Source organism: Sminthopsis crassicaudata, chromosome 2, assembly GCF_048593235.1.
Source record: "Sminthopsis crassicaudata isolate SCR6 chromosome 2, ASM4859323v1, whole genome shotgun sequence".
Lineage (NCBI taxonomy): Eukaryota > Metazoa > Chordata > Mammalia > Dasyuromorphia > Dasyuridae > Sminthopsis > Sminthopsis crassicaudata.
Window position 1 is genome coordinate 634644879 of NC_133618.1, and position 70796 is coordinate 634715674.

At 49.4% G+C, this 70796-nt stretch overlaps 1 protein-coding gene and 1 long non-coding RNA gene across 4 annotated transcripts in view; one reads left to right on the top strand and one right to left on the bottom strand.

Annotated features, from left to right (window-relative positions):
* Positions 1-6604: 6604 nt before the first annotated feature.
* On the bottom strand, positions 6605-54945 carry TSPAN15 (tetraspanin 15). 3 transcript variants are annotated; one of them, XM_074296549.1, is made up of 8 exons: positions 54770-54945; positions 27067-27252; positions 26595-26669; positions 15658-15753; positions 13386-13502; positions 9489-9536; positions 8177-8293; positions 6605-7480 (listed from the first exon to the last, which is right to left on the bottom strand). In XM_074296549.1, the coding sequence occupies exons 1-8, from the start codon at positions 54863-54865 to the stop codon at positions 7313-7315; spliced, it is 903 nt and encodes a 300-aa protein (XP_074152650.1). In that variant the 5' UTR covers positions 54866-54945; the 3' UTR covers positions 6605-7312. The 3 variants fall into 3 exon arrangements, with proteins under 3 accessions (XP_074152650.1, XP_074152653.1, XP_074152652.1); XM_074296552.1 differs by having other exon boundaries at positions 54842-54943; XM_074296551.1 differs by lacking the exon at positions 54770-54945 and adding an exon at positions 54368-54615.
* A 15426-nt stretch (positions 54946-70371) lies between these two features.
* Positions 70372-70796, top strand: part of LOC141553809 (uncharacterized) — an 11709-nt gene continuing 11284 nt past the window's right edge. The window contains exon 1 of the long non-coding RNA XR_012485650.1: positions 70372-70485. This is a non-coding gene — a long non-coding RNA (uncharacterized LOC141553809). The remainder of the gene's footprint in view (positions 70486-70796) is intronic.

Sequence of the window (70796 nt, forward strand, 5' to 3'; positions counted from 1 at the left end):
GTACTAGGCACTGGATATTTGGCACCTATGTGCTAGGCATTGAGTGGTAGGCTCCTACTATGTGCTAGACCCTGGGGTATAAAGCACTTACTATGTGCTAGGCACTGGATGTTTGGCACCTACTATGTGCTAGGCACTGGGTATAAGGCACTTATTGTGTACTAGACAATGAGTATAAGGCACTATGTGCTAGACAATGAGTATAAGGCACTTACTATGTGCTAGACAATGAGTATAAGGCACTTACTGTGTGCTAGCCACTGGTTATAAGGCACTTACTGTGTGCTAGACAATGGGTATAAGGCACTTACTATGTGCTAGGCAGAGTGGTAGGCACCTACTATGTGCTAGGCACTGGACATATATAAACAAAAGTGAGAGAGTGCTTACCTTCAAGGGTGGGTATTTTACTCAACATATATATGATTTTAGGCAAATCATTTCATTTCTTTGACACTCAGTTTCCTAATCTGTAACATTAGAGAACTGGACTCCATTTCTAAGCTCTACTCCTAGGATTCCCATTTCTCTCTTAGAGATTCGATACCTGGAGACCGGGATCCTTATTTCTCCCAACAGTCTCTGGTCCTAGGATGTTACAGTTGGAAAAAAGAGATTTTATTTTTGAAAATATCTAATCGCAATCTCTTAACCTGAGGTTCGTTAACTTATTTTTGAAAATATTTTATAACCTATTTGTTTATTTTAAATATATTTTGTTTATTTACAATTATATATAATTATTTCAGTATAATTCCTCATGTATTTATTTTATACATTAAAATGTTATTTGGAGAAGGAATCACAGACTTTCCTCACCAGACTGCCCAAGAGGGCTGGGACATAGAGAGGAAAAAATAAGAACGTAAGCCCCAGAACCAGAAACCGAAGGCCAAAGAAGATACATGGCTGTCCAAGATCATCTGCTTTGTAAATGGCAGGAGTAGAAATCCTGGTTCCAAGAGCCCTGGGCAGCCTCCCAGAATCACCATCACGGGTGATAATCTGCCTCCTGCTCCCCCGTGGGTCTGATCTCCCAAATACCCGCCCTGCCAAGGGGAGTCCTTCCCTTCGGATGCCAAGCATGGAGACAGGTGGGTTTTGAATTACAGGTGGGCAGTGCCCCCTGGCGTCCGCACGGAGTACTGGAGAGTTCTCAGAAAAAAAGACAGGCCCTGTTGCCAGAACCCCCAGTTCTGCCTTTAGGATGTTGAAAATGTCACTGGGGAGAGTGACCGGATCAAACATGTAAGAATCGAAGAGCAATTCATGAAGAAGCAGCCAGTAGTACAAAGGGAAAGAGACTGGGAGCCAGGGGATCTGGATTCAAATCCTGCTTTTCTCCCTAGTCAAGTGACATTGGGCATAATTCAGTCTCTCCAGGTCTCAGTTGCTCATATGTACAATAAGAGTTCATTTAAATCACCTCCAAGGTCCCTTCCCCGCTTCCCCCATGATCCAGTCTCCTGTGCACTGGCCTCTGAGCCAGGAAGTCACGGGTTCAAACCTTGCCCCGGCACAAAGCAGCTGGTGACTTGGAGCAGATTTCTTAACTTCTCAGTTTTCTCACCTGGAAGACAGAGGAGGGAGGAGAAAGCAGACTCCGTGGCTGCCGAGATCCCTTCCGCTGCAAACAGTGACAGTAGTGACCCTGGAGGAGAATGTGTGAAGAGACGAGAAAGCTGGAGTCTGCCTGTGTAAGGCAGAAATGTATTTGCATTCAAAAGATCAGGATTCGGATTTCTTTTTAACTGGGTGGCCCCAAAGTCGCCATATTTCCTGCCCCATCCCTCCCACTTACCTTCCCCCTAGAATGAGAGGATTGAGTTCAGCGATCTTGTTTCAGTTCCAAATTCTCTCCCTCCACCCTTCCTCACCCATTGAGAAGGTAACAAATACTTTATTATTATTTATCATTAGTCAGTCTCTAAATCCTAGGCTTGTCTCTATGTTAAAGGCATTTAGTATGTTAAACTTTTATATATTCAAATCCATTCCTGTCTCTGGTCTGTCATCCCCTTTGTAAAATGAGGTCGCATGTATACATATATTGTGTTTAACTTGTACTTTAACATATTTCACATGTATTGGTCAACCTGCCATCTGGGGGGGGGGGGTGTCCTTCATCAATATCTCGTTTCCCACTGCCATGCATTTGCCCGGTCTGGAAGGCGCCTCTCCCCCCAGCTTACTTTCCTGGCTCATTTCAGGGACTACCTTCTAAGGAGTCTTCCTCTCATTAGCTGTTTTCTCTCCCTTCTTAGATGATGTTCATACCCACGTCCACATTGTAGTCAATGCAAGCTCCTGGAAGGCAGGGATCTTTTTCCTTCTATCGTTATATCCCTGCGACCTAAGTGCTCTTCACATAGCAATCCCTTAAACTTGGGCGACCTGGATCAGAAACCCGGGCTGGATCATCTCTTAGGCTCTGATCTCAGCCCTGCCGGAGGAGGCCGTGCTGTGGAATTTCTCAGATCTTCTCTCTCCTGCTCTTCTTTTAAGAAGCCATTGTTTCAAACCACAAAAGCTTTTGTTTCTGGAAGCATCCGATGGATGTCATCCCCTCACCATGTAGTACTAGTCCCCCCTGTGAGATTCTGCGGGGATCCTGCCCCTGAGGTTGGAGCCTCCTCCGGCCTCCCCTTCCAGCTTTAACACAGTGCCCAAGTCCCTTTCTAGCACGAAGATCCTCTTGTTCTAAGGCCTCTCCCAGCTCTGACATTCTAGTTCCGTGACCCTCACTCCCAGTTAGATTCTCCTGGGTTGGAGCCCTTCCCTGATCTGTCCCACCTGTTTCACACCCCCTGCCCACAAAGCTGGACCAAGGCTTTCAGAAGCAAAGAATCCTTACCAAGCTGGGTCACCGGCCAAGCTTAAAAAGACCCAGATCACCTGTGATTACTGACAGGGGTTCATTAAAAGCCTTGGATGGACCAAGTGGATCAGCTTCCCTGGCCTTGGCCCTCACTACAGGCTTCCTCACCTTCTGAGCATCAGGAAAGGTGAGCTGGGCGAGGGCAGCCTGCAATACCAATATTTCTCACCAGAGGGCAGAACAGTATGCATTATCTTTTCAGCTATTCTTGGAATAGGTCCCTATAATTAAATCAACCAATAATAATAGCTAGTATTTACATAGTGATTTCAGGACACAATGCATCATCATCCAGCCTCCACAAAAACCCTAGAAATGGAAGACCCTTCCTTGACCCCCAATCCATCTTTTTCAATTAACTTACACTTATTATTATTTTTGCTGAGGCACTTGAAGTTAAGTGACCTTCCCAGGGTCACACAGGTAGGAATTATCAAGTGTCTGAGGCCATATTTGAACTCGGGTCCTCCTGACTTCAAGGCTGGTGCTCTACCCACCAAGACATCCAGCTGCCCCTAATTATTTTTCTTCAATACAGAGCAGGGATGTCTGTGTATCTATGCTCACGGAGTGAGCGGCCTTTAAATGCTTTTTAACTCCCCTCTCAGTACACCATGCTCATACACGAACGGTCATTTGGAGAGACAGAACCAAAAGTCCTGGTTTCAGGTCCTTGCGTCTGACACATCCCAGCCGCGGGCCCTGAGGGAGTTACAACTGGCCACAATCCCAGGCTGCTCTCCAAGGCTTTTAAGTCGCAGAGCAGATGCCCATCTACACCAAGGTTTGGTCACAATAAGATGCATATGGGGCTCACATGGACACACTTGGACAAAAATCTCCCTGGAAATGAGCTTTATGAGCCACTTTGGGATCTTCTTCCGGCTGCCTGCGTCTTGCAGACCTGCAACTTAACCTTTGAATGATTTTCCTATTGCTCCAAGTAGCTCCTTAGCTTTTCCAAGTGAGAATATTTGTGCTTCTGTTATCTCCTCCAAGGAATATTCTGTTGGTGTAAGGAATGGGCCCAAACCGGGCCCAAACCATTCACATTTTAGCCTTGTAAGCCTTGCTAGGTAAAACTTGAACTTAATCATTTCACTCATAAGCTTTTATAGACTAAGGATGAAAAGTCTTTCCCACTCACTGGATGAAGTGAAAACTGCAGAAAATCTGACGCAACTGGGTGAGGGGTTCTGATGGGTCCTTTGGGTTCTGAGTTAGCCAGAATCGGGGAATTTCAGAGAGCAACAAGTCCAGGAGAGAATGCCAACCAAGGCAGGGGGAACTGTGGCCAGTGACTCAACAGGCAGCTTGGCCCAAGGCCTGGGCTTACCCACGGTGCCCGGCTCCCCGAGGGCAGAGGGAAATTCTGAGAAAAAGCCCCTCTGGTTCCTGCCCAGCCACAGCCACCAAACTAGACTCGGCTCCCTCCTTGCCCAAATGTTTCCAGAAACCTCAACTTTTGTCTCAATCACAAGTAACTCAGAACTAAGTGCTGGGAATTTTCCTCACTAAGGACTTGGAATGACTGGCTTTGAACTCAGAGTTTTTTGGGGGGGTTTTGGCTTAAAATAAACTCCCTAAAGCTGAAGAGGCAGAATCCCATAGATCTGACGGGCTTTATACAGTGGTGATCTCCACTCTTGCCGCTTAAGATGACACGGGGAGACTACAGCGCTTAGATTTTGTTATGTTCTGTAGTTTTGGTCTTGTGCGACTCCCCATAACCCATCTGGGCTTTTCTTGGCAAAGAGATCAGTGGTTCGCCATTTCCTTCTTCAGTTCATCTTATTGATGAGGTAACTGAGGCAGTTAAGTGACTTATATTAGTGACTCACAACTTTTAAGTGTCTAAGACCAGACATTTAATATCCTTGGCTTGCAAGGCTGGAGCTCTCTCTCCAGAGTTCCTATCAACCTGAGCTAGCTACTGTGATGTGTTAAATACGTAAAGGCCTCTGTCCAAATTTCCCAGCTCTCAGCATGCCCTGTCACCTTCTGTCAGAAATGTGGACTCTTTCCCGGCTGAGGAAAACTCAAGGCCTGGAACAAGGTTGTAAACCCCAGCTTTTTGAGGAGTTCTAGGGCTCCCCCTGGCTGGGATTTATCTACTTGGAGAAGAGATTTCCAAAAATGGATTGCACCAAACTCTCCTGCTTTCCCTTCCCCCCAACCAATCCTCATCCTCAAGGATATTCCGTGGGCTCCCCTTGTGACAGCCTCCCCCTGGGCCTCCTTGCCTCTCAAAGAGACAAGATCTAAGGGCAGAGAGGGATGAGGAATTCTGATAATTGCCTTCAGAGGCGAGACCACAGAGGGTGATACTGGAAGTGGCTGGAGGGGAGAAGGATGTCCTTCCACTTTCTTTGGTAGGATGTAAACAGCTGGAGGGCAGGGACTTGGGATTTTGTCCTTAGTTCAGCACCCGGTGCACAGGGACCAGACTGGCAGCAGGAACACCCAGAGGGGAAGCTCTATGGATGCAGGTAAGACTCCTTCCCAGCAATTCGGTTTCAGAGAAGAGGTTTTCAGCCCTTTCTGTGTCCTGGATCCCTTTGGCCCAGGCTGGTGAAGTCTGTGGACTCTGCCCAAATAAGGTTTTTCAATGCGGAAAATAATACACAAAGGATTCTGGAGGAGGTCAGTTACATTAAGATAAGGAACTTCTCCCCCATCCAAGTTCACTGACATCTGGCAAGCTGCGCGCAGGGTTGGTGGGCCCCGGGTTAAAGACCTCGGTTTTGGGAGAGTTCACGGGCTTTGCGAGCCAGGAACTGCAGCGTCTGAGCCAGAGCCAGAGTTGGGAAATCTCCCTGTGCTTCCTGCAGTCCCGGGCCCAAGCTGCTGCCCACTGCCAAAGGCCACATGGAGAGACACAGAGTGCCACAAGAGAGCGCTTGGAACGTGAGATCAGGGGACTCAAGATTCAGATCCAGAGTGCAACACTGCTCCGTCCCCAGGGACAGGGCACCCCACCCTCCAGCAGGGCTGTGTATACCTACCCCATCCCACCCCCAGCCTGGCCTAAGGTCCCACAAAGGCTCTTGGGGAAGGAACGTCAGCCTCGGGGGCAGCTGTCCACGCGCCTTCCCCCAAGATGGCCGCCTAGAAGTCGCCCAGGCCGCCTGACCGCTCCCAAGCACTGCAGGAGAGGGCTCCAAGAATTCCACCGAGCCTTAGAGTCCGACTTCCCCCATGTCCAACACCGGGCTCCCCACAGCTAAGTGAAACCAGGAAACTTTCAGGGAGAACATCTAAATAAACCAGAAATACGCAGGAGGAGCCGTTTTCTGCGTCAATCTGGTCTAAGGCGTCCCTGCAGACTTAGTGGTCCCAGAGCACCTCCTAATGGGTCTGAGGACTTCTCATTTCCCCCTGTGAGAGGGGGACTTCAGCACCCGGTCTGTGGGCATCCTGGGCAGTTGGTGGTGCCCCCGGGGCCTTAAAACGTGTTTTCATTGGTCCTTCACTGCCCGGGTTTTGCCTCTTTTCACCCGGGTTCTCCCTTCTTACCCCACGGGACAAACTCCTCAGAGGCGGCCTGTCTCTGTCCCCCTCACCATCGCGGGCCCTGGCAGAGTAGCTGGCATCGGAGACCGCAGTCCTGGGCAGCCTGAGGGAATCACGGCTCACAGGCGCAGGATGCTGTGGGTCTGAGCAGCAGAGCCGGCCGGCCGAGGGGTCAGAGGGAGTGAAAAAGCCAAACAAAATGCATACGCACGGTTCAATTAGTCAAACAGGCCTGTTATTTGTGTACAAAACTCTACAATTACAAAAGTCACATAAAAAAGGGGTCTCCACAGCAGCAGCCCCCGCGGGGGCTCAAGGCACTGGGCATGAGCCCGCACAGAACACGGAAGGAATCATCACGCTAAGACACCTGCGGCCGTCTGGGGGCATTCGTCAAGGCTTCGGACGCTGGTCGGGGGGCCGTGCACCCACCCCCTCCCCATAACCCGCACAAAACCAGCCTCGCTTTGACTCCAGTGCCCGGGAGCAGCCCTTGGCCGCCAGCTCAGGGCAAGAATCCCCCCTTCCCACACTCTGAGTCCCAGGCTTAACCCAGAAATCTTTTTCCTTCTTCTCGGCCCTGAACTTCCCAGGTGGGATGATGAGCGGTCCGGGACAGCTGTCCACAGAGATAGAGGCGGGGGTGGGAGACCCCAGGGCTCTGGGACCCCCAGGCCAGCTCCTCAGTCACACAACCACAGAAGGCACAAGAATGGGGTTTCTGGTCGGTTGGCCCTGGCTCTCTGCCTCTGTCCCTGGGAGGAGGATGGTTGAGTCAGGACCCCCTGCGAGTCCCAGAGAAGCCTGGGGCAGAGGAGGACGGGCTCCCTGCCAGATGGGCCTGGGGCTCCGAGGGTCTCACCGGGGTCACTGTGGGGGGATGGAAGGCCCAGTTCTCCCCCCCAGTCTGGTGGCAGGCCGTCACAGGCCCGGCAGGTGCTCCCCGGGGTAGCACATGCAGCAGCCGGCCCCCGAAAACTCCATGTCCGGCTTCCTCTCACTCCTGAGGAGGCCGTCAGTGACCGAGTGCTCCGAGATGATGTCCTCCACCCTCGTGATGTAGAGCAGGGTGAGCAGCACGCCCAGGAACTGCACAGGAAAGGGAGGCAGAGTTGGGGGCCGCCCTCCCACCCACAGCGCCCCAAGCCCCATCACTCCCGGGAAAAAGAGCTCCTGCTCTGGAGCCACAGGCTCTGGATTCAAGTCCTGCCTCTGCCAAGGACTAACAGCACCCTTTACTGTTGCTAAAGCTGACAGGCTGCTCACTGACCACTCCACCTCTCGGGGTCTCAGTTTGCTCATCTGTAGGATGGGATAATGACCACCACTGACATTATCAGGCCAGAGTGAGGCCCAAGGAGAACCTGTGTCAGCAGCTTTGCAGACCTTGGCACAATATAGAGAGGCCGGCCTTCATTAGTATGGGGGGTGAAGCCGGGGAGATCCGGGTTCGAATGCTGCTCCAACACTGGCTGAAGGTGCTGGGCACTTGGGAAGGTGCTAGTCTACACTGGCAGAGGAGCCTCCTGTCCCAGAGCCCCCAAGTCACTGAGATCACAGCTCTGTCCTGGGCACCGTGGGTAGTGCAGGCAACAGGAAGCACCCAGCCTCAGTGGGTGGGGGTCACTGTCCCCATTTTGCAGAGGAGGAAGCTGAGGGTGCGGACTCAGAGAGCTCCAGGTCTGCTCCCCTCCGGCTGTTGTTATGCTTACTGCCTCCCCCCCCAGAGCCCTCCTGCCGCCCCGGGGGCTTCCCTGCCTTGCCTCCCGCCAAGGGCTGCCTCACCTGGGGCAGCAGGATGCCCAGCAGGACTGCAGCCATGATGGTGTAGTTGTCCATGAACCAGATGATCACGGCGTTGGTGCAGCCGCGGATGTAGATGACGTCCAGGACGCTCAGGCGCTGCCCAGAGGGACAAGAGGGATTGGGGTGGGGGGCTCGGACCCTGACCGGCCTCTGCCCTCCCAGGGCGGCAGCTCCAGGACCCAGAACCTCAGGGGCCCGACCGGGCTGCCTGGCCCACCTTGTCACCGCTCCAAGTCTTCTGCAGACCCAGCCACGCAACGGGGGGCAAACAGGGCCGGAACTCGGGTCCTCGCCTCAATCCTGGGGGCCCCCTCTGATTCCCCATGGGGCAGGGGCAGGAGGGTCTGCAAGCACCGCCCGGATCCCGGCCCACCAGCTGAGGGCTGTGTTCTAGCACCCCCTGCTCTAGGGCCCTCCTGGCTCTGACATTCTGAATCCCAGGTTCTAAGGACTGTTCTAGAGTTAACATTCCAAGGGACATAGTGAACCAGGAGTCAGGAAGATCTCACACACTTGGGAAAGAAGGTACTTTAAGCTCTCTCGGGTTCAGGAGTTTCATCTATAACATGGGGTTAGACAGCGTTGCTGGCAGGATCAGGTACAATTATATCTGGTAAAGAGCTTTGGACACGGCTCGAAAACCATCAGCGACGTGTGCCGGCAGCCATGTGGCCCTGCCATGTCAGGAGGGCCGCACTCTGGGCAGTCCTCGGGGTCTCTCTGGGCACCCAGGGAGTCAGGGCATGGGGGGGTTCAAAGTACCTGCTCCTTCCTCCTCCACTCTTTCCTTCCTTCCTTCCTTTCTTTTCTGCCTCTCTCTATCTCCTCCCTCTGTCTCTATCTCTCTGTCTGTTTCTGCCTCTATCCCTCCCTCCTCGCTATCTCTCTCTCCTTTATCTCTATCACTGTCTGTCTCTATCTCTCTCTCTCTGTCTCTGTCTCTCTCTGTCTCTCTCCTTTCTCTCTGTCTCTCTCTCCTTTCTCTATCTCTGTCTGTCTCTGTCTCTCTCTGTCCCTCAGACAGACTCCTCATTGGCAGTGAAGAAGTCACCGGGCCATTTCCTTGTCTGTGAGGATGCAGGGGAACCCCTGAGCCACGATGAGGAAGCATCTGGACTGGCCCCCAAACCCTAGCGTCCGCCCCTCAGACCCTGTTCTTGCCGCCACGGCCGCGGCTGACACAGGCCAGTCTCAGAGCTCTCTCATTCGCTCCCGAAGCAGCCGGCCGGGCTGGGGAAGCTCCGGTCGGCACCGGGAGAAGGGGAGGGACTGATGGCTTGAAAGGACTCACCTCCTGGTCGATGGTTTTGTAGCCACACATGGTGTTGATGACGTCAGACTAAAAGAGAAAGGAACAGTCAGAATGGCCCAGGGGGCTCTTCTCCCCAGCAGCTCCTAGGGCAGAGGCTCCTAAGCCGCGGCCCAAGTCCTTTTTAAAACACATTTTGGTAACTGCATCCAGCAGAACTGTTCTCCTTTGAAATTCTATTTTTAAATTTTATGCACAAAACCCATGATTCACAACTCCCCCAGCGCTGCCTCAGGAACCCATCTTCCCCCATCCTTCCAGCGTTTGTCACACTCCTTTCTGCTGTATTGGCCAGTCTGACCAGGGCGGCGGCACCTCAGAGTTACTTTCATTTGCATTTCTTTAATCAGGGGTGACTTTGAGCGTTTTTTCATGACTCCAGATGGCTTTGATTGCTCTGTCTGAAAACTGTCAGAAAAAATACATTCCTACATCCTCATAGCGAGGGGTACGGGGAGACACTGCACGAGCCCCACACCGCCGTTAGCAGAGAAGGCGTTCCCCTCCTCCCTGGTCTCAGTTTCCTTTTCTGTCAAATGAGAGGGTCAGATTACAGCCATAAAAAATCCCCACCCCTACCCCAGTCTGTCAGCAGCTGACAGTTTGCAGAACCAGGTGGCAAATGGGCCAGAACCGGGACCATTCCAAAGTACTTTAGGCTTGGAACAGAAATTCTCCACAACTATGAAAGGAGCAAAGTTCAAGGGGGGCCGGAGCACACCCATCAGATACCGCCCTTTGGGAGCATCGGCTGGGACAATGTCAGCGTCCCTCTTCAGCAGGTCTGGAAGCAGCCCTCGGGAGCTGGTGCTCTGGGCAGGGTCGCTGCCTCTCTGACCCCAGGCTCCTCGTCTGTCAGAGGAGTACTCTGCTCTCTTGTGGGTCCCTTCTTACCTGGTGGGCATCCCACCGAGGCTTTCAGGGTCTGCTTGGTCTCAAGTCCCAGGCTTGAACCAAGAACCCAAGCAGAGAAGGGGCATTTAGTGCCCAAGATCAAGAGCCAGATCAGGAATGAGGCAGACCTGGGTTAGAATCCTGTCTGATGTTTACTAGCTATTTCATAGAGCCTCCCCCACCTCAGTTTTCTCATTTGTGCAACGGAGGTAATAGCATAAGAGCAAACAGGGTATTTGTAAAATGCTTAGCACAAAGCCTGTACACAGTGGGCACTTAATAAACCCCCCTCCCTTCTTTCCTTCCTCATCCACGATGCAGTGATTAAGTACCTACTGTGTGCCAAGCACACAAAGAAACAGCCTCTGTCCATAAAAAGCTGCTACTCTACCAGAGAGATGCAACAGGGAGGTAATACCTAATCAGGAGCTCATTCATGACAGACGTGGGGGGGTCAGGAAAGGCTTTGCCCAAAGCTGCCTTCAAGGGATCCTGAAAGGAAGAGAGGGTCTCCGGGACTCTGGGGCCTGGGGACTCTGGGGTCTTCGGGGCTATGGGGCCTCCAGACTCTGGGGCCTCCGGGACTCTGGGGCCTGGGGACTCTGGGGCCTCCGGGACTCTGGGGCCTGGGGACTCTGGGGCCTCCGGGACTCTGGGGCCTGGGGACTCTGGGGCCTCCGGGACTCTGGGGCCTGGGGACTCTGGGGTCTGGGGACTCTGGGGCCTAGGGACTCTGAGCCTCCGGGACTCTGGGGCCTGGGGACTCTGGGGCCTCGGGACTCTGGGGCCTGGGGACTCTGGGGCTTCCGGGACTCTGGGGCCTCCGGGACTCTGGGGCCTGGGGACTCCGGGACCTCCGGGACTCTGGGCCTCCGGGACTCTGGGGCCTCTGGGACTCTGGGGCCTGGGGACTCTGGGGCTTCCGGGACTCTGGGGCCTCTGGGACTCTGGGGCTTCCGGGACTCTGGGGCCTCTGGGACTCTGGGGCTTCCGGGACTCTGGGGCCTTTGGGTCTCTGGGGCCTGGGGACTCTGGAGCCTTCAGGACTCTGGGGCCTCCGGGACTCTGGAGCTTCAAGGACTCTGGGGCCTGGGGACTCTGGGGCCTTCGGGACTCTGGGGCCTCCGGACTCTTGGGCCTGGGGACTCTGAGGCCTTCAGGACTCTGGGGCCTGGGGACTCTGGGGCCTTCGGGACTCTGGGGCCTGGGGACTCTGGGGCCTGGGGACTCTGGGGCCTGGGGACTCTGGGGCCTTCGGGACTCTGGGGCCTGGGGACTCTGGGGCCTGGGGACTCTGGGGCCTGGGGACTCTGGGGCCTGGGGACTCTGGGGCCTGGGGACTCTGGGGCCTTCGGGACTCTGGGGCCTGGGGACTCTGGGGCCTGGGGACTCTGGGGCCTCGGGACTCTGGGGCCTGGGGACTCTGGGGCTTCCGGGACTCTGGGGCCTCCGGGACTCTGGGGCCTGGGGACTCCGGGACCTCCGGGACTCTGGGCCTCCGGGACTCTGGGGCCTCTGGGACTCTGGGGCCTGGGGACTCTGGGGCTTCCGGGACTCTGGGGCCTCTGGGACTCTGGGGCTTCCGGGACTCTGGGGCCTCTGGGACTCTGGGGCTTCCGGGACTCTGGGGCCTTTGGGTCTCTGGGGCCTGGGGACTCTGGAGCCTTCAGGACTCTGGGGCCTCCGGGACTCTGGAGCTTCAAGGACTCTGGGGCCTGGGGACTCTGGGGCCTTCGGGACTCTGGGGCCTCCGGACTCTTGGGCCTGGGGACTCTGAGGCCTTCAGGACTCTGGGGCCTGGGGACTCTGGGGCCTTCGGGACTCTGGGGCCTGGGGACTCTGGGGCCTGGGGACTCTGGGGCCTGGGGACTCTGGGGCCTTCGGGACTCTGGGGCCTGGGGACTCTGGGGCCTGGGGACTCTGGGGCCTGGGGACTCTGGGGCCTGGGGACTCTGGGGCCTGGGGACTCTGGGGCCTTTGGGACTCTGGGGCCTCCGGACTCTGGGGCCTTTGGGACTCTGGGGCCTGGGGACTCTGGGGCCTGGGGACTCTGGGGCTGGGGACTCTGGGGCCTTCAGACTCTGGGGCCTTCGGGACTCTGGGGCCTTTGGGACTCTGGGGCCTTTGGGACTCTGGGGCCTCCCTGACCTCTGGGACAATGGAACCTGGGGAGCCTGGACAAAAGCCCAGTGGATGGCAGTAAGACACAGCGAGCCTGGAGGGCCGGGACCTGAACTGCGCCTGTGCTGAGTCTGTATCTGCGTGGCCCCCGGCTGCCCGCCTCACATGGCTGCAGAATCAGAGCGGGCCTATGAGATCGTCCCATCCGGGGCACCCACACACTCACCCGCTTAGTACTTTGGTGACTGAATCTCACTAAAACTGGTTCCTTTGTAACCCGAGGACTTTTATTTTCGGCATTTGAGAACGTGATTGGGGAGAAGGGGGGTGCACAGCTTCCTCAGACACTGTCCAAGGGAGCCAGGAAGGCTAGGCCAGCCCCTGGTTTTTACAAAGAGGGGAGGGGATCCTTGGAGGCAGCTTTGCCACAGCTGTAATTGGGGGTGGGGGGGAGGTGGTGATTTGATTGGAATAGGCAAAAACCAGGTTCAAATTGTGGCTGAGACACTTCATAACTGTATGGAGAAAGCCCCTAAGCTTCCTTCAATCTCAGTTTCCCCCATTCATCCAGCAGCTGCCCTGAGGGGTGTTTAGGGGGTTCAGCTGAAATCCGAGTGTGCAGACCAGGGGTCCGGCCCCATTTTGGTCTCACGGCCCCCGGCTGCCTGGGAAAGCTGCGGCCACGTTTGCTGCTAATATTCACAATCACATTCAGAGGAACAAGATTTCTTGCTGTGACCCAAGTTCCCAGACCCTGCTGGGGCGTGCCCGTGGATGGATCTGAGAACATCCTCGGCCCCATCCCTGCAAACGTCGGCCTGGCGGCCCCTACTGATAGCAAGCTGCGATGGCTCTGGGACTCACCGTGTTCCTGAAGCAGCAGGTGTACGGCACCCCGCAAGCCAAGGGCCCGGGGGCATTGCAGTCATGGTACTGGTTCATGGCCCAGTCTTTGTAGTCTTCTCCACCGCAGCACTTAAACTAGCAGGAAAGAAAAAAAATCAGTGTGTGAGAGACAGAGACAGAGAGAGAGAGAGACAGAGACAGAAAGAGACAGAGAGACAGAGATAAAGACAGAGAGACAAAGAGAGACAAACAGAAAGAGACAGAGAGACAGACAGAGACAGAGAGAGAGATAACAAGGCCTCCTCCACTGGCCCTCAGTGAGGATAGCATACACTTGCCACCCAGGCCCTTTTCACCAAGGGTTAGCTGGGGTGAGGAAGGCCATTTCTGCTTCATGGCTAAGGACCCAGGTCTGCAGCTGATACCAGGCCCAGGCATTAAGTCAAGTGCAATCTCTTGCCTCAGTTTCCCCAACTATAAGACAAGAATTTGATCCTAGGGGAACTAGGCAGGAGGAGATTCTGCCCCTTCCGAGGAGCTGCCATCCAGCTTGAAGATGAACAGGGTTCTCCCAGAGAGCCCCCGAGCATCCGTTTGGTGTCTGGAGACAAAAGTCAGAGGTTCAACAGGTGGGGGGAAGGGAGGAGGCTGGCCACCTTTCACCTCATGAGGTGTTCAGGGATGCATTTCTTTCAGGGACCTGGGTGGGGCCAAGAAACCACTTTTATCAGTGCTTGGGGTCTCTCCAGGGTGGGGGGAGGATGGAAAGAGGACCAGACATCGAGGGGAGCTCGTGTTCCCTTTTGGAAGCTTCCACTGGAGAGCCCCACCCCCTCCCCCCTGCCCAAGACCCGGGGGCCATGAGTCCGTGAGCTGGGGGAAGGGGGAGGAGAGCCCAGGAGGGTTCTGAGGGGGAGGGAGTGGGTCAGAAGCAAACAGCTGGGATTCAGAGAAGACCTGCCAAAGGCGCCCCCATTTCTAGAGAGCATTAAGGTTAGCAAATTATTTTACTGGCTCTTATGAAAGAAGGTGCTGCTATTATTTTTTTCATTTTATAGAGAGGGAAACTGAGGCATGCAGAGGTGAGGTCTTAAGCGGCATTCAAATCCCGGTCTTCCTGACTCTAGACTCAGCATTCATCCACAAAGAAACTTGCCTGAAAGGTCTGGGTTCAAGTGCCAGTCTCACTGCCGTGCTGTGTGCCACCAGAGTGGCAGCTTCCTGAGGGCGAGCACCCCGCGGGATAGGCACAGGAGACAGGGAGGGAGGCCATCGCCCGCTTGGCAGTGCTACCATGTAAATGCACACAGGGCAGGCTCCTCCCCTGCCTGTGGGAAGGTGCGGGATGGGGAGGGAGCAGGACGGAGAGAGAGCCACAGCCTCCTCCTTGGGGGACTTCAAGCCAAGAAGGGGAGCCCCCACCCCAGCCCTGGGCTGGCATGGGAATTCTTGGTCCCCAGTGAGAGGAACATGACGGCCCCCAAAGTCCCTTCTGGCTTGGAGCTCTGTGGCAGGCCCTGATCCAGCTAGGGGTGCGTCTGAGCACGGGCTGGCCACGTATTGATGGGGGAGTCAGTGCACAAGCATTTATTAAGCACCTTCTGTCTGACAGGCATGGGATAAGCGTGCTGCTGCTCTCCCCAGCAAGCCTTTCCCCTCCTAAACATGGTCTTTCAAACAGTTTCCTGTGGTAAACTAAGGCAGACTTAGGGAGAACTCCAGGAGGACAGGGCCTCTGTGGGCACTAAGGCCTAGAGGCCACAAGGCACCAGAACCAGCCAGGAGCCCTCGCTCCGAAGCCTCAGTTTCCCTATCGAGCCATCTGATGGGCCTTTTGTGAGGAAATCCTTAAACTTGCTCTGGACATAGGGACCCTTTGAGCACTACACAAATGTCTCATGATTAGTGCCATGGTTGTGGGCGTACGCACCCCTGTGCTGTGCCCAGTCACACAATTTGGGGTTGGAAGGGACTTTGGGGACCACTCAGGTTGACTCATCTTCACAAATAACCGAGAAAAACCCTGAGGTAGTCCCGAGGGTGCATGCGAGCAGAATTAGAACCCTGTGCCTCTGACCCCCTGTGTATGCTCGGGATCAAAGACGCCACGATAACCCCTGCTCCCTTCCCTAAGTCACCGTCCCATGAGTGGGGGGAAGAGGCAGGAAGGAGGAGGGAGGGAGGACAAGAGCGCTTCCACCTCTCCCTCCCTGAGAGCGTCAGGTCAAGAAGGATCAGAAGCAGGGACCATTTCACAGGGAAACAAGTCCCCAAGCAAGCCCCAGCTCACCCGCTCCTGGACAAAGTCCATGATGTTCTTAAAATCCAGGTCATCGTAATAATTCTTAATTCCTCTTCGGATGTTGTCATTCAGAAACTCGATCGTCTGCTCAGAAAAGAGAAATTCAGAAAAGATCAGTCCGGTTCCGGTGTCTCTCCCTTCTCCCCGACTCCGTATGATTCTGCTCAGCAGGACACACGTTCCAGGTAACAGCCCTTTGGACGATTGTCCCCCCTTTACAGATGAGGAAGGAAGGCCTCAGAGCGGGGAGGGGGTTCACGAGATGCTGGAAGGCCCAAGCACGGTCAGCTAGCTCTCACTTCTTAGACAAGGAGCCTGGGACCTTGCCAGGGAAAGTGGCTTGACCAAGGTCACCCAGGTGGCTCCAGGAAGTTCTGATGACTCCCCCTCCCCTCCCCCACGGCTCTCCTGATCTGCTGCTGGGGGCGGGCACCTCTCCCCGGGAAGAATGCCGTCTGGCCTGCGTCCCACCCCAAGTCACGCTGCCGTCTGCCCTCACAGTCCATCTGTTGTGCGAGAGCTCTCTGGGCAAACAAAGGACCTCACAGCGGCCGTGGGTGGGTGATGCCCCAAAGATGGGCAGGCAATGCTGCCCGCCACAGAACAATAGGAGCCTTCAGGCTGCAGAGGACCGTCAGGGACGGCCAAGGCCGGCCACAACAAGGGACCTTCTCATGTCCGCGAAGAAGAGCCAGACAGCAAAGCTGGGGGTGAAGGGCAGTGGGGACCCCTCCCCCGAGCAATGCCAGGCTTGGGCCGGGTCACCTAACATCCTTTGGAGGCCCTGTGGGCCCCGCTTTCACTCAGGCGGTGCTTTAGGGCCACTGCCCTGGGAATGGAACGTTGTGTCAGGGCTGAGGAGGGGTTCGCTCAAGAAAGACCCAGATTCAAATCCTTCTCACACACAGTAGGTGTAGTATTCCGGGGAGTTCCTTAACCTCTCTCAGGGCCAGACCACAGAGTGGGCGCTTGGCAAAGGTTTATTAGATGGGATTACTGTAGGCAACTCTTTTAGACAAAGGTTCTTAACCGGGGGGTCAGGAACTTGATGTTCTTTTTATTCTGATAACCATATTTCAATGGTTTCCTTTGTAATTCTGGGTGTTTTAATTTCAGCATTTAAGCACCCTGAAAAGGATCCATCAGTTCCCAGATGACCCAAAGGATCCAGGACACCACAAGGTGAGAGCCCCTGCCTTAAAATTATAAATTGTACAGAAGGTGCCAGCCTATATTGGTGGAGAGCCATTGGGAGGTTCCAGGGGCAGTCCCATCCCTACTGTGTGTATTACACTGAAGCAGGCACTCACTACACAGCGTGTCCCCAAAGTCAGCGCCCTGAAGCTCTAGCAGACTTTGGGGACACCTTATACGTTGTCCGGGGCCACCGTGGCTGTGAAAGATGCTCCTGGCCTAGCGCTCAGCTCCTCAGGACTACAAACCTTGGGTTCCTCCCCTGGACCATGCGGGCGTCCTCAGCTCTCAGGGTACAGAGGGAGGAACCCAACAGACACTGCCCTCGTCCTCTGCCTAACCTTGCTCCAGAGACGCGAGAAGGGAACCACGACTGTCACGGAGCCTCTGCTTCTCCAGGAAACACAACTCCTGACCAAGTTACTCAAGGGGGTCCTCCCTGGGAAGGGCCATGCCCAGTGCTGCACACGGGCATTTACAGAGACAGAAAACGCACCTTCACCAGAGCCAGGGCACCTGCCTGAACTGGTCCTCTCTGAGGCAGGCCCGACGTAGATAAGGGGAAAATCCATAAATTTCCTAAGAGAATAAGCTTTTTTTTTTTTTTCCCCTGCTGAGGCACTTGGAGTTAAGTGACTTGCCCAGGATCATACTGCTAGGACATGTTAAATGTCTGAGGCCAGATTTGAACTCAGATCCTCCTGACTTCAGGGCTGGTGCTCTAACCACTGCACCACCTAGCTGCCCCAAGGATAAGCTTTGACCACCAAATATAGGCAAGAGAGCTTTCAATCTTGACCGCAGCTCGCCTTCTACTGCCTGTTCCTCCAATGCCCCAAACTCCTGCACATCTCACTGGGAATCACGGAGAGCCACTCTGAGCTAAGTGGTCCAGGCCCCTCCCCCCTTCCCCCATCAATCCCAAGGGGGCACCAGGGCAGTCAAGTATTTCCAACAGCAAACACTCCTGTGTGAGCCAGCTTGAAATCCAATTAAAGACCATGTTGATGATGGTCAAGACCAGGGGGCAGTGAGGGGGAAGGGGAGTACAGGAAAAAAACTAGCCTGCCCCACCTTCAGAAAGGGAGGGAGCCATGTCAGACAGACTGAGAGGTCAGTGGTTAAACAGTGTTTGTTAGACTGAAACAAATGACTAACCGGGGGTGGGGGGGGGAAGGAAGGGTGTATAGGTCTCACCCTGCAACCACGTCTCCCAATTTATCCTCAAACTTACAGGCTGACCCAGCTGACTGCTATTCCCCTCAAGTTCCTAGGGTTACCCCATTAAATCCTAAGTTCCTTGGGTAGGGCGTGGACTACCTTTTGCCTCTTCCTATAGATTTTGTGCCTAGCACATAGTAGGTGCTCAACAACATGTACCTAATAAAAGTACATCGAAAAGAGGAGAAAAGTCATAACATGGTAATAAATTAAATAAATTAAAAATGCTTATTTATTGAAATGCACTAAATAAAACCTAAAGAGCTGCAGTTTATTAATAATATTAGGAGCCAAAAAGTTATCAAACTGTGCATACCCTTTGACCCAGCAGCGCTACTACTGGGATTATATCCCAAAGAAATACTAAAGAGCGGAAAGAGACATATATGTGCCAAAATGTTTGTGGCAGCTCTTTTTGTTGTAGCTAGAAACTGGAAGATGAATGGATGTCCATCAGTTGGAGAATGGTTGGGTAAATTATGGTATATGAAGGTTATGGAATATTATTGCTCTGTAAGAAATGACCAGCAGGAGGAATACAGAGAGGCTTGGAGAGACTTAAATCAACTGATGCTGAGTGAAATGAGCAGAACCAGAAGATCACTGTACACTTCAACAACAATGCTGTATGAGGATGTATTCTGATGGAAGTGGAAATCTTCAACATAAAGAAGATCCAACTCACTTCCAGCTGATCAATGATGGACAGAAACAACTACACCCAGAGAAGAAACACTGGGAGGGGAATGTAAATTGTTAGCACTAATATCTGTCTGCCCAGGTTGCATGTACCTTCGGATTCTAATGTTTATTGTGCAACAAGAAAATGATATTCACACACATGTATTGTACTTAGACTATATTGTAACACATGTAAAATGTATGGGATTGCCTGTCATCGGGGGGAGGGAATAGAGGGAGGGGGGGTAATTTGGAAAAATGAATACAAGGGATAATATTATAAATATATATATATATATATATATATATATATATATATATATATATATATATATAATAAAAAAAATGCTTACAGGAAAAAAAAATAATAATAATATTAGGAGCCCCCACTGGCATGCTCCCCATTGGTTATCAGCCAGACTTGAATTAGCCTTTAGAAAAGCTATTACTCCGTACGAATGGCACGGGCAGAAACGTCCTGCCCAAACACTCTGCCTGCACATCCTGGATCCCTGGGGAGAGAAAGCTCAAACTCAGAGAAGTTATGTGGCCATGAGGTCATGAAACTCAGTTACCGCTTCCTGGAACCCCTCCCTCCAGGGAGCCCTCGTTATGTTCTCCTTGGGTTTGGCTCTCTGCCCCTCCCTGAGACGGGGTGTCCTGGAGGAGCCCTGAAGTTCCGCTTTCTTGCTCCATTTTATCCATCCTAGATCCGTCTCTCGGCTCCCAATGAGGATGCAGCCCTGGCCGCCCGAGGTCATGGACCCTGCCGCCTTTGCCAATGGGAGTGAGACCCCCTGACTTTTTGGAGTCGGAGAGGACGTCGCCTTGCTAATGTGGAAGAGCTGAGAGGGGAGAAGAAGTTTTCTTCCCTCTCCTTCCCTCCCCACAAAGGCTTCCCTGGGAGGAGTCCTTTCCCACTGGGTTTGGTCACGTTCAACGGGCCACTGTGGGAGGGGGCTCGGCTCTCGTGTCACACCCCAGCCCAGAGACGAGTCTGGCTCTCTCAGCCGATCCCAAGGTTACTTCCCACACAGGGTCACTTGCTTTCACATAATGACCTCTATGACCCTGTCACATTGATTAAAGTGTCCAATACACCTGGTCTACCGAGGATGGGTTAAACGATTCTGCAGGTGACTCCTGTTCTGTGATGAGCTGAATTAGGGGAGGGCTTAGAAATGGCCACTCTGGCAAATGGCGGGCAGAGAACTGACTCATGGAACAAAACCAAAGGGAGCTTAAATCACAGGGCAAAAGTACGACAGTCGGGAGGGCCCTCAGAACACACAGAACGTGGGACAGTCGGAAGGGTTGGAACGTAGAAGGTCAGAGCCAGAAAAGGTGTTCAAGTCTCAGCCAGCAATGTCAGAACGTGGGCATTTGGAGGCCTCGTAGTACAAATGAGGCCCAGAGGCCCAGAAGTCAGGGGACCGTCCGGCTGCCGAGCAGGACTCAAGGCTCCTTCACTGCATAGAAATGTGAATTCCCGCTATCGGGGGAGGGGTAGGAAAGCTGAGTGAGGAGGAAAGTCAGGGAAAGAAGAGAAGGGACATTGGGAGAGGGCTGGGAAGCTGGGTGACCTCAGCACCCACACCCACGGCAGCATCTGGAGGAAATGAATTAAGCAATGGCTCCCTCGGGGAGGGGGCCGGGACAGCAGCTCCAGGCCTTGCAGGCCAAGGAAGAGAAACTCCCCTCCGAGATGACCATGGGCAGATGAGACTCGGGGGAAGGATGACTCAGAAGCCAATGGAGCCGCTGCCTTTCAGGGAAGAGAAAAGGGTGGCAGAGCCCAAGAAGGGCAGTGGAGACATTCCAGCTGTGTGGCCCTGGTCAAGTCACTCAACACTGCCCCGAGCTATGGAATGAGGGAGCGGCTCTTCTGACTCTTCACCCAGGCTGCCCAGAGCCCTGGGCCTAGTCAGGAAGTCCTGAGTGCAAATGGGGTCCCAGGCACTTACTTCAGTCTGCCTCCCCTTCCACATGTGCAGAATGTGCAAGCCCTGAGGTCTTTCCTCAATTATTCAGTGAACATTGCCTAAGAGACGTGAGTAACCACCAGGCCTGTCTGTCTCTCTGTCTCTCTCTGTCTCTTTCCCTTCTCTCTGTCTCTCTCTCCACACACACATACATATAACTATACCAGATATAGTTTAGACAAGCCTGTCCCCATCCTCAATAGGTGCACTGTTTGGCAGGAAAAAGTTATTTTAAGATGTATTCCTCACAAACACCCTCTGGGGAAGGCGGAGGGGGGGGCATTATTATGCCTAATTTGCAAAAAGGTAAACTGAGTTTCAGAGAAAGAAGCCACAAAATGGCAGTGCTATGAGACCATCTACATCCAACGTTTCACCAAACAATCTCCTCAGCCAATGGCCGTCCTGCAAGCTTTGTGAGGTGCCGACCACGTCCTGAAGCATCTGCCGCATGGCTAAAAAGCTTTTCCTTACACCCCTAAATCTGGCTCCTGAGAATTCTACTCCATTCTTCATTCTGCCCTCGGAGAGCCACCGAGCACAAGGGCCTGACTTCCAGGGGATGCCCCGGACTGGCTGGATCCCATGAGTCTTCTCTGGACCAGGCATCCCCGATTCCATCCATCAATCCCACAGAACCTGGCGGTCTCCTACCAGACAAAGCTCCAGATTTTCCAAGTGTTTCCTAAATATGGCGCTCGGGCCTGAAGGAGACAATCCAAAATGCTGGGCCGGGTGAGGAGGGCAGAGGAGCTCTGCGATCACATCTGCTTCTATAGCTGCCAAGTTACACGGAGGATAGGTGTTCACCTTGTAACCCACTAATACCCCGAGATCTTTTTCATAAAAAAAACAAACAAACAAAAAACCCTACCGTTCCATTCCTCCAGCTTCAGCTTGTGAAGTCAACAGTTTTTTCTTTTCTTCTGAGGCAATTGGGGTTAAGTGCCTTGCCCAGGGTCACACAGCCAGAAAGGTCACATTTGAACTCGGGTCCTCCTGACTTCAGGGCTGGTGCTCTACCCGCAGCACCACCTGGCTGCCCCGGAGTTAATAGTTTTTTTTAAGATTTCAACTGAATAAGTCTTCACCAAGAATCTGTCCTCAAGGATTGCTACTGTTCCATTACACTCCCTGTCTCTCAAGTCCTTTTGGCCCCTGCTCTTTCACCTAATGAATGGGACCGCTGTCTGTCCCAGCTCTGTAGCAGCTATTAACCAACAAGCATTCATGAAGTGCCTACTGTTTGCCTGGCACTGTTCTAGGTGACAGGGATACAAAGACAGAATTAAAAACAGTTGTCACCAAGGCTCGCAAGCAGAGCTAGGGAAAAACAGCATGTACACATCTCCAGGCCCATACAAAATAAACCCTAGGTGACCAGCGGCTGGGAATAGCAACAACCAATCAGAAAACAAGCACTTACTAAGCACCTACTGTGTACCAGGCAGTGTGCTAAGTGCCAGGAAAACAAAGAAAGGCAAAAACAACACCCTCCCTGGGGGAGCTGCCGTTCAAGGCGAGATGATGGAACAAAGCAAACAACTCTCTGAAAAGAGCGAGGATGCTACACGGGTGCAGGTGTCAGCTGTCACTGCTCCCAGCATCTGCCCAGAGCCGCCACCTTATCCACAAGAGGAGCCAACAAAAATAAAAAAACAACCTTCTACAACGTAGGGAGGCCACGCTGGTCGCATTTCTCTGTGCTCCCCACGGAATAACCCTATCCAAGGAGGAGAGAAGCTTCGTGGGGCCCGAGCCGTTCCTCCTGGGATCGCTGCTTCCCCTTCTGCTTGTCCACGGACCATCCCTCTGAAAGGTGCTCTAGAGTCTTCCTGGGAACCGAAGGGAAGCCTGCGGCCTCATGTCGCTCTCTTTTCTTTGAAATGGGGACGTTTCCTTTCAGCGGAGCCACGTGGCAAGTGAGCAGAGCCCTGGGCCTGAACATCTTCATGGGGCGGGGGGGAACTGCTCCCTTTAAGAGTCTCCCTCTCAGAGATCGGTCTCCCCTTTGGTCCAGGCTTCCAGGAGTCGAGACCGAGTCCCAACCTTTCAGGATGAGAGATCGACTCCTAGAATTCTAAATTCTCTTTCGATCGAGGAACCCTGATCTGAGCTGTCCCAGCCCCCACCAACACACCCAATAGAACAGCCTCCCTCAACCCCCTTTTAAGAGGCCTAAGCAATTTGCCAGGACCTTCTGCCCGCAGAGAAAGCATTCTCAGAGCCAAAACTCCATTTCCCATCGATCTTCGATGCTACAGAAGTCAGTCTCTGGGCAAACCGGTTTCTATCCAATAATAAACTTTCATTTTGCAATTAACATTTGGGAATGAGTGAATTCTTTCACTCTAAACCTGTGGCCGATTTCAAGGGGATTGTTAACAGCTCTCTCATTGCCACTAACCTCTGGACCACCAGGACCCTAGGCAAGTCATTTCACCTCATTTGTCTCAGTTTCCTTATCTGTAAAATGGGGTGAAGAAAATGGCGAACCACTTCCGTAACTCTGCCAAGAAAAACCCCAAACGGGATCCCAGAGTCAGATACAACTGAAAAACGACTGGACAAGAATTTCCTTTTTTCTAGTCCCTTTGTACCCCTCTCATTGTTCACAATCTTTCCCTCGTATCTGCCAATTCAGAGGATCACAGAACCAGAGCCAGAGGGGACCTTCTATTCCAACACACTCATTTTACAGAGAGAGAAACTGAGGCAAAAGGAGAATGTAATCCCGCCGGGATTACTCAGCAAAAAGTGTCAGCGGAAGGATCTGAATCCAGGCCTCTGCACCCAGAGCTGAGGCAATCTTCAATGAGTCATTCGGTCTCTTAGGAATGAGTCAAGCAGGTCTCAAAATCTGGCCTTATTAAGCGCATTAAGTGCCCCTTCCCATAACCAAGACTGAAAGGAGAGCGGGAGCCTGAGGGCGGCTGGGAGTTCTGGAGCCAGAAGCCCGAGGGCTCCTTGAGGGTCAGACCGGCCGCTGGAGGAAGCCCGGGGAAGAGTTCTGACGCCGTGGGTAGCACAAAGGCAGGAAGGAAATGATCCGAGCAGAGGCGGGAGCCCGCAGAGCCCTCGGCCCGCAGCTGTGCCGGCATCTGGAACAAAGAGGCGAGCAGGAACCCCGTGGGATGTGATGGAGCTGCCAGAGCAAGACTCAAATCCCAGCGCTGCCGTGAAGGCCTCCCCCTGACTCAGTTTCCCCCTCTGTAAAACGAGGTGAGCCAGTGTCTCTCAGGTCCCTGAGCTTTGAAGCCTGTGCTTCCAGGTGACATCTGGGCTGATCGTGGCTGGTGCTGGGGGAGCTCTTGGCCATTCCCCTCCACGCCCTCAACTCCTCTGGGGACTTGATTTACAGGAAGAGAAGAAAGCAGGAAAGGCAGGAGGGAGGGGTCATTCACCGTCCGGGAGTGGGTGAAGCCCAGGGGAGCCGTGGGAAAGCAGGGCCGTGGGGGCGGCCCCACATCTGGCCATCACACGAGGTCCTTTGGCCAGCTCCCCCAGGCCAGGGAACGAAGTCCCCGGAAGGTCCGGTCTCTCTTCCTCCTCCTCCATCCCCTCCGACATCAATGAGGCTTCTTCCTCTCATCTCACCCAAGAAGCAGCGTCCTGGAAGGATGCCCACATGACCTGGCTTTGTCGTTTATGTGAGACTGTGTCACATCAGGGGTCCCCTCTGAGCCTCAGCTTCTTCATCTATGAAATGGGGAGCCAGTTCCCCACTGCATTTATCTCCAGGCTCAAAGAGGCTCAGGATGGGGGGGTGCCCCCAGAATTCGAGGCAGCATCACAGCAAGGCTTGAACTCTCTGCTCCCAGGGAGGCAGCTCCAGGGTCCACCTAATTCAGCAAGTATTATGAAACCGCGTCCCTAAGGGAGGTGCTGGGAACCTGCTGCCTGGGGGGCCTCATCCTACCTGGGGGACACCTGAGGCAGGGAGGCCCAGAGTGGGTGGGGGAGGGCTGGGCTTGGCGGTTTCTTCCTGCCTGACCTCACACGGGAGGTCGCTCCCAGGCTGGCATCCCAGGGGAGACAAGGGCCTGCGAGGGAGCCGACTGCCCCTGGAGCCCCAGAAAACGCCCCCAGGTGCCAGGAGGCCCGGGGGCCCAGATGGATTTCTCTGCCTGTGCAGTCCAAGGGTGGGGGGGCTTCAATTCACTGGCCTGGGAATGGTCCCCTCAGCTCCGTGCTGGGCCCGCTCAGCCTCCCAACCTCCAGTTCTGGCTCCCAGGCCTGAGCCGCAGGACCCACGGAGCAGGCCGGCCGGAGGGGCCCAAAGAGCGCCCTCGTCAGCCAGGACTCCTCCTGGGGGGAGCCGGGAACCCCGCACCCCCCTCCTTCCCTCCCAAGGAGAGGGGCCGAGCCTCCTGCCAACAAAACGCTCTTCCCTGCAGCCCCTCCGCCCCTCCGCCGTCTCAATTACCTAATTTGATTAAAAAGCTGATTTTATCAAGAAAGCCTCTGAGTCTGTCCTTGGAAGAGATGGGTCTGATTTGAAGGACAAATGGATGGTGAGTGCGGCCTGGGGTCAAAACTGGGGGGAGGGGGGTTAGAGGAGAGGGAAGAGAATGAGGAAAGGAGGAAGAAGAAGAGGAGAAAGAACAGGAGGGAAGGGAGGAGGGGGGAAGGGAGGGAGGAGGGAGGAAGAGAAAGAACAGGAGGAGAAAGGGGGAGGGGGAAGGAGAGAGGAGGAAGAACAGAAGGGCAGGGAGGGGGGGAGGAGGAATCCTTTCTAGGAGGAACACTTGGGTTCTCCCACATTCCTCCCTCCTCCCTCTCTCATCACCTTTGCCCCCCCTTGCCATGGCGCAGTGCGCCCCTGTGCCAAGGGGCCCAACAGCCCGAGTGGCTCACGGGGAGCCACTGAGACACAGGAGCTGCTGACTCTGCCTTGGTGGCCACAGGTGGGCACAGGATGGGGAGGGGGGAGGGAAAGACCGGCCCCTCCCTCTAACCTGACCGCAGGGGTAGCAGCATTCCCCCAGCAACAGGTCAGCTCTGGGCCCCCTGAATCCCAGGACCGTGAGGGGCCAGGTCAGGTAAGGAAGGAGCCGGCGGAACTCTGCCATCGGGGTGACAGGTCAGACGGGCAGGGCTGGAAGGGACCCTTTTACAGAGCAGGGAACTGAGGGCGTCCCGGGGAGTACGAGCAGAATGCTCCCTGCAGCCCGGCAGCCGGACGGACTCCAATTTCACGACGAGTGGCCCGCTGCCTAACTGACCCGGGGAATGCCCCCTGTGCCCCCCCATACCCAGCGTTCCTCGATCCTGCAGAGCACACGGAACAACCACCGCCGGCCCTCACGGAGCTCCCACGCGCCCAAGGACCCGAGCCTGCCAGTCCGGCCTCCGTCCCGGGCCAGCCCTGGGCCTGACCTCTGGAAAGGGCCAGCTGGCCCACGGTCTTCATTACGTTTCTGCTTTGGCCGCAGCCTGGGCTCTGCTCCATCCCAAGGGATGTTTAAAACTGGCGGGTGACTCCAGCGAAAACGCCCCACGGAATCAGGGTGCCCTGCGGGGAGCAGACCCGGGAGCGTCACCGGCTCCAAGGAGGGTTCGGCCGGGATCCCGTCACCGAGGCCGTGTCACTGATGACCCCCCGACGGGGGGCGGGGTGAGGGTGGCAGTAACAACCGCCGAGAGGCAGGGGGCCTCGGGTTCTCCCTGAGCTCGGCCCCTCCGGGGCTTGCTCGAGGCTCCCGGGGCCTGTGGCTGCATTAGTGAGCAAGCACAGGTCAGCGTGACTTGGGGGGAGGAAGGACCTGGGCCCGCGCTGAGCCTCAGTTTCCCTCCTCTCCAGGTACCCCCTCCCCCCCCCACGCCACACCTGCCCTCGCGGCTCACCTGGTTCCTGAAGGTCAGGGCCACCACGCCCCCGATGAGCTCGATGATGAGGCAGATCCCCAGGATGTACATGAACTGTGGGGAGGAAGGGGGTCACTCGGGGGGGCCCAGCACTGCCCTTCCCACGCCCACTTCACAGATGAGCGACTGAGGCTCCACAGCAGGGAAGCTGCCTCCCTGGGCTTCCAAGCCAGTCAGTGCTTGCTCCGCTACACAAGGCCACTAGGGGAGCACGAACACAGAGCCTGGGGCTGGGAGGCAGGCTCAGACCTCAGACAGAACCTCTCTGCCTCAGTCTCCCCATCTGTAAAAGGGGCCGCCCCTTCGGAGACCACCTTCCATCTACTTCGTGGTCTTCTCTCTGCCCGGTTATGTGACTGACTGACTGACCACGGCCCATGAGGGGCCCTCCCACACCCGCGGGGCCCGGGGAGCCTCCCTCTGGGCAGGAGCAGGGGTGAGGCCAGCTTACCGCCTGGAGGAGGCAGAAGTTGTCCCGGAGGGAAGCCAAGACCCCCACGAAGGAGACGATAAACATGATGACCCCGAGGAGGATGAGGATGATGGCGGGCGCGAGGAAGGCACTTTCGAGGGTCTTGTATTTCTGGCGCTCGACTTCCGCGTAGATCCCCACGGAGAGAATTAAGGCACCTACAAACTGCAGAGACAGCAACGGTGACTTTCTTTTCCTCCATCATTAAAAAGGGGGAGAAAACACAAAATTACTCCTAGAACTCCCGGAGAGGAAACTCCCCCACCAAGGCAGGGCAGCGCCCTCTCTGTGACTGGGTGTCGGAGATCGGCAGAGTACTATCCATGTGCCAGCTTCCTGGAGGGCAGCTCTCCACCCGCTGGGCCGGGGGTTTACAGGGACTGGCCTCACTCCAGTGACTCCTGGGAAAGCCCGGGGCTAATTCTGCTCCTCGGCTGCAGGGGATTTCCAGCCTTTGGGGGCAGGGGGGCTTCCAAAAACGATCTCTCCACAAGAGATATCAATTAGGAGTTTCCTTTCCCGGGAGCCTGGGGGTGGCGGTGAGAATGTGGGCAGAGCGGCTGGCTGGGATTTGGAGGGGAATTTCTTCTTCATTAAGAGACTTTTTGATGGGCAGTTCCTTGGAAACCAGCCTTGTATCCCGAAGCCCCGACTCCCCAGGACCAGCTGCCCCTCTCAGCCGGACCCACACTGAGCCCTCAGACCTGCAGCCTTAGGGCCCCGAGGCCAGAAGGGGCCGACAGCCAGAGCCCGCGGCTCTGGACTCCAGAATCTCTGGAGAGAATAACTAGGTTCCTACACGTGGTGATACAACTACAAGTGATGGAAATATTTAGAACCCGAGAACTTCTTTTGACGCATCTAGACCCAATCATGGCTTGATACACGTGGAATTTCCAAGAGTCCCCGAGTTTCTCTAGAATCTCCAAGGATTGGAGATTGATTAATAATTGAGCCTTGAATGACTGATTAATCATTCAACCAATTACAGACCCGCCGAGAGAGAAGCAAATGGGACTTTCTTTCCCTCCCTCCATCATAAACACAAAATGATAAATTTGACTCTCCTGTGGCCAAGGAAGGACAAGGGAGGCTGGGAGGACGAGATCTACTGGGCAGATAGGAACCGGACCTGGGAGTGAGTGCCACAGGAGCTCCCAAGAACAGAAGACTCTTGAGCAGCGCAGGCAGCTCCTCTCTGGAGCACAAAGCCCACACGTCAGGGGAGACCCTTCACCCCGCGGCTCCCTGGTTTGAGGCTCACGCTCTATCCACCAGGCCACGCCGCCCCTCTCCAACCGGACGAGTATTTTGTATGAGTAAGTGACACCACGACAAGAGCAGAGAATAAAAAGAATAAAACAAAATGGCTCTTACCCTCGAGATACTTAATACTCTCCCGTAGGAGACACCCTCTAAGTAGTTCATACAGAGTTGAAGGTATTAGCAGCTGAGGAAGGGAGGGGCCTATTGCAGGAGGGAACGTTTGAGCTGAAGCTCCCTTGACAGGACTAGAACCCGCCACAAGGAGACACGAAGATATACCTAGAACTCTGGAGGCTTCCTGGAATGACCCGGAACCAGCCACAAAGGAGGAGGCAGCTCGGTGGTGCAGTGAGCACAAGGAGCGCGAGGCTTGGGTCAGGAAGACAGGAGAAAAATCCCGCCTCGGATATGCGATGGTCACGGGAATGCTTGCCATCTGGAGAATGAGGGGGTGGACCCTTCCAGTTCTGAATGTGTTCCCAGATTTACCCCGATCTCCATCCCTTCCCTGGGGACAGCACAGAACCTCCAAGAGTTCTAGACTGGTCTTGATACACCTAGAAAGACTCCCATTATCCACCTGCACTCACCACAGGAACATTCGTAGGGGCACCTAGAATCTCCAAAACTCCTTTGGATCGGACTAAAGTGGGGACAAACATCTGGACCCTGGATTTGGCTTCAGTTACTCAGAAGCAGGTTTGCTGGTTTTTCCTTCGGCCCCCGCCTGCTACGCAGTGACAGGAGTACAAATAAGGGAGCTTTGTGCTCAGCTTCCCGTGGGGGGAAGGCCCCTGCCTCTCGGAGCTTCGTGTGTTTGCAGGGGATCCTTGTCCAGGGCAGGAGCCGCCCCTGACCTGGCTAACCTAAGCAGGCCCTCCCTTTAGCATCCCGGAGCCGGAAGCTGTCCGAGATGAGGAGTAGGACAGAAGTGGTTGTCATGCCAACCAAAGATTGAGGTAAACATTTTGACAAGAGAAATACACAATTTGCCAAAGATAGACCCTGAAATGAGCAGCCTCAAAAATAGCCCAGCAGCCCCGGAGATTTCTTACTGCCTTTCCCCTGCCCTGGGGGCCACAGATGGCTGCTCCACAGCCAGAAACAGATTGACATCAAACAAGGAGAACTTTGGGCTAAAAGCCCCCAGGTTAGAAAACAAGGGTGACCAACCTTTATGTAGCATTTAACTTACAATTATTATCTCCTTTGGCCCTCACAACAATCCTGGGAGGTAAGTGCTCTCATTATCCCCTTTTTATGGACAGAGGTGGAGTGACTTGCCCAGGATCTCACAGCATCTGAAGCTGCATTTGAATCTTTACTCTATCCGCTGCACCACCTAACAACACCCAAGGACCAGGAAGCTCCAGGGAAACCAGCTCCGGAGCACCCAGGGTACTGTGACTCTAAGGACCCTTCCCCAGATTGAAGGGACAAAAGAAAGAAACCTTCTAAGCAGGCCGGGTGATTACTGTGCACTACATTTCTCAAGGATTCAGACTTGAGGTTCCACCTGGTTTGGGGAAAGGAGGACAATAAATCAAAAACTCCTCGGTACTCGGTCTTGGAGAGTTGCCCAAGGGTGCATAGCTAGGAGGAGCTGAAGCACTGAATTCAATGCACAGAGACCCACCCCACCCACCCTACCTGTGGTTGTTCAGTCATTTCAAAAAAGTCATTTCTAAAGAAAGTCTTGTGACTTTCTGTGACTCCAGGTGTGGTTTTCTTGGTAAACTCACTAGAGTGGTTTGCTATTTCCTTCTCCAGCTTGTTTTACAAATGAGGAAACTAAAACAAACAGGATCACCCAGCTAGGAAGGGTCTGAAGGTGAATTTGAACTCAATGGCCCCATGATTCAGGGCTGAGCTTGGAATCAAAATCTAGAAAGCTCAACAAATAGAAGCTTTACAAGTCATTGAACAACGGTACAAATAACCAGAAATGAGGTGACTTCATTGAGTTTTCCACTGGGACACCAAAGGGTAAGTTCCATGAGAGTAGGGCCTAGCTTTTGTCTCTTCTGTAACCTCAGGACACAGAAGTACAGTGCACAGATACACAGTAGGTGCTTAATAAATGTGGATCGACTGATAAGATAAAAACCAAAGTCCATTATCTCTAGAGAAAGATCCCAGAAGGTAACATCCGCTGACTCCAGTAAAGGAAAACTAGGGGGTCACCACCTGGAGTTCAAGTCCCCCAAAGTGAGAGAGTAATAAAATGATTTTTTAAGGTACACTTAACTCCCTGTGCCCCACGTGAAGCCAGGCTTTGGGGAAGGTAGTGACTAAGGGCGTGGCCAATCCCTGTCAGAGGGCTAGAATGGGAGCCCATAGTCAGGAGAGAAGTCCACAGGAAGGAATAACAAAAACTACCATTTCTGTAGCCATCACAAGGGCCCCATGGGTGAACAGTGCAAGTATCTAACTCCTTTTTACTGAGGAGGAAACCAAGACTCAGAAGCTTAGTCACTTATATCCTCAAGGAGATTTGAACTCAAGCCTGTTGCCTTTCAAGCTCAAGCTCTTTCCAGCAGGGCCCTCTGGGTGCTATGTCTTCTGCCATCCTCTCCCATTCCCCAGCCCCCAAATCACAACCTTGCTGTGCAATTAGAACTTCTGATCAGGTGGTTAACTGCCTAGGACAGCCGGTCTCCATCTCAGCCTATCACTGGGCATCCTTGGCCGGCCTGAGTACCTCCGGGAAACTGACTGCTGGCAAAACCAGCAAGAGTTCCTGGGCACTGCCTCTGCTGGTGGCCTGGCCCTTCCAGTCCACTTCAGGTTGAGCACATTCTCTCCTACTCTCTCCCCCTCCAGGGGCAGGGGATGAGGCTAAAGGTGTGGGGACCACAAACAGAAAAGGAAAATCATGGGCTGGCTTCCAGCATCCAGAAGCTCTGGTCTATCCCGACCAAGGATATTGTTCACACAAAAACTACCAATGGACCAAAAGCCCTGATTGAAAGCTACCGTGGGCGCTGACAAGAACCAACCCAGAAGCTCCTTGAACCAGCCAAAATGAAAAAAAGTAAGGATATAAATAAGTCCTTACGAAGGCTTGGTCACCCCAAACAGCCCAAGAACAAGCTCCCTCCCCCGGGAAGGCGCAGAGTCCCTCTCCCCCAGCAGAAGGGCCAGTCTCTGCCACCCCGCAGCCCCAGGCTCTGCAGGAACTGGTCACTCAGCCCAGCAGCCTTGAGCGCAGGAAGTCAGCTACTTCCTTTGGCCTTATTTGAGGGTCTTTTGTTGGAATGTAACCCTTTTCTCTTCCTCAGCAGGGGTTGCAAAAATATTCAGGAAAACTTCGGACAGCAGAGTGCTGGTGGGAAGGCACCCGTTGGAGGGCTTCCAGCTTTCTTTTCTGGGAGAAACAAAACCCAGGAAATTCCTACTTTCTAAGTGTAATTACCAATGCAGTTATCTTGATCTGGAGGTTGGGGGAGGGCAGGGATGGCTCTGGCCCCTAGATTCATTGCTGGGGAAACCCAGGAGCCCAAAGAAACTCCGCCCACCGAAACTCTAGAGAAGGGATAGCCTTGGAGTTGGTGGAGGTACTAAGGGGTTAAGTGATTGGGAGAAGGAATCGCCAGCTTCCTGACTCAAAGGCCAGCCCACTCCATGGCAGCTGGGCCCACCTGGCCTGTTTTCTAGTTTAGAAAAATAATAATGTGATTTGCTTAGAAAATGCTCAGCTTTTTTTTAAAATGCAAAGTTTCAGGAACAATTTTGTTGGGGTTTGCTTGGGTTTTTTTGGGGTGTTGGGAGGCACCCAAAAAGTCCTAAAAATAAAGTCCTAAAAATACCCCATCTCTGAACACCTCCTTCCCAGTCTTTAATTTGGTAATGGGAAGATCACATACAGGTTAAGGTAACTTGGGCCCTAGCTCCGGCCTCCACTTCTTCCATGTGAGACCCAGACCTTTCTAAGATCAGCTTTCTCATCTGTAAATGAAGGGGCTGGACATGAGCTCTAAGGAAGGCCCTCCCGGTCTGGCATTCTGTAATTCCCATCTCTGGAAGTCCCACTGGACACCAGAACCCCAACCAAAGGCAGCTGGACAGCTCAGCCAGGGTCAGTAATGGCTCCGAATCCCAGGATTCTCTTAGCCCCTCCTCCACCCAACTTCTCACAATTGTATGGAGCCTAAAGGATTTCTGCACCACTAGGAAACTGAGGTCACTTTACTAGTATTTGAGGCTCAGTTTGGTGATATAACGTGGTGGGCGCCCCCTCCTTATAACTTCCTGCCCGATAGAAGATCCCACACCGGCAGGGTGAGTCTCACCCAACAGACCTCAGCTGGTTACACTGAAAAGCAGGCCATGAAATCTCCTCACGCTCACCTGGGCTTCATTTCAAGATGGAAAATCCAGAAAAGCAGGAAGTTCAGAAGTGATTTTGTTGACTTGGAGAGAACCGAACGGGACATAGATGAATATCCACGCATATAAGTGTATATGTGTGTGAAAACCCCAAGTGGGCTCACAAGGAGTCAGACAGGCCTAAAAACAAGCAGACCTAGATGTGGAATCTGTGCAAGACTTCTTGGGGAAGTTAAGGGAAATGCAAACCAGAAGCGACAACCACAGAACTCCGGGGAAGCTGGAAAAAGCCTTCCTGCTCACCTGGCCCAACCTCTGAAAAGGCTGCTGGGGGATCACGCAGGGCCCTGCCTGGCCTTGGGGCCCACAGCTAAGAGGAGAGCAGCATCAACAAACCTTCTCAGGACCCATGTCCCCCATGGGCCAGAGCAGGGGGCGGGAGTCACAGGGACAGAATGTGCTTTCCACTTGACCCAAACAAACAAAAAACAAAAGAGAATGTTTCAGCTCAAATGGCGGCTCTCCTGGATCCCCGGATTGGGGGCTGCTGACCTCAGGGAGGAGGGATGGGGTGGGGAAAGGGCACCGACATCTCCTCAGTTTATCATACCTAGCCCAGCTGACCCTTCATGGCGGCCGGGGTGGCCAGTGTGGGGAAGACTGGGGCCCGCACACCCATAAAATGCAACTTCTGAAATGAAAAATACAACTTTCCATTTATTCGTTTGTCAACTTTTGTTTCATGTTTGTCTCTGGACCAGGGCTTTCTGCCAGAGCCAAGTGCAGGATCCCTTCCCTGCACTCCTAGCTAATTATAGGGCTCAGTCACCCGGAGCAGGAAACAAACAACTCATTTTTCTGTGCCGATGGCACCCGTGATAATGCTGAGCAAGGCTGGGGGTGGGGAGGAAGGGCAGGGAGAAAGCCCCCCTGGGGCCAAGACGGGCAGCCTGCTGGGCAGAAAATGGGGCAGCCTCAAAGCCTAAGGCTGTTGTAAAGAACACAATATCCCCTTCTCTTTAGCTGCCCTGCTCCTCTGGGGCACTCCCTGCCAGGGGCCCTGGACCCCTTCTCAGAGCCCCGCCTTTTAAAGCATCTAATAAAACACAGAGGATGGCAAAGGAAACTCATCACAGTGAAACAGGGACTGAAACATGGGCTTAAAACCCTCAATCTTGAAGATAAACTGCTTTGGAGGAAAGGCCTGGCCTCAGTTTCCCCCATTAGAAAACAGTTTTCAAATTGGAGGATGGGAAGGGCAGGAAGGCTGGGGGAGAGACCCAGATTCACACCTGATCCCGTGTGTATTCTCTACACATTAACCTAGCTTCTTTCCCCCCCCTCCCCCCCAGAATGTAATCTCCCAGAAGACAGGGACTGTTTCCTTCTGGCAGAACAGAACAGCTGCTCAATAAAAGTCTGTGAACACACCGGTAAGCCACTTCAGTGCACACTGTCTTGTTTTTAAACAAAGATTGTTTTCTTAATTGTCCCACATAAAAATATTAAATTAAAATAAAATAAATTTATTTTTATATATTATGTATATTATTAAATATATATTAGGTAAAATAAGCAAATGAATGAATAAATAAAATAAATTTAAATTTTAAAAAATTAATTAAAATAAAAATATTAAATTAAAAATATTTAAAATAGGTATTAAAAATAAAAATATGTATATTAAAACAGCCGGGTTGAGCCAAGCTTCAGGAAGACCCGAGGTAGACACCCACTGGCTTATCCATCTGTAAGACAGGGATGATCATAGAACCGATCTCCTCCGGGTTACTGTGAGGAGCAAACGAATCTGATAATATTTGTAAAGTGCTTTTCAAGCCTTAGGGACTACACAAATGCTTCTATTCTTATTATTATCACCACCACTAGAGCACTAAAAGTATCCTAAGAAAAAAACAGATTTTGTGTTTCATTAATTTTCAAGTGTATTTGTTGCAATGTTGTATCCTGAAGCTGTTTTGTAGAGTCCACTTTGTTCCTAATCACCTTTTAGTTATTAGTTATAAATTGTTTTGTGAGCCTTGAACCATAAAAATCAGTCATTATTAATCATGATATTGCTTGACTATTACCAATTCAATTATTGTCATTAATCATGAGTACAAAAGCAACCTGTCAGTTATTATTAGTCATTATCATTATATAATATTCTTGTTACCACAACAAAAGCGGCCTCCGGTGGGCCCCCTTGGACCAAGCAGCCCCCCTCGTCCTGCTCAGAACTCGGATGAGCTCAGCCGAGGCCTGTGCCAAAGGCTGGCCCCAAAGGACAGCTGCTCCGAGAGGCCTGGCTCAGGGTTTCCATTACCGAGCCCTGCATTCGGGGACATGATACTTCACTGGCAAACGCCCCGTCCGGCCTGAAAATCCCAACTCCCAGCCCCAGGACAGGCCCGGCCAGTTCTGAAGAGCCAACCCGGGCCCTGCCATCAGAATACGCTTATTCAAAGCACTTCTTCTGCTTTCACACACAGGGATTGATTTTCTCAGGAATCAGCCTTTGGAACTCAATTCATTTTGACAATCCCTTATGAGGGGACTTTGCCTGTGAAACAATAATGAGGATGATGACGATAGCTACCATCTATCTAGCACCATGTAAGACACTACAGAACTTGGAAGAGAATCCCAAAGGCCCGGGATCCAAGTCCTCTCCCCCTTCAGAGAGAGAACTTATCAACTATGCGTCCTGAGCAAAGCAGGCTTTTCCACTCATTTTTTTTTTTTAATTTACAGATAATTTTTCCACATTGACCCTTGCAAACCCTTTTGTTCCAATTTATTCCCTCCTTCCCCCCATCCCCTCCCCCAGATGGCAGGTAGTCCGATACATGTTAAATATGTTAAAATATATGTTAAATCCAATATATGTATACATATTTATACCGTTATCTTGCTGCACAAGAAAAATCGGATCAAGAAGAAAAAAAAAAAAAAAAACTGGGAAAGAAAACAAAATGCAAGTAAAAAACAACAGAAAGTCACTATTTTTTGCAGTGCAGATACTATGGGAATGGGTTTTGCATGACTTCACCTGCAGCAATGGATGGTGGAGGGGCTGCAGGGAGAGAAAAATTTGAACTCAAAATTTAAAAAAATAAAAAATTTTAAATGAATGCTAAAATGAGTAAAACATAATTATAACTGGAAGACATTTCACAGCATACAAATATAACAACACAGATAATGTAATTGGTGGTTTTCTAAGTAGACAGGTCGCCCTTAGGGGTTCATTTCTGAGTGTGACACCCTAAGCCAAGAGGACTCTAAGGTCCTTCCTGGGACTCAATCAGTGCTCCTACTGACCTCAGGCAGACCAATTAAGCAGCTTCTCACTTCCTCTCCCTTAAATGAGGAAACGGAAGGGCTGACCTCCAGGGGATCCCAAGAGTGATACCAGGCAGGGTGAGATGAGGATAATAATAACTGACATGTGCAGAGCGCCCTGTGAGTGAGTGCATACAAACACACACACATACACACTCCTGTGATGCTCTTTATTGAAGGGGGAACAGAGCAGTGATCCTAAAGTCTCTAGCGTGCTAATGTAAGAACAGTCGGTCTGTCAAGGATTTCAGTCTTCCGGCCTCCGGAGAGCCCCGCAAACATGGCTGACAAGTTCCTGAGACAATGATCCCTCAGACCTGCCTGTCAGCCACAAAATTAGCAAATAAGTAGCAAGAGGTAACTTTCCCTATAAATTTGTCTTCTTGGTCCTGGTCCTTTGCTGAATCCTTTGGGAACTTAGCCTGCTTCAACCGGAGTTACAATTACAACAAACTCTGCCCCAACCTGGAGATGGATTCACGCCTGTGACACCGTCTGCGACCCCTCTTGGGGTCTCCTTCTGAATTTCAACCTAACGAGATGACTTCTGGGAAGCACTCTGACCTTTAAGCATGACGCGTGCTGTGATTTTTGTTACTTTTAATGCCCAATTATTGTCTATTGTCATTGTCACAAGCCATTTTCCAGCTGCCTGGGGCGGATTAATGCACCCCAGTGCTCTCCCTCACTCACCCTCCTAGCTGCAGCCCGTTCTGGCCTCTGGTCGGCTCCAACAGATCTCGGGCCCTTGCCCCTGGCAGGCACTGCCCCGGGATCCTCACCATCTTCTCTGTGTCAGTCACTCCCTGAGGACAAGGATTCTGGGCCACTCAGCCCCCTGAAGTCAGCTGTTTAATTATTAAGTGGACCCTAGGTCCCAAAGGCAGAGGATGGCTAGCCTGGGGGAGGTCCCTGAACCTTTTAAAGGCATTCCAATAACTGTATCTCACTTAATTGATTTTTTGGTAATCTGGGGACAGGGGCCCACGGGTTACAGCAGATGGATTGCCAGGAGGGGTGTGGGGACATGGAGGAAGGGGAAGAACTTTTGCTTCTAAAGCATCTCAAGTTCCACAAGTCTGCTCCCCCCGCCCCCAGGCTCCCCTCCCTCAGCCCCCACACCAAATCAGCTGCCATCTCCCCCCCAGCCCCTTCTCTTTGCTGAGAGCCCCATCTCACATGGACCTCAGTCACAGCCCTCTGCCCGGCTTCCCTGCCTCAGGCACCTTCCCAGGCCAATGCAGCCCCTGTGTACCAGGCTGCCAAAACGACAGCCCAAAGGCCAGGGCTTCCCCAGCGCTGTCTCCTGTGCTGTGTGCCCACGCAGCCTGGCTCGGACGCACAGCTGATGGAGCACCACCCCCCTTTCTGTGAGCTGTGACAGCCTCGGTGGGTGACCTGACATCGAGCAACCCCCCCTTCTGGCTGGTGGGCTGTGGCCCAGGGCTGGAATTCTCTCCAAGCTCAGCCTCAGCTTCCCAGAATCCCAGGCTCCCTTCAAAGGAGCCTCCTCCCACTCAAGGCTCTTCCCAAGCCAGCTCACCCCAAGACTACTTGGGGCATTCTTCTGAATCCACCTGGGCACATGTTCCCCTACAGAATATAAGCTCTTGGAGGATGTTTCCTCCCTTGGCTTTGACAACAGTTCTGCCACCGGATCGGATGGCCACCCCCAAATTCTGGGAGTCCCTAATACTGAATGGGTGAATGTGGGACATGGGGGAGTCCTTAGGGACCATCTAGACCCAGGCGGTCAGGGACCTCTTGGGCAGGAGTCTGGGGAACCCTGCGGACCCTTCTCAGAATAAGGTTTTTAAATCCATAAAGTAAAATCCACAGGCTACAAGGGAAGCCAATTACACTGAAACACAGTTATCGAACTCTCTTAAAACAGGCCCCAGCGAACAGCCCATCCCCCTGCTTTCTGAAGTGCACAGATTAAGGATTTTGCCCAAGTCACCGGGGCAGGGGAGAGCCTTGAACTCAGGCCTTCTGCCATCAACTCCCATTTTTTTCTTTTACTGTGTTTTTCCCCATTACTATTCACTGGTTCTTCCTTTTCCTCCTCGGAGGAGATGTAAATAAACTAAAAGCAAACAAGGAAGTCCAAGCAAAAATGAGTCACTGGAAAAGAGATGATGGCTGCTTCCCACGGGAGGGGTGGGCCGGGGAAACTGTCTCCCCACCCCCAGCCAACAGGAACTAGGCAAAGCCCAGTGGAAGTTCCCAGAAATATTGCTGTAAACAAAATAAAGAGACCAGGTGACCGGCAGTTCCTGCCCTCAAGGAGCTTCCTTCCAATCTGAGACTGGATATTTAGAAGCAGAGGAATGGGTCAAGGGTCCGTGGCCCGTGTGGCCCCCAAAGTGGGGGTGCACCAGTGTGGAGGAAGGCTGCGAGGCCTTTTTCAGCTCAGTGATCCCAGGACTTTTAAGGTGTAAGCTCAGCCTCAATTTGGTGCCACAAACATTTATTAGGCGCCTATTAGGTTCATTTGATGACTTCCAGTGACAAGGAAACCCCCACCGCCAGAAGCAGCTCCTTTCTATTCAAGGACAATTAAACCACCCTAGATCTGAGACAGAAGACTTGGATTCAAAGGCTAGCCATGGATGGGACTTCGGGGGCCCTGCAGTCTGGAGGACCAGCGTTCAAATCCGGTCAAAAACATTGGTTAGCTGGGTGACCCCGGCCAAGTCACTTAATTCTCTTTGTCTCAGTTTTCTCATCTGTACAACGAGCTGGAGAAGGAACTGGCAACCACTGCAGTGTCTCAGCCAAGAAAACCCCAAATGGGGCCACGAAGAGCTGGACACGACTGAATAACCACCGAACCAACAAGAGATTTCAGGCAGCAAATCACTTCCCTCTTCTGGCTGGATCAGTTTTCTCATCTGTCAGTCAGATAAGGAGGCTGCTTAGATGGCTCCTAGCTCAGAACTGGAACCCTACATTAGTCTCTTTTTATATCTCCCACCCAACCTCTGAGGCTTCGGGCCTTCCGTCCTGACTATGTCTAATCCTTTCAGGATACAGCTTTACAAAAACTTGAACAAAACGATAATGTACCTCCTGAGCCTCCCCTTCTCGGGGCCAGTGAACCACCTCAAGTAAAATACATACTAGAAATAGCTTTAACATCTACGAAAATTTAACCTCAGAGTCTTGACATAACTTGGATTTCTGAAGGGACTAATTTTAGAGGGTGCAACCAAGGAGCTAAACTGATCTCCATCATCAGAGCTTCTTCCTGCTTGCCTAAGGGGTTCATTTTTGTCAATTCCTCTAACATTGAAGACTTCATCATTTCCCTATTCTTTTAATTTATTAAAGAAATCTTTTGAAAAGTGGGTTGGGGGTCCCTAAAAAGAAGGGGGTCTGATAGACCAATGCTGAAATTTTAGGGGATACCTGTTAAACAGTGTCCAGAAAATAGAAACACAGGGGTCTATGGGGTTAGAGTGTTCCAGAGATAAACTGAAGCCAAAGTTAAGTGATTTACATAAAATTTTTCAAGTTTTTGCATAAACAAAAGCAATGCAGCTAAAATTAGAAAAAAACTCAGGAAACTCCAGGGGAAATCTTAACAGCGAGTTTCTCTGATGAAGGTCTTACTTCTAAGTGATGTAGGTAACTGAGTCAAGTTTACAAGAATAAGACCTATTCCCTAAAGTGATAAATGGTCAAAGGATAATTACAGACAGTTTTTGGTAAGCCCCAAATTTATTAAGCTGCCCATACCCTCTGATACTAACAGTAGCTCTATACTCCAAAGAGATCAAAGAAAGAGGGAGAAGATCCATGAGGACTCAAATATTTATAGTAGTCTTTTCAAGATGGCAAAAGTGAGGGGATGGATGACCGGCAACTGAGGAATGGCGGAACGAGTTACGGTATATAAATGTGACAGAACGCACTGTGCTGTAAGAAATGATAAAGTGGGGGGGGAGGGGTTTCAGAAAAACTTGGGGAGATTGCTACAAACTAATGTAAGGTGAAGAAGAACCAGGAGGGCAATTGATACGGTGATAGCAATACTGTAAAGATAATCAATTTTGAAAGATTTAGGAACTCTGATTAACTAATGACCAACCACAACTCCAGAGGATTCCCAATGAAACCTCCTTCCCACTTCCAATTAGAGAACTGATGGGTTCTCAGGTCTTAGTTCTCTCTCTGTCTTGTCAAACCCAAATCCATTTTCTGTCCTTGAATCTGTCCCACTCCCACCATCTCTGAAAAACCTTTCCCATTTCTCTGGGGAGACCTCCATCTTTCCAGTGAGCCATATTTGCAACCTCAGAGCCATCCTCAGTGGCTCCCGCTCCTTCATCCCAAGTCTTTTCCCCTCCCACAGGGACCCTATCCTCGGGCCGCCTCCATCAGGCCCTCCCCAGCTCTTCCCTGCTGTCCGGGTGGGTCTCAGGTCGGGGCCCTCCCCCACGCAGAAGCTTCAGCGGCTCCCGGCCACCTCTGCTCAGGAGCACAAGTGCTGGGCACAGAAACACCCCCCACCCAGCTGGCTCCACTGCCCCCCCCTAAGCTGCCCTCCCTCAGCATTCCAGCCACGCTGCCCAGCGCGATACTTCTCATACACGGCATTCCATCTTCCCCACTCCCTCGGCTCCTCCTCTCTTGGAATCCTGGCTCTTTTCAAGGATCCGCTGAGGGGCAACACCCCAAGGAGGCCATTCCTCCTGTCCCCAGAGAGTCTCCCCCCCCACAAGTCCTGGAATATGCTTCAGGGCAAAGGAAAGAGAGAGGCACAGAAAGAGATAAAGAGAGTCAGAGACACCGAGACAGACGCAGAGAAAGACAGGGAGAGACAGAGAGAGAAAGAGAGAGACAGAGAGAGAAAGAGAGAGACAGAGACAGAAAAAGAGAGACAGACACAGAAAGGCTGAGAGATACACAGACAGAGACAGACACAGAGAAAGGAATTGAGACACAGAGACAGACACAGAGATGGGGGGAGGGGGGAGACTGAGAGTGTGGCACCCAGCTAAAGTGAGAAGGGTGAGGAAGCCCTGGAGGGAAGAGGAAGAGCCCACAGGAAGCCAATGGGAGGAGGGGTCTCCTCTGCCTCAGAGGCAGCTCATCATACCCAAGGAGCAGGGGGGGGCAAAGTTATTTGCTCACGTGTTCTTTGTACTTATCTGCCCTGACTCGGGCAAAGGAAACGAGGGGAGGGCATGGAGTGCCAGCCCTCATCACCGCCGCCAGCACCGTGGCATCCGCCTTCTGGGGATCCAGGCTGTGCTCACAGTCACCAACCAGGCTTTAGGGTCACAAGGAGCATCCGAGGGCCCAGGAGGGAGGGACCTCAGAACAAGGCTCGGCCCAGGGAAAGGGGCCCTGACTTCAGCCTGGGAGAATCTGGCTTCCAAGCCCCTGCCTTGAGTCTCAGCCTCCTCACCTACAAAATGAGTGGGAGGCCCTAGAACGCGCTCCTGCGGGGACTCAGTGATGCGAGACCTCAGAGCCACCACTTGAAACCTGCCCCCCCTCTTGTTGCTGCTGCTGCCCCAGGACTAGGAGAGGTACCTAATGTTCAATCCAGGCCCAAACAGCACCAAAGCTCCCCAAGTTCTATGCCTGGGGCCTGCTGGGAGGGGCAGGGGCAGTTCTCAGACCAGGAAACCCCAGCTGGGAGCCTGCCTTAGAGGGCGGCCTAAAAGCTAAATGATCTACTCGGGTCAGACAAAGAGAGTGGGAAGAACGGTGAGAAAACACTTCGAGGGGCTTGCTCCACAGCAGGGACCGGGCACAAGGCTAGAAAGACAGAGCCTGCACAGGAGCTCATGTTCTAAGGGGGGCAAGGCTGGGACCCCTCCTGAAATCCCGGGCCCCAGACCCTCAGGAGAGGGGCTATTGTCAGGGACACGATGGGGGAGGCTCGCCCAGCCCATCATCGGGGCCCACGGCCGTTGGCACGACTGGCTCTATGGACAGATGGAACTGGGGGTTCAGCAGAGTGAAGGGGCTTTCCCAGGGTCCCATGGCTAGGGTCCGGACGCTAAGGCCGGCACTCCTCCCCGCTGCACCACTCCTGGAGGAAAATCAGCCAGCCGTTTTCACGGAAGGCACCCTGTCTGAATCACTCAGGAATAACTGGGTGCTGGGGCTCCCGGGTTCCTGGCTCAGGCTCCCTGCAGGAGTGAGTCACCCCGTGATTCAGCCCTCTTCCTCAGCTCAGTAAACATGGCTCTCTCAGGGCGGAGAGCCCTCATTAAATCTGTGGATCATCTCCCTCCGAGTCCCTGCAGAGTGCCGACCCACCCCCACACGTCCCCAGTGTCGGGGGGTCACTAGCCCCGGGGGCCAGCCAGGGCCAGGAGGGAGCCAAAGCCACAGGGAGCAGGTGCCGGGCAAGCGGACATTCAGGCTGCTCAAAGGCCGGGCTGGTTCTCCCGCTCGCTTCCCCCACCAGTGGCAACTACCAGAGGCCTCCAACTACCCGTCCGCCCAGTCAGTGGGCCGCCAGAGCCAGCCTGCCTCCGTCATGAGCTCACTCTGCCCCAGGCTGAGCCCCTTCTCTCAGACTGCCCACCGCCCTGCGCCCACTCACATTCCCGACAAACCAGACTTGTCTCCCGGTGCCAGGGAAGCCCGCTGCCTGTGCCCCAACACCCGCACACAAGACCTCAGATCCCCCAGAAGGGATCTGGGAGCCAGCCAGTCCACTCCCTTCCCCATTTTACAGATGAAAAAACTGAGGTCCCAAGAGCCCACTGGCACACAAGCAGGAAGCCTCAGGGCTGGGGCCTGATCCCACATTCTCCACAGGAAGGGGGGGTGCCCAGGTTACTTACACCTTTGGAATCCAATTCTTACCGTGCAACAAGAGAATGGGATTTACACACATATATTGTATCTAGGTTATACTGTAACACATGTAAAATGTATGGGATTGCCTGTCATCTAGGGGAGGGAGTAGAGGGAGGGAGGGGAAAATTTGGAAAAATGAATACAAGGGATAATGTTATTAAAAAAAAAAATTACCCATGCATATGTACTGTCAAAAAAAATTTTTATAATTATAAAATTAATTTAAAAAAAAAAGGAAGAGGGGGTGCTACTCTCCCTCTATCTCAGCCCAGCGAGATCACCAGTCAGGCAACAAGCACCCTGGAAGCTTCCTGCGTGCCAGGGGGGCACCCGACAAGCAAGCCCAGCGAGAGGAGCCAAGCCTAGCAAGGCAGCCCTGCCCTCAGAGACCCCGCATCCGACCAGCCAGGCGGCATCTCAGTGCACAGAGTTCACAGCTGGCCCAGACACTTGCTGGCTGGGGGACTCTGTGTGCCTCAGTTTCCTCATCTGTCAAATGAGCTGGAGAAGAAGATGGCAACCACTGCAGCGTCTCCGACAATCCCCAAATGGGTCACGAGGAGTTGGATGTGGCTGAACCTTAAGATGGGAAAGGTGTTGAAATACATGAGATCCCAAGGTCCTAGATTCAATTTAATGGGGAAAAAAGAAAGGATGCAGCTTGCTATCCCAAGATTTCAGTTCTGTCTTCATGGGCTCCAGCCAAGGGGCCCTGACTTTGTCACACACGTCCCTAACTTGGGCCTCCTTTCCTGCCTCGGTAATCATTTGTGTCACTCGCTGACCGCCCCGTGGCCAGCTTCCCGGAGTGGGGGCTCTCAGCCCGGTGTGGCCTGGGGGACGGCGTGCTGGAAGTCAGAAAGCCCCGGTTCCCTTCCTGCTTCTGAAGCCGACTCGCTGTGTGACCTCGGACAAACCAAGGAGCCATTCTGGGCCCGTGTCCTCATCCATAAGTGAAGGTGATTATAATTATTATATATGCATAGTGCTAGTGAAGCTAAGAAACACTGCTAATCTTCAATTCCCAGAGAACTGAGTGATAGCAAGGAGAGAGTGGATCTAAGTAGGAGCAACTCCAGCTGGGCAAAGTCCCCCCAGCAAGTCTGGATGATTGACAGAGTGAAGACATCACAGCCAGTCACAGCTAATGGTGTCAGAAGTGTCCCTACTCCAAATGTCCATCATATCCCATTGCCCATAAGCACCATGGGAAGTGGGCAGTTTATAATTATCCCCATTTCAGAAAATGATAAAGCGCTGCCTCTCGATGGAAATGTCGGTTCTATTTTCTCATTGGGATACTTTCTTGACTTTTTAAACTTACTTTTGACAAATGTTTTATATTAAATTTAACTTTTTGTTAACTTTGTTAATAAACATTATATTAAATTGTTAATAATTAATTTGATGACATTAAGAAATGGCAGAAATAGCCAGGAAGATTGTCAGCCACACTCAGAGTCTCAAGATTGTCAAGAGTTCAAAGGAACTGGTCTTCCTACTAAGAGGACTTTTCACCTGGGTGGGAACAGGCTGGTACAAAACCTCGGGAACAGCGGCTTATCTGGTTTACTTAGGAGCTCCACCCAAGCCTTCAGCAAAGTCACCAGAAGGAAGCCACCCAGAGAGATAAGGAGGGGGAAAGATCAGGCCCCGGAATCTCAAAGCAGCAGAAGACGCAGCCGAAGACGCGGAGAGACCTTTCTAGTTCTCCAGGTTTCTCTGGTTTGGGGTCTGACCACATAGGACGTGGTATGCTACGTCAATAGCATGCACATATATGTATGTATATACATTCATTCACTCACATACACCACACACCTATGCAGTCTGCTACATCTAGATATACAATCTATATCCGACTGCTTGTGAGAATGGGGAGAGGGAGAAAATCTTACAAAAATGAATGCTGAAAACAAACCATCTTTACGTGTAATGGAAAAATAATATACTATTAAAATAAAAAGTGAAAAAAAATAAAATGTGTTACCTCTATGGACGCTCACTTCTCCAAAAAAGGCAAGGAGGTATCTGTCTCTAAATTCCCAATATCCTAAACTAAATAAGATAAAAACTCATCCGTCCTTCTAGAAGGATCCTTAATTCCAAGGGAATCAAGCCTTTGCAGCAAATATGGCCACAGTCTGTCCACAGAGAAGGTAAAATGGGATTCTTAACTTAATTAATGGGATTCTTAACTTAATTCTAATCCCTCATTTCCCACTCCCTTACAGCTTTCCCCACTAAGGCTACCTTCCACTTCTTTATCTTCCATATAAGATTCCTTGAGGGCAGAAGGACTTTTTCACCTTTCATGGTATCCCAGGGATTACTACAGGGCCTGGAACATAAAAGGTACTTAATAAATGCTGGTGGATTGAGGGTGTGTTCCCAACTCTTCTCTGGGACAAAAAGGTCCATTATAATCACTGAACATTCGGCTTCCCCTTTTTTAGGTTCTTTCTGTTTACACTGGATGAAGGGATATTTCCCTGGTTTTGCTTATTTCTTTCCAATCAGTTAGTTCATAAAAGATTTCCCATGCTTCTTTAATTCTTTATAGTCAGCATTTCTTAGGTACAATATTTAGGAACCTCATTATGTTTAGCCATTCCCCAACTGATGGGCATTAGTTTCCAGTCCACGGGCCCACAAAAGAGCAGTGCCTTAAATGAGTTTGGCCCCAAGAACAGAACAAGGCATCTGTCCATTGAACTTCACCTTGGAGGGGAGAGGGAGGGGACCACCGCATGGATCTCCCTCACTCCCTGGAAGGCCCTTGCGGGGCCTGCTAACTCTAATCTTTCTAACGGGGGTGATGGTGGGCAAGGCTCAACTGGTCCCAGGCTCAGCTTCCTAATGGTGAAATGAAGACCAGAAGATTTCCCAAGGGCCTTCCAGCTCCACACCCACTGATACTCCTTCCCTGTGCATCTCTAAGAGCTCTGCAGGTGCAGGAGGGAGGTCCTCAGAGTATGGAGCAGGAGACTGGATTTTAGTTCCAGGTTTCATAGTGATTGACTGACTTGCTGTGTGTCATGAGCTCTTGAGCCCTCTCAATCTCCTTCTCTATAAAGTGAGGGTACTGGACTAGACTACGTCAAGATTCCTCCCAGCTCCCAAAAGTCCAACAGGACTGTTGGAAAGGCCCTCCATTGGGACCATATGAATTTCCTCGGTTCTCTATCACGCTCTGGACTCAGCCTGAGCCAAGGTCTCCAAAAACCACCGGACTGCTCATTGGATTACATGCTCCATCCCAATAATCCCACATCAAATTGGTAAAGGCCCAACTCAGTAAATACCTCTTCCAAGAAGCCCTCCCACAGAGCCTTCCTCTTCCTCCTTCCATTTCTGGAGACAAGACCTTCCCTTCAAAGTCTACCATGGGATATTCTATGTTCTTAGTTCTCTCCAACTCAGACACCCTGTGTTCTATGTTCTGATGTCTTTCACAGCTCTGATATTCTGTGTTCTATGTCCAAGACCCCTTTCAGTTCTGACATTCTACAATGTTCTAGCTCTGATATTCTGTGTTCTATGTCCAAGACCCCTTTCAGTTCTGACATTCTACAATGTTCTAGCTCTGATATTCTGTGTTCTATGTCCAAGACCCCTTTCAGTTCTGACATTTTACAATATTCTAAGATTCTTCATATCTCTGATATTCTATATTCCATCCTAAGAGCACTTCCAGCTTTGATATACTTTGTTCTAAGGTTCTTCACAGCTCTGATGTTCTGTGTTCTATGGTTCTTCACAGCTCTGATGCTCTATGTTCTATGGTTCTTCACAGCTCTGATGTTCTATGTTCTATACCCTAAGAGCCTTTCCAGTTCTGCCATTTTGGTTCTACATTCTAAGGTCTCTCCAGCTCTGATGTTCTATCCCTTGCTCCCTTCTCACCCGGCATTTCACATTATCTTTAACATCCATCCCAAGTCTATTGAAAGGGATATGAGGGATACTCCTTCCTACCCTTGAATCCAAAATATTAGAAAATTAAAAAACCAGATTTAAATAAGAAAATCATTTCTGAAGAATGGGAGTTGACTTTCTTGATGCTGCTGGCTCATAATACTGTATAACTATAAGGTCAAAGTCCTTTTCCTGAGGAAGCTGGTTTCCAATCCCAACAGTGACGCCAGGTCAGACACCCAGGAGCCCTAACAAGAAAGATCTTCCTAAGTCTCTGCTCCACTCGGCTCCATTCCCCCTCAAATTTTTTTTACAGGTTTCCCCTCACTATGAGAAAGTCCTTCCTATCTCTGGCTCCTCAGGGCCCAGCACCAAAATGGTAGAACTGTTGAGTTACCCAAACATAGGCTACTCTTTCCCAACTATGATCAAAGACTGTAAATTTAGGGCAGTTTAGGAACTAGGAGGCCAATCAGGTGAGCAAACAGATGGAGAAGTGAAGGAGCTATTTCAAGGAGCTAAGATTTGGGCCTTTCTCTAAGCCCTCCATAGCTCTGCCCATCTGAGTCCTCCCGGCTCATTAAAATGGCAGCAATCCCTGTACAAGCATTAACTCATTTGAGCCACAAAACAGCCCTGAGAGGGAGTTTATTTTCAGTTGACCAGAAGGCCACCTGGAGGAGCAGCTTCCAGGGAGGAGCTTTCTGGCTCTGTTCTGTTTTACAGAATGGCTTGTAAGAGGGAGATCAAGATCACACGGCCAGATGGGTGGAGGTGGCTCCTGAACCCAGACCTTCCTCATCCTCAGCTCTATACCCAGCAGTCCGTACATCCTGAGGCTGGTACTACTGGCACTATTACAAAAAATAAAAACTGAGGCAAGATTCAAACTCAGGTCTCTTGTGATCCATCCATCTGGTTCAAGCCCCTCATTTTACAGATGAGGAAGCTGAGACTCCGAGACATAAAAGGACTGCCCAAGGCGGGATATGGCAGAGCTGGGGTTTAAATTCAGGTCCTGCGGTTTCTAATAACACAGTATGATACTTCCTCCCCTACAGCAAAAGGAACACAGGGCCAAGACTAAACAATTCCAGTCTCTGCTCCGACAGTCTAGCAGCACTAAAGAGGATGTGCCTCTGGGTACCTCAGTTTTTCCTTCTGCAAAATGGGGACAATGAAATCCTTATTGCCTATACCTCACAGGTGCTTTTGAGAGAGAGGGCTTTGTATAAACCTTCAAAATGCTATTGAAGTGAGAGCTGTCATTACTTCATCTCCCAAAGTGGCAGTTTCTCACCTCTAATTTGTTTAAGCAGGTTCCTGATTTCACTGGTGTAGGGTGCTCAGGTGAGAAAGTTCCTTTTACCAGTGTAGATCAGCACTCGATCAGCTGCCATAAGCAATAGTCCTATATCTCTCTGGCTTAAGAAAAAATTTGTTCTTTTACCCGAAAATGCCACATAATTATTGGAGGGCTTTAATGATTAAAAGCCTGGTTATTAGGGGGGCAAGGAAAAAAAAGGTCAGTGATTCATCAACCACACATCTCCCAGGACAGATACTAGCTTACATTTCATTGATAATACCCTTAGATAATTCATAGTCTGAGAGGTTAAGTGATTTACCAGAGGAACAAAACGACCACCACGGCCACCTCTAGGCTCTCCACTCAAGACCCTCAGAGAGCCCAGCAGAAAGAGCAGAGAACATGGTTTTGAATCCCACCCCTGACATTGCCTGGGGAAGTCACCATTTGTAACATGAGGGGATTAGATTGGATGGCCCGGAAGTTTCCTTCTAACTCAAAACATGATCATTTAATATCAGCTTCTGCATCAACACCGAACCATATCCTGAAATTCCCCCACCTGCTGCTGTAAAACTGCCTTCCTGGTGGTCACTCATACTCTCGGGGACCAAATATCACCCTGAAATCCTGAGCTCCCTCAAAACTGCTCTGTGGAGAGTTTCTTCAGCAGAACAACCCCTTTAAAAATGGATTAACACCCTCAGAAAGAAGCCACCAGCAGAGCCGGGATGTCTGTCGCCACAGCAAACAGCCCTTTGCCCCTGCTCAGAAACAATGACCGCTGAGTTTCGCTGTGAGTGGTTTTCAATGCTTGGGTCCCTGTTTACTTTTTTTTTTTTTTCCCAGCCTGCCTTTCTTTTTACTAGGCAGGGCCAACTGGGAACCCAGTTCCTGATAAATCTTTCCTTAGGCCTTCCCCCACTATTCAAAGCCAGCATCCTGAGGAGTAGCAGGCTACGTGTGCTAATGGAATCCCTGGAGAGATGTCAGCAGTGATCTGAATCTCAGTTCTGCCCCTGAACTAGCTGTGTAATCTTGGAAAAGTCATCAGGATCCTGTAAAATGGGGGCTTGAACTAGATTAGGGAGTTTTTATCCTGGGTCCCTAAACTTGGGGGTTTTAAATATATATTTTGATAACTATATTTTCAGATAATGGGTTTATTTTGTAATCTTGTGTAATTTGATTTACTTAAAAGATTTAAAAACACTTCAATTTAAAACATTCTGGGAAGAACTCCATAGTCTGGTTTCATCAGACTGCCAAAGTGATCCTTTCCCCCCCCAGGATTCTCCCCCAATCTCTCCTGCCTAGCAAGTCCCTTAAGCCTCCTAGGGGATGGAAACCAGAAATGATGCCCAGAGAGGAAGCTCAGGAGAGCCCAGGAAGCCAGACTACTGCTTTGCAGCTTTGGGCATGGGGAAGAGCCTTCACATGCTTGGGCTTTAGTTTTCTATTCTGTAAAATGGGGGTAATCTTACAGTATCAACTACAGAGAGCCATCCTGGGGAAAGTGAGGCCATGTCCACTTATGGCTGAGAGGCCTAAGAGGTCCGACTGCTTATGACATCAGTCCTCACCTGGCCCAGAGCTTCAGAACTTCGGTAAATAAATGAATGGATTAGGAAGGAAGGGAGGGAGGAGACAGAAAGTCTCCAGCCCAGAGCCTGACAAGAAAGGGGAAGGAATCTGGTTTCCTGCTCAGTAAAAGGACCAGATTGAACTTGAACCTGGCTCATTAGAAGAACAGGGAGGGGCAGAAGGCTCAACTTTTGAGGAACTAGCTTAGCAACCAGTCCTGCTGCTCGCTAGAAATGTTCTTTACCTGAGAACCAGGAATCCAGGCCAGGGATGATGGCTTTCAGGGGTCCATGCACTTGGAGAAGAAAAAATGACACCATAGGTTCACTTCCTCCAAGTCACACAGCTAACTAGGGTTTGGAAAGAGGCCTCAAAATATAACAAAGTAATCTGGGAGGGGAAGGCACTGATCATTAGGGGAATCAGGAAATGCTCTAGGAGGGGAGAAGAGGGGAAACCCACTTGAGCTGAACGTAAAAAAAAGACAAGGATTTTAAGAAGCTGCCAAGAGCGGGGAAGACTGCAGTTTGGGGGGAAGGGGACAGCAGGTTAGCCAGCTTGTTGGAATAGGGAGTGCAAGATGGAGAATAATGTGAAATGGGGCTCGGGGGAGACACACTGTGAAGAGCATTCAGCCAAAGTTTTATATTCTATTGAAGCACAGAGGATGTGAACCAAAGTTTGTGAATTATTTTTAGTTAGATGTAGATAAGTCCCTTTCAACCCATTGGGTCTCCAGGGGGTTTAAGTAGACTACCACCCAAGGTGGCCACAACACAAAAACCACTGAGAGCCCTAACAGAGACATGGGAGCCCCTGAAACTCAGTGAGCAGAACAGTGATAATCAGACCCTGGTCAGAGGCAGCCAAGGGATGCAAACAGAAAATCCCCAAGAGGAAGGAATCTCAGATCTGGCTGAGGAGTGATCACAGACCTGATGGAAGGGGGTGTCAAGGCCCCATTGGGGAGGAGAAGGCATGGCAGGAGGCCATGGTTGGACTGTAACTATGCCATCACACTAGACCCAAGCCAGCAAAACTCAGATCTTCAGTTATTAGCTCTGGAAGTATCCTGGGAGACCAGCTGGCCACATGGACTCATTGTAAACTGGGGCCCAAAGGCTGATGTAATTTGGGTAAGAGTACACAGTTACAAGCAGCTCTGTGGGGAAATGGAGAAGAGACCTGAGTTCAAATACAGCTTCATTTGTGGGCATTTAGGATTAGAGTCGAATTTGAGATAAGGTTAGCCTCAGTTTTCTCATCTGTAAAATGAGCTGGAGAAGGAATGACCTACTATTCTAGCTACTTTGCCAAGAAAACCTCAAAATGGGGTCAACAGAGTTGGACGTAATTGAAACTACTAAATAATAACAGCAGCACACAGTTAGTTATTACTGGTATAGCTGGGACTAAAACCCAGGTTCTAGACTCCTAATCTAGTCCCCTTTGGACACACCAGTTCACAACCAGAATTAGAATATGAAAAGATTCATTTATTTATGAGAGTGTGATGTAGTGGACAGAAAGTTAAACTTAGGGTTTAGAAAGAGATCCTAGTTCGAATCCAATCCCCTATGACTAGCTAACAAGACCCTCAGCAAGATAATTAACCTCTCTTTGTCCCTGTGTCCTTTTCTGTTAAATGGGGACTATAATGTCTGAAGTACCAAGGGGGTTGGTTGTAAGTTTAAAATTGAGATCACACAGCCCAGGGCAGACGGAAGCTAAGTCATGCACCAGAGGAATGGTCTAAGGTCCCTTGTTACTGTGAAATGTTGGGCTGGTCATTTCTCTACCACATTTCTGGGTTTCCTCATCTGCAAAATGGAAGGAGGAAGGTGGATTAAGAGACTTCTGACCCCTTCTATCCCTAAATAAATGATCCTCTTACATATACGCAAGGTGTAACATGTATTTTGTGTGTCTCTATTATATTATACAATGTGCACACACAAAAACAAGGATTTGCAAACTTTAAAGGACTTAACACCACAGGGACTAAGAGTCGTCCTGGATGGTGCAAGCACAGGCTTTGTTGCCCAATGAGCAATATGGGAAGTGTTAGGGGGTGATTTCTCTTATTTTCATAAACTTCATTCAGACACAATGTGCCACTGTAGAAAAGAGCTGGCCACTGTGCTGTCCAGTGGAAAGATTTCTGGGTGGGGCAAGTCTTCTAATCTAACAACTCATTCCCCATGCAGCTGCCAAAATGATGGTCCTAAACCACAGCTCTGACCAAGTAAGTGCTCTACTCAAAACCCTCCACTGGCTCCCTATTGCCTCTAAAATGTCATTTTATTGGTATAGAGTACTTCTAGATCAGGGGTTCTCAAACTACAGCCCTCGCGCCACAAGTGGCCCCCAGAGAATGTTTATGTGGCCCGCCGGGTTATGACAAATGGGCTGAGGGGCGGAGACAGTGTGAGTTTTTGTTTTTACTATAGTCCGGCCCTCCCACAGTCTGAGAGACAGTGAACTGGCCCCTATTTAAAAAGTTTGAGGACCACTGTAATCTAGGTAATGAAATGCAATCTACCAATACAGGCAGTTCCCTCCTCGGTGACTTCCATTTGTAGAGAGCTACTTGGAGCACTAAGGGTCAGGGTCACAGCTACTAAGAGGCAGGACTTAAGTCTTGCTCAGCTTTCTATCCACTAAGCCACATTGTCTCTAAGAGAGAGAACAAAAATCCTCTTTGGCTGAATCTTGCTTATAAATACAAGTATGATAATATTTAACAGGACATCTATGCAGTACAGGAGATAGCATGTTAAATTTGAAGTGAGAAAGACCCAATTCAAATCCTACCTCTGGACACTAGCAAGTGATTCAATATCTGTTTCAATTTCCTCACCGTTAGAGATAATAATAGCATCTACTTCACAGGGATCAAATGAATTAACATATGGTAAATGCTTTGCAAATCTTATAATGCTGTATAAATTCTAGTTTTAGCTATTATTTTATGTGTATGTGCATAGTGCATCTGAAATTAGAACTTGAAATTGAGGCAGGAACTGGTTTTGTTTTATTCCATATATTCCCAGCTTGAAATATAATAAGCTCTTCATAAAACGTATTGAGATGAACATCCTCCCAGATCTGATGACCACCTACCTAACCAATATTTTGCAATTACTCCTCCTTTATGTCCAACTGACCTGCCCCTCCAGGCAGTGCCACCCTGTGGAAAGTGTTCTGATTTGAAAGTGAAAGAACCTGGATTTGAAACTTAAGAGTCTCATACTTAATACATGGCCTCCCGGCAGTTCCATGAACCAAACACTCCATCTCTCCCTACAGAGAGTTCTCTCTCATTGTTCCTCACACCTGGAATTCTCTGGATTCTCTTCTCAACTAAAGCCCTTTACTGGTTCCCCCTCCCTCTCTCTCCTTCAAGAAACAACTAAAATTCCTCCTTTTCCAGGAATCCTTCCCTAATCCCCTTAATAGTAGCACTTTTCCTGGTCATTATTTCCTATTTATCCGGTATATAGCTGACTTTATATATGTTTGTTGTCTGCTTTCCATTAGATTGTAAACTTGAAGGACCATCCCTCCCCCCAGAGTTTAGCACAACTGCAGGCATTTAATAAATGTTTAGTGATTTTGGCTAAGTAAGTCACAACCTCATTCTGTTCCTCACTTCTAAAACTGAGGCACTTCAAAAAATGATTATTTTGTTTAGATTAGGGAAGCTCAGGTAAGAACATTTACTTTTGCAAGGGCAGATTTGCACCAGTTTTCAACTTATAAACTTAGAGTTGCCCAAGGAGCAGGGACGCATAAAAAGTGGTTTGCCCGGGAGGGTGTGTCCAGCACGGACCAGAAGCAAGGCTAGAAGCCCGGTTTTTGGAACCCAGGCCAGCTCCCATCCCAGCACAGAGCAGGTGGATTAAAGTTCAGTTTGCACCAGGCACCTCCCTAACCGTGGCTTTCCCAGAGCATCTCTAACTTAAACCAGAAGATATAAAATCCAGTTTTTTTTCCCATTAAAACAGGTAGGAAAGGGGGTAACTTTGGCCTCTCTGAAAGGGTGTAACTTTGGCCTCTCTGAAAGGGTGGCCAGGGCCACTGAACACTACCGGGAATGACAATAGCAGTGGGTCGTAAACGGGTCTTATCTGCCATCATTTCAGAGATGAAGAAAACCGATCCTTAGAACTAAGTCTTTGTCCAAGTGTCAAGGCCACAGTCGTGATTTTTCCTCTCCAGAAGCGACGCCCGGCCCCTCCCCCCGCAGGACAGCGAGCTGCCCGGGACCCGCCGGGCTCGGATGCTCCGCAAACGTTTAATCCGCGATGACGTCGGACCCCCCCCCCTTTCTAAATCAATCCTCGCTAGTTTAGGGATCTTGGAGTTCGGGCTGGAAGGACCCTGCGGGCCGTGCGGTCCTGGTGTACAGATGAGGAACCCGGACCGGACAGTGCAGGGGCGGCCCCCGAGGCTGGCTCCGGGCCCCCACTCCGAGCCCAATCGTAGCTCCCCAGCACCGGACTTCGCTACAAAGAGCCAGTCCTTCTGGGACTGCCCGGCGGGCACAGCGGCACCGAGGGGGGGGCGTGGGGTAAGAAGCAGAGAGTCCGGAAGGGGGGACTGGGTCACACTCACGGACGGAGGAGTGCGTGCCCCGGGCAGGCTCCGCACCCGCGGGTGCAGCTGCATCCTCCCCTCCCCCCCAGGTACACTCACCTGGCGCCGGAGGGATTTCCAGTAATTGCCCGGGGAGTCGAGGACTTCCTCCTCCCTCGGCCCGGTAACTGCCTCATTCATTCATTCTCCGCCGCCCCCGGTCTCTTCCGCAGCGCTCTCCCACCCGGAGTCGGGTCTCTCCTACCCTCCCCCCTTGTAGCCCTCCCCCAGGCTACTCTATCCCACCCCCCCTTGGCCGCCCGCTTTCCCACGCACGTTCTCTTCCTTCTCCCTTCTCCTGCGCCCCAGGCCCGGCTTTGGAAGAGACCCCCGCCCGCACAGGGGAGAGGGTCCGGGCCCGGGGGCGGGGCTGACGCTTCCCACCGCCCGCCGGCCAGGCCCGCTCCCCTCCCCCTCCTCCCGCGGTGGGGGCGGGGGAGTCTCAGTGCTGGGGTCACTCACCCAGAAGAAGGAGGAATAGATGACGAGCGAGAACTTGAGGTACAGGTAAGAGAAGCGCGCGCAGTAGCGCACCTGCTCCGAGTCCCCGCGGGCCATCCTCCTCCCGCAGCCGCCGGACCCAAACTCCGCCGCCCGGCCCGGCCCGGCCCGGCCCCACCTGCGGCTGCAGCTGCTGCCCGGGCCCGGCCAGCGCCCCGCCCCCTCCGCCGACCAGCCGCGGCGCGCCACTCACGGCTCCCGGCCCGCGGAGGCCGCCAATGGGAGCGGGAGGGGGCGGGGCCTCGAGGAAGTCCTGGGCGGGGCGGCCGCGGCGGGGGCTGGCCGAGGGCTCTGATTGCACACAGCAGGCGCCTCATGTTTGCATCCTCTCGGCTGGGCAGGTGCTCTCCGAATGCCGGGAGGTGACTGGCCCCGGGAATGTCGCCTGTAGGTGTGGGGGCAGCCCTGGAGCCTTCGAGGGGAAACACCCGACGGCCCCACGCGGGAACCCGAGATACAGAGTGGGAGCGGCGGCTCCCGAAGGCGGCTCGGGGGGGGGGGGAATCCGAGGCCCAGCAGCCCCCCTTGCTCAGGGACCGCGGCCCCTCCCACGGCCCCTCGCGCCCGCTCTTCAGCCCTCTTTCCCAGTGAGATTTCGCTGCCGGAGGCCGGGACTGCCCCGCCTCTGTGTGTACCCCCCGCTCTCCGCGCGGCGCAGTTACTCACAAACGTTGATTGGATGGAGCGCTAGGAAGGGCTGGGGTCTCCCTCGTGGAGCCGGCCTGAGAAAGGGACGGAGAGTCCCGCAGAGGGGATGGGGGAGGGGCAGAACTTTTCGGGCATCTGTCAGGCCGCCCCCTCATTGCCGGCGGGGGCGGGGGGGCGGGGAGGAGCGGGGCCTGCTCCAAGCTGCCCAGCCTCGGCCCGGGACCTGATGCCCGCCTCTCAGTGCCAGAACCAGCTGCTCTTTCCGCGAACCGATGCGGAACCGAAAACCCAGAATGGCTACAGTATGAACGGGACCGGAGCCGAAAAAGGAAGGGGATCTCTGAGAAACGGCGTGGGGAGGGGGGAGAAGCCCCTACAGCTGGGGGGGGCACCGGGGCAGAATACTACATACACTGCCAAACAAGGCTCTGCGTCTTTCCCCTCCCCCCGTTATTTTTCTTTATCACAAGCAAGGTCCAGTGTGAAGGGTGGGAAAACGGAATGCTGTAAAAAGACAGACGTCAAAAAAACGGTTAAAGGGAATACAACAACTGGTCCCTGGAGCACAGCTGCCGACGCTTTCTCGGCCTAGACTCCAGCTCTTCATCCACAGAGCAGACAAGCGCCCTGGGAGGGGCAGTTCTCATGCGGACATTTCTCAGACCTTCCGGTCCTGGATCTCAGCTAACAAGTGAGGAAACTGAGGCAGGAGACGGCGAGTGCCCGCCGGCGCCCAGGCGAGATCCGGATTCTGCCCGAACTCTCCCCGGGCTGGAAAGGAGGTTCCACAGCGAGCGCTAGATTTCTGAGCCAGAAAAGGGACCTGCAGAGATCACCAAAGTCCAATCCCTCCTTTTACTAAGGGAGAGAAACACGTGACTCTCAAACAGCCGGGGCTAGATTCACACTCAGGGCTTCCAAGTCCTGCTCTTGTACGCGTGTGGAGGAGGGGAAGGGTGGATAGAGATTAACCGTTTAAAGGAGCTTGGGGGATGGGCCGTTGACATTTTTTTTAAGTGTCTGAGGACAGATTCGAACTCTGGTCCTCCTGACTTCAGGGCTGGAGCTCTGCCCGCCGCACCACCCGGCTGCCCCGTGCTGTGAGATCTGAAGCAGACTCAGAGCCAGCAGCCGGGGCCCCTCCCCAGGGGGAAGCTTGCTGTCCGCCCCAACGGTGCTGAGTTCCGTACAAACATCACATTTGATCCTCACACTACGACCCTGGCAGGTAGCGATGTTATCCCTGTTTCAGAGTGGAGGAAACTGGGGCAGGCGGAGTGAAAGGACCTGTCTGTGTGGGGGCCCCATTTTAACTGGGCTTCCAGACTAGGCCCAGAACTATTCCCATCCGTCCAGCGTCCTCTTCTCCATTTCTCCTGCTTGTTCTAGCAGGTAAGAATCCATGGGATTATGTATGTGAAATTCTTATGCAAATGAGTGACTGCTTTTTATAGTTTATATACATTGCGTTAATCTTTAGCTCACAAATCTACTTTAATTTTTTTCCTCATTCGTATGGAATAAAAAATTTTAACACTTAAAAAAATTTTTTTTTGAGTTCTATATTCTCTCCCTCATTCTTTCCCCTCCCCCTTCCATGAGAAGACAAGCAATTTGATATGGATAATACAGGTAGAGTCATGCAAAAAATTCCTATATTAGTCATGTTGCAAAAGAAAATGCAGACCAAAAACAAATAAATAAATATTTTTCAAAAAATTAAAAAAAGAAAATGAAGACCAAAAAAAATGGAGAATAATAACGTGTTAAAAGTATGCTTCAATATACATTCAGATTGATGAGTTCCTTCTCTGGAGGTAGACAATAGTTCAGGAACCTAGGTGGTAAATGTACAAGCTGGAGTCAGAAAGACCTGGGTTGAAATTCTCTCTTAGACACTTACTAGCTACATGTTCCTGGACAATCCATTTAACCACTGTCTGTCTCAGTTTCTTCATCTGTAAAATGTGAATAATAATAATAGCATCTACCAGCCAGGAGTTTTGTGAAGGTAAAATGAGTTAATAAATAATAATATTATATATATAATTTATATATGTATATACATATAAAGTTATAAAATACTTTGTAAACCTTAAAGCACTACATAAATGCTAGTTATAATAATGGACAAGGCCTTCCTGTCCTGGGTCTCCCATCCCTTAGATTTCAGATTACCTTTAAATACTTTTAAATTAGAAACCAGAAGTTCAGAAAAAATCCTTGGATGGCTACCCAAACCCCCTATCTTCACCCCTTCTGGGGTTAATAGACTTTCCTATTTCAATAAAATTCAGCATTATTGAGAACCTATTATGTGCTCTGGGAATACAGAAGCAAAAGTGAGAAACTGGAATATCCCTTCAACAAAGCATCACCTCCATCCTTCCCCAGCTTTGCCTGGATTTCCTTCTTGGAAAGGGGGAAGTACTTGAACCAATCTCTCAGTGATTATGCCCATTTTCCTCTTCCAAAGTCCACTTCTTGTGTTCAAGGGGAATTTGCCCAAACCTCCTCACCCTGGCCAGCAGGGCTCTTTGGGAACCTGCAATCTGAGGTGTTTTATGACGTCAAGCCATCAAACATCATCATGAAATAATTGCCATTAAAAAGATGGAGATAAATATAAGTAGTAAGTACCATTTTTCTGTCACTTTGGAGTTTGCCGAAATCATTTTTTTTTTACCATCCTTATTAAGTAGTTATTATAAATATTATCCCCGTTTGGGGGAATGGAGACCTAGAAAGATACACTCTAGCTAGTAGGTATTTGAAGTGGGTTTTGTCAATCAGACTGGAATGGGCTCTAACCTGTGGGTGGTCAGACTAGAACAGAGCAGACTAAGGATACAAGAGAGGGATCAAACAGAAGCTTAATTAATTTCAAAGTGAGGAAAATATTTGAAGGGGAAGTTCTCCTGAGGAGGAGGGCTTAACCTGTTGGGGCAAAGGTAGTGCTTTATAAGTGGGCTAGACTATGACAGTTCTTGAGTAGCAGTTCCCATGGCAGGCTCATATGTGGACAATGCAGCCGCTCCTGGGTCCTGTGGGAACATTTTGATTCTCACAGCAGGGTACAGAACTAAAGTTAGTGTGGCCGGGAACAGGAGCGCAGTACCTGGTTTGGTTTACTTAGTAGTTACAAGAAACAGCGATTGTGAGCGTATCAAGAGGTGTGATGAATGGGGCTTGGGTCTCTAGGAAATAGGTGTTCCAAAAATTCTCAGTGAACACTAATACTGGTCAAAGCAATTCACTTGTTACAACATGAGATCTTTCAGATTCAGTAAATTTTTTTTTTCTAATTTTGATATATTTTGTTTTTACATCACTTTAATTTCCCAAAATATCCCCCTTTTTTTTAATCATAGAACTATTCTGTATAATAAAAAAGAAAAAAAAAGGAAAAAAAAAAGCAACTCAACAAATCTAACCACCACATTATGGAAGTCCAAAATAACTTGCAGTGTTCTGCATCCATATTCCCTCCTTCCCCTTCTACAAAGAAGGGAGGGAGGTGCATTTTCATGCACTTGAAGGGCAAGCCTCAGTATTTTAATTACACAACACTCCGTTTTCATCTTGTTATTGTTGGGGGGGGGGGTGTGCTTTCCATTTAAATTGTTTTAAATAGAAATTTCCAGGAAATTTTCTCTGTATATATTGTTCTCCAGCTCAGAACCTCTTTGTTCTGTGGTCTAGCATTCTATGTTCTAAAATCTCTGTTAGCTTTAACATTCAATATTGTCTCTTTCTTTACTATTATTCTGTTTTAATATCTCTTCCAGCTCTGACATTCTATGTTCTAAGATCTCTCCCAATTCCAAGTCTTTGTTCTAAAATTCTATGTCCTAAAGACCTTTCCTGTATTAATATTCTACATTCTAATGTCCTTTCTAGCTACAATATTCTGTTGAACCCCCTCCCTCCCAAGCCAAAACTGTCCTCTCTTTCCTCTTGGACTTTTGCCTGGTTTTCCCTGCTGTTCCTATTCCAGTCAATCAGGAATCATTTGTCATGAATATGTCACATAAGATGTTGTCACATCTTCCTTATTGGATTACAAGCTCTGTGAGGGTAGAAACGGGTTTTTTTCATCTTTATTTTCCCAGGGGCCAATGGAAGGCCTTGAACATAATAGAAACTCAAAACATTTTATTCAATTGAATTGAAAGTCATTTCTGTGCTCTTTCAGGAAAGTCCAGCCTGGCATACCAGGAACACTGGTATTGGGTGGGAGGGAACCCTGACTTGGGCGTTGCTCTCTGGGTTTTTGATGACTCATACTGAATTAATCTGAGATTTTGTCAGCTCTGGACCGTATCACAGGCTTCACCTGGGGCCTTTCTCACGGCCTGGGGCTGAGCCAAGGTCATCCCAGGAATAGCCCAGTAATCAGAAAGGTTACTACCCAAAGGATAGACCAATCCAAGGAAAGAAGTCACTGTGGAAAAGGAAGGCACAGGGAATTTTGACTTTATTCATAAGGAAAAGCAAGAATGAATCAGAAAGGAGAAGTGGGGAAGGGTGGCTAGGTAGGGTTAAAGACCATCCATAGATGTGTCTTTGTAGAACATAAGCTTCTTGAGGGTAAGGATTATTTCCATTTTGTACTGGTATCCTCAGTGACTACCCCATGCCTGGTATAGAGTAAGTAAAACACTTAATAAATGCTTTTTGGCTGACTGATCAACAAATGATTGGTAAATTCAATTAACTAATTATAATGGGAAAGAGTGTCCAGGAAGCTGGCTGTGTGAAGTTGGGCTAGTGGGCAGAAGAAAGAAAAGAGCAGCAGAACAATTTGCTCACTGATATTAAGTCTGAACTGGAAACCTTAAGCAATAACAAAACTCAAGTAAATATCAGAGCCCACCATTGGTGCTAGATTTTCTCCTGCTTAAAGAATAAATGATCATCAAAATATAAGATGACTCGGATATTAAAATATCTCATATATTTTTTGGCTTTGGAAGAAATATATTCTTCACAGGTGGTGAGCTTGTGTGATTAGAAGTTTCTTCTGGATCAAAAACAAATTTATTCATTACAAAGGGAATAGGGAGAGGATTCGATTTACCCAATGTGTCACTTCATTTTCTGTTGCTAGAAAAGTCTCCTGGAGATAGGATTTTGGATTTTCAATCCCATTCATTTAAAAGGCACTCAAGGATTTTTCCCACTATTTATAGTAAGTCTTTCAAATGAGAGTCTTTTGTTTTGGGAATAATGAGAGCCCTGTGTTTAACCCCTTCTTAATCCTGTTTCTTGGGGATTCAGGGAAGAACTTTCAAAGAAAACCAGTTTTATTACTTCAAAGAATGCCCTCTAACACAGCCTAATCATTCACAGATGTTTCCAGTAGAGGCACATCTGTAATTAGCAGCATTCATTTGCAAAGAAAATATATATTTTACCGTGTTTAACATATATTGGATTACTTGCCAACTAGGGGAGGGGGTAGGGGAAGAGAGGGAAATTAGAATGTAAAGTTTTGCAAGGGTTAATGTTGAAAAATTATCCATGCATATGTTTTGAAAATTAAAAACTTTAATAAAAAAAAAAAAAGAAAGAATTATCCCAGGGTCTAGTTCTAAGCAATTAGTTTTCTTTCATAGGCTCTCTCTCTCACATACATGCACATAGATGTGCACTTTCATGTATTGCTGTAGTCTTATTATATTAATTTGCTTGATAACCAATCAATAAACATTTATCAAAGGCATGCTCTCTGCTAAGCCCTATACCATGGGATAAAAAGACAAAAATTTGGACTGTGGCTGCTTTCAAGGAGTTTACATTCTACCAGGAGACATCTAAACCTTTTCTTCATAGACCTGAAACAAAGTATTATCACAAAGGATCAGCAGGACCCCAAGAGTTCAGATCCAGCTAGAACAAAATCTGGATGATGATAATTTGTCTCAATGAGATTTTGTGGGTTTTGTTCAGTTATATGGTAGGTTTCATGATCCCATTTGGGGTTTTCTTGGCAGAAACACTGGATTGATTGCCATTTCCTTATCCAGCTAATTTTGCAGATAAAGAGACTAAGGCACATAGCTAGTAAATATCAGACTGGATTTGGAGTCAGCTGTTCCTGACTACAAACCTGCCCTCTGTGCACTGATGCCATCTAGCTGCCCTAATGAAGTTTTATTCTAACAAATAAGTATTATAATTTATAATAAAGCTAATGGTACTATTAATGAAATGAGGTAATATTTGAAAAGTGCATTTAGAAAAATTAAAGTGATGTAATCATATATGTAACTTATATTTCCATAAAGTGGTATTTTATATATAGCTATTATACAAAGTAGTAGGTAATATATCTATTATATATTATTAGCTATTATATAGTCATTACACAAAGAGGTATACATGGCTATCATATTATTAGCTATTATATAAAGTGATATATATCATTATTATATATTATTAGTTATACAGCTATCCAAATCCAATTTCTGTCATTTACTGACTTTAGCCCCTTGATGCTCTTCTCAGTTCCCTCCCATTGTAAATTGAAAAGGTGTTAACTTGCATTAGTTGAGGAAATATCCTCATCTGGGATAAGGATATCTCAGTGAAATCACAGGTTCAGCCCTATTCCTGTCCATAAATGTAGGCTTCTATTTAACTACAAAACCCCCAATTTCACAAGTGCAAGATTGGGAAGTTAGGGTTAGCATTTCTGAAAAAAAATCTGAGGGTTTCACGGATCACAAGTTCAGTGTCAATACCGAATATGACATAGCAGCGCACAAGCTAATATGATTTTGGACTGTATTAAGAGAGTAGGAATAAGGAAATGATAATGCCTCTGTCTTCTGCCCTGGCCAGACCTCATCAGTTCTATTCCAGGATCCAAAAGGAAGGAAAGACATTGCTGAGTTGGAGAGAGTCCAGAGGAGTTTTGAGTTCTTGCCTCTGAAGATTAGTTAAAGGAAATGAGGAGGCTTAGTCTAGAGAATGTAATGGTGATGATAATTATAATAGCTAGCATATATGTAGCACTGAATATGTGCCATGTAAATGCTAACTTTTATTATATAATATTATTTTAGTTTTTTATATTTATTATTTTATAATAGCTAGCATTTATATAGTACCTACTATGTGCCATATAACTAGTTGCCTCTCAAAAATAAATATATGTATGATGCCATCTGTTTAAGGTTAACATGAATTATTAACATTTTCTGTATCACTTTTTCAAGTCTGGACAATCAACCAATCAGTCCAAGCCCCAGTTTGTTGATTCCTGAGTTGTAAATCCTCACAATAAAAATGAAACAATCAGCTCAACTAAACTGATTCAAGATGGCCCCACATACCACTGTCCCTTCACACTCTGAAGTTCTGTAATTCAGTAAAATCTGTCCCCTCCCCCTGGAAATTTATTGTTTCCAGCTCTGTCCTCTGAGGCCAAATAGTATTAATCTAACTTCTCTTTCTGATGAAGACCCTTCATATATTGTGTCTCACTTTCCCCTTCACTAGGCTCAACAGTTCCTGTTCTTCCTTATAATGAAATAGTCATTATGGACTCTTTCCATATAAGTCAATGGTTTCTGACCTACAGCCATCTAGTCAAACCTCTTCATTTACAGACGAGGAAATGAGACCCAAGAAGAGTAGATTTTTTACCCATAAAAATTATGTTTTTATGTAATGAAAATGTAATTTCATTTTATCCTAGCATGTCTGATTCCTTATGTATTCCCCTCAATATTCCCCTCTCCTTCAAGGGAAGAGGAACAAAAAGTCAAGAAAGAAGGAGGAGGAAAAAGAGGAGGAGGAGAAGAAGAGAAGGAATAAGATGAGGAAGAAGAAGGAAGGAAGGAGGAGAAGGAGATGATGATGTTGATGAAGATTCAACTCATAGCATTGCTTCTCTTATGAGGCAGCTAGGTAGTATAATGAATGGAGCACTGGGCCCAAAGTCAAGAAAACCATAGTTCAGATTCAACTTCAGACACTGGAAATCTGTGCGACTTTGCCACATCACTTCACCCTGTTTGCCTCAGTTTCCTTCTCAGTAAAATAAGCTGCAGTTGGAAGGTGGCAAACCACGCCAGCATCTCTGCCAAGAAAACCCCAAATGGTGTCACAAAGAGTCAGCCATGACTGATGTGAATGATAATAACAGCAACAGTGGCAGACCATGGGGGAGATGGTGGGGATCTTCTTGGACTCTCTCAGGTTATCTCATGTGGATGACTACTTCTCCCACTGCTGCTCTTGGGTGGAGGAAAGAAAGCACTAGATCTATCATCTGAAGACCTGGCTCCAGTTGTGACTCTTACTTATAGCTATATGACTATAGTCAAGTCATTCTACTTTGCTGAGCTCAATTCTCCCTTGTATAACATAGGGATGATAATATGAGTACAAATTTTGAGCAGAAAAGTATCGATCCAAAGTACTTGATCCAAATCCCTCATTTTACAGATAAGGAAACTGAGGCCTTACTTGTGAAGGTCTTGCAGGGAATCATTGGTGGAACCGGGATTTAAGCCAAAGTCTTCTGTCTGCAAAATCTATCTCTCTGCCTTTCATCATCTCTTGTCTCCATAGCCAGATATTTATGAAAGTTGGAAGCTTTTTTTTTTTTTTTTTTTTGATTGAAGGTGAAACAAAAATATCCAATTGAATTCTGTAGCTCATTCCATCCTCTGGCCTCCATTCTTGGAATGTGAATATTACCAGTGGTTCAGCAACTCCTCTTCTTCTGCCACTAGGTATAACTTACTTTCTAGTCATTTTCCTTAGCACCATAGTACAGATTTTTCTCTGCATGTCTATGGGGTGCAGAAATAATAACATCATCCAGCTCCTCACCTGAAATCAAAATGGCAATTGGATCACTTTTTATTTAAGGATGGAAAATCTGGATGCAGCTTTTGCCCTAATTTAGGACATTTATCCAAAAATTTTAAAAATCAATATTAACAAGAGTTTCTCTCATTTAGTTCAGGAGCACTTTGGCCAAGATAAAATACTGGCAAATTGTATTGAAAGTTCAAGGCTCTTTTCCTCAATCTCCAAAAATTTTGCCAGTCTTCTTGCTCCCCCTTTTTTTTATAATAATGAATCACTCAAACTAGAGTGGTTAGGATTGTTCAAATCTTTATCCCAGTCATTTTAAAGTATAATGTATCAACAAATTTTAAAGACATGAAAACTAGAATAAATGTCCATTTGTCTGGATAGGGTTAAGGAAGGGTAAAGGAATGCAAGCAGTAACCTTTATCAAATCTCCCAGAAAGAAAAATTTCACAGACATTATTAGCCTACTCCAGTCACACCCCTTCTGGGGTCCTAACAGGTGGAGGTAATCATGCCAGTTGGCTTCCTCTATATTTCCTGTTTCTGTTCTCCTTTCCTTTCAATCTCTCTCACTTCATGGTCTCTTGATTCTCATTCCCCAACTCAAAGCAGAACCAAAAATGGAAACTACCTGCACTACTGTATGGTGCCTAGTCCGGAACATTCAGGGCAGAGAGAGATCTGCCTAATCCCTGTGCTCCATGCTCTCTCTTCTCAGAATCTGACAAACACCAGGATGTTCTGTTCCAACCACTTGCATTGCATTTCTCAATGTGCAGTTTCTCCATGTCAGAGAAATAGCAAGATTTCCACCTGGAAAGGATCTTGTACATTTGAGGTGGTGGAGAAATGTGAATGTTTTTTTTTTCTACATATCACCACCATCATCACCAGTATTTATTTGACACTTTTGTGTTTCCAAAATGTTATCACAACTGAACATCGAAAAAAGTCTATGAGGTGTATACTGTTATTATTCACATTTTGCAGATGAGAAAACTGAGCCTGATGGAGTGTCATACAACTAGTAAGTGTCCCAGAGATGTGTCTTCTGATTTTAAGTCCAGCACTATATTCACCACTCCCAGAAGAGGTACAACCAGTGTGAGCATACCTAGAGAAGATTCTAAGAAATCAGAACCATCAGATGACCAAATAATTCTGCCTATGACTTTTGAAATGGTCTTGGTTCTTCCTTGAATTTGGTTTAGAATTACTATATCTGGGCCAAGGCCAGGGTCAGGAGAGTCCAGGATAATCAGGAGGGTCATTCTTAACCACCTGGTGTCAAGCCACTCAGGACTGGGCATGGCCAGGGAGATGGCCCAGTCATGCAACATGCCCATAGTAGGCACCTTTGCTCTTAATATTTAGACCTGTTTAATTATTAGTGCCTTCAAAAAGATATGTGGTGGGGCAGCTAGATGGCGCAGTGGATAGAGCACCAGCCCTGAATTCAGGAGGACCCGAGTTCAAATCTGGTCTCAGACACTTAACACTTCCTAGCTGTGTGACCCTGGGCAAGTCACTTAACCCCAGCCTCAAAAAAAAAAAAAAAAAAAAAAAAAAAAAAGATATGTGGAGAGAGCAGATATTCAGGGGTATTACTGATATTCAGGGAAAGGCTTTTTAAAAGGTCCTGTTCCTGGATTCTGAAGAGCTCACATTTCCCAAGGCTTCTGTGATTACAGGAAACACACCAAGAACTTAGAATTGGAATCTTCCTCCCACCCCCATCTCTCCTTGTCTCTCCTTGGATAGATGGGTAGATGGAGTCATCTCCCTTTTAGCTGTCCTAGGCCTCCTGAAGCCCAAGTTAAGCCTCATCCCAGAGGAAAGGACACACATATATCTCCTTGACTATTTTGGATTTGAGTATCTGAACCAAATGGAGATAGTCTGGAGTTAATCAATTGCCACTTTCTCCAGAAAAGCCTATGCTGGTATTCCCAAACTAGTCATGCTGAGGTTATCTGAAGAGCTGTATACCTGAAGTCTAGAAACATAGCTTTATTTTTTACTAGCTTTATAAATCTGAACAAATTGTGCTCTCTTTCTGGTCCTCAGTTTCCTTATCTCTAAAATGAAGAGTTCATACATACAAAGTAAAAAGAAACAATGGGCATTTTAATCATTTCTGGCTGGTTGGATTGGATTGAATTAAAAGTAATAGGAAGTCCTGAGTTGAGACTGAGTTCTGACACTTATTAACCATGTATGTGGATTTGGACAAGTCAGATCATTTCTCTGGACCTCAGTTTCCCATCTGTAAAGTTAAGGAGTTTGACTTAATGTTCTTTAAGAGATGTCTATTCAAGCTCTGAATCTTATAACCTAGTAGAAAAAAAGTTATACTTCTCCTGATTGAAGGATTCAAGGGGAAGGAGAGCTCAGGCCTAAAGGGTTTTGGAGAGTAGGAAGGGCATTGGGGGAGGGTTTGGAACACAAGAAAAGGAATACTGGAATGTGTATCCAAAAGCTGCCTCCTGGGTCCAGATTTCTATAATTTGACCATTGGCAACTTCAAGCATTCCAGGAAGACAAGGTCACCCCCTAGTGTCCACTTCTGCACATTACCCTCCCCAAAGCTCTCAACCATTTATTTATCTAGGGGTTTGATAGTTATTGCTGGCAAAGCCATTCTGGGTACTAAGAAAGAGATAAAGAAAATCGAGGCACAATGCTTACTCCCGATTACAAAAACATGGGCCACGAGCTATTTGTTCTATAATTCTAGTCCCTATGTTTAACAAATGAAGAAACTGTCTCAGAGAAAGGAAATGAGGTGATGCAGAAAATAACAGAAACTGGATTTGAACCTATGTCCTTGATTCCTAATCAGTGTTCTTCTACCACATCAGGCTCAAAAGAGGGAGAACCCACAATTAGGAAACCACAGGCCGTTAAAAAAAATTGACATTTAGAAAGCTCTCATTGACAGCTTGTGTTCCTCCTGCAGATTAAAAAAACAAACCTAATGAGTAGAAAGCACCTAGTGAGTAGAAAAAAATTTGTTAAGAAAAACAGGAAGCTACCAGATAGTAACGCTTTTCAAGACCTCTCCCCATAACCAGAAAAGACAGGAAATCACTTCTCAAATGATATTGCAAATGCATGTGTTGGGGGGATCCCCTCTCTGGCCCCAAGACACTGAGCCATCCTCATTCCCCTGAGAGTGTGCAAGGTCTGTATATTCAGAAGATAAACAGACTTTGCCTACAGAGATTGCCCAGTGGGCTGTGAATCTGCCAGTTTGGAAGCTAGTTTATACAACCTCCTCCAGTTTCATTAATCTTGCGCCCTCACTCAAGACACTGCCACCCACACACTGAGAGCATTTAGACAAAGTGGCAGCAGCTCAGTGTTTATTTGGTACAGGGGGTGGGAGCTGGAGTTGGAGGGTATCTTTCTGAGCCAAAAACTGAAAGACCCAGCCATTGGTGGGTGCTTGGTCAAGAAAGACAACTAAACTTTCCTACTGTGACTTGGGCCTTGAAGAAAGAGAAAGACATCAAATGCAGAAATATGAACTGTAATATGTAACAACTTGTCTTCCTAGATAAGGGCATTGGCACGTCCATTTATCACTCTGGCCTCAACTTCCTCATCTGTAAAATGGGGAGAGAGCAAGCTAACATAATCTGTTATGTACCTGTTATTGTTAAATCCAGAGTTTAATTGAAAGAATACTAATAATGGGATTGCCTGTCATCTAGGGGAGGGAGTAGAGGGAGGGAGGGGAAAATTTGGAAAAATGAATACAAGGGATAATGTTATAAAAAAATTACTCATGCATATGTACTGTCAAAAAAAATTTTTATAATTATAAAATTAATTTAAAAAAAAGAAAGAATACTAATAAGGATATCCCAAAAATGCACTCCCTCAAAGGCTATGGCAGCCCCAAATTCCACTGTAGTTTCAAGATAAAGCTTTGGTGTAGAATGTAATTCAACAGTGGTAGATCCCATTCAAACTGTTATTAGCCCTTATAGTGAAAGAACAGTTGCTTTTGAGTCAGGGAACCCTGCCATTGTGCCAAATGGGCAAATCATTTAATCTCCTCGGGCTGTGGTTTCCCAGTCTGTGTAAGAGCTAAGGCATACTTTCCCATAAATGATATGGATAGGAATCATGCATGAAAAGAATGCATGTCTCAGAGGAACACACAACATATGGACAGAGCACATACATGGAGGGACAACTAATGCCCAACATATAGTGTGGCTAATGTCTCCTGGTGATAATGATACTGATACTATTAGCTAACATTTATATAAGTATTTAAAGTTTTGCAAAGCACTGTACCTATATCATTGCATTTGATCCTCACAATATTTCTGTGGTAAGTCCTACCCATTTTTTAATTAAAGCTTTTTATTTTAAATTATATACATGGATAATTTTCAACATTCATCCTTACAAAATCTTAATTGCTTCCTCCCTTCCCCCCATCCCCTTCCTTAGACGGCAAGTAATCCAACATATGTCAAACATGTACAATTCTTCTATACATATTTCCACAAATATGCTATGCAAGAAAAATCAGATCAAAAAGTTAAAAAAAATGAGAAAGAAAACAAAAAGCAAGGAAACAACAACGAAAAGAGTGAAAATACTATGTTGTGAACCACACTCAGTTCCCACAGTCCTCTTTCTGGGTACAGATGGCTCTCTTCATCACAAAACCATTGGAACTGGCCTGAATCATTTCATTGTTGAAGAGAAGCCATTTCTATCAGAATTGAGCAACATATAATCATCTTGTTGTAATGTGTTTATTATACCCATTGTACAGATGGGAAAATAAGCAGAAAGAATTGGAATTTGTCCTCCCAGAGTCAGTTTTTGAATGTCTAAGATAGGAACTCACGTCTTCTTGATCCCATGTCCAGTACTCTATCCTCTACACTATACTAGGCCTGCTGCTTTCTGTCTCTGTCAAGCTCTGAGGCTACTCTATGTTCCAGCCCACTGTTAATATTATAATTGCTCCCTACTCTCAGTTCCTCAGCTTAATCTCTTCAGGACCAACTGCGGTTGTTTGTCAGCTTCCCTTTACTTAGGTACAGAAACTAAAAAGCATGTCTCTGTTAAGAGCAGGCTGACGGCTCTTTAGTCACAGCCAGAGGTTATGAGCCATAGCTCCAGCTAATAAAAGCCAGGCACAGTACCCCCAAACTAAGACTGTATCTTTTCTTTTTGTACCTGTTTTGGAGTTTAATATCAAAGTCCTTTCTCCCAGACAACTCTTTGATTTAGGATAAGAAATGACTAAGCTCCTCTCTGAAAATCTGTATTTCACTATCAGTCCTCTGAAGTCCGGTCACGACATTGATCAGAGTTCTAGCATCTTTCAGTATTAGTCAGGATTCTCTACCTGGGGTCCTAGCAGTCCAAGTCAGACAAGAAGAGAGAGAAAGTGATGTAATTTTGAGTGTATCCCTTCTCCTTTCTGATCTTCAGTTTCTTCCTCTAAAATGAGAGATCTAGAATAGATTATTACAAGATTTAAAGCTTGAGAGACCCACAGAGGCCTCATCTCCTTTTGCAGATGAGGAAACTTGAGGCCCCCAGAGATTAAGTGATTTACTTGCTCATTGTCAAGGTTAGTATCAGGATTCGTCTTTTTGCTCCAATTTAATTCTCAAGCGGCAACTTTTCCATCCCTTTCTGAAAGAGAATGAGAATAAAAATGCCCTATGATAATGCTCCTTTCCCTTTCGAAGGCCCTTATTTTTCCTTTTGATTACCACTCCTCTGAACTATTCTGTTTCCCTCTGCTGAACCAAGTTAGCTAAAAGATTTGCTACAGTGACCAAAGTGGGTGAGCAATCCCAGCAGGGGAAAGAAGGGAGCAGAGTCCAAGTTGGGAGACATCCTACTTGAAAGGCACTTGTTGTGGAGGAGGTTGACCAGCCTAGCTGTGGGCTGAGTCCTGACAGTTTAAAAGGAAGCAGAGGCAGCAGATAGTCCAAACATGGTCCCTATCCCTGCTTGGGGGAAGACCCAGCCAGCTTTTAAGCCATCTTGGGGATCAGAGTGGCAGTTTTTTACATCCAATAACTTGTCCTGCCAAAGTTCTCTCCCCAAGCAGAGGACCAGGAATCGCACAGGAGCCGAGCAAAATCTTCTATCCTTGGCCTTAAACAGGAGTCAAAGGAACTAGCAGGAATAGAAGAAAGGATCTCTGGGTAAGTCCCTTAATCTAGCTTTGGCCTCAGTTCCCTTATCTGTAGTACAAGAAAGTTAAGCTAGTTAATCTCGGAGGCCCTTTTAGCCCTAGCAACAATCTTGTTCCATGGAGACCATCTCTCCCTTCAGCAACTTAAGCATCTTACAGTTCCATAGATTGTTCTTCTATCTTCTCCCCATTTTCTATCAGTGAATTCATCCTAGGTGAATGTATCCCTTTCTCTACCTCTGTCTAATTCTGCCACTAGTTGTGATTCTGATAATAAGTAAGCAATTAAGTGGTACAGTGACTTGAACTTGAACTCAGGAA

What these genes read in the sequence shown, in the direction of transcription:
- TSPAN15 (XM_074296549.1), bottom strand. Translation starts at nt 54,865, where the DNA reads ATGGCCCGCGGGGACTCGGAGCAGGTGCGCTACTGCGCGCGCTTCTCT. An exon ending in CCCTGACCTTCAGGAACCAG is followed by an intron (nt 15,754 to 26,594) that starts GTGAGCCGCGAG and finishes TTTTCTGAGCAG; the next exon opens with ACGATCGAGTTTCTGAATGA. An exon ending in TGGGCATCCTGCTGCCCCAG is followed by an intron (nt 7,481 to 8,176) that starts GTGAGGCAGCCC and finishes TTTCCTGTGCAG; the next exon opens with TTCCTGGGCGTGCTGCTCAC.